The 72,089-nt window shown below is 42.3% G+C and overlaps 1 non-coding gene across 1 annotated transcript; it reads left to right on the top strand.

Moving 5' to 3' along the window:
- The first annotated feature begins 49,544 nt into the window (after nucleotides 1-49,544).
- LOC113613251 (U6 spliceosomal RNA) lies at nucleotides 49,545-49,651 on the top strand. Its single transcript, XR_003430137.1, has one exon. It is a non-coding gene; the product is annotated as a U6 spliceosomal RNA (small nuclear RNA).
- Nucleotides 49,652-72,089: the final 22,438 nt, after the last annotated feature.

Below are 72,089 nucleotides of genomic sequence, written 5' to 3'. Positions count from 1 at the left end.
TGAGAAATGGCATGAACATTATTTGACCTAAATTGGAGGATGCTGTAATTCTTCTCCTATAGTGATTAATTCAGTCCATCCAGAGAGAAAATGGGGAGGTGATGTTTCCCAAGCATGCATTACTTAAGTATTCACAGTAAAAATAATTGTATAAAAATGACATTTAAATGCTACCTGATAGTTAAGAAAGTACATCTGAAGTTGAAATTACCAAAACTTGTACTCTGCTCCAATTTTTGTAGCGGGTAAGATTACTGAGACTCATAAATGAACTGATAGCAATAAGTTCACAGGTGTTATATGAAAATGGATGTATTATGCATTTTCCACTGTTTTATTGCTGACTGAGCAGGGCTGTGAGAGGCAGCCTGGTTATACTAAGACCTCCCCCCCCTCACAAATGTCACACATTCTTACATGTGACTATCATCTCTGCCAGGAAACTTTTCTTCACCAGCTTAAAATCCTCTTGAAATAACATCAGTTCACTTGGTTCTATTTCCAACTTCTATGGCAATGGAGAACAGCTAGTCATGAAGGAAAGCTTCTATATTCCTACATTCTAGACTAACCCAGAAGTCCTTTTACATTGTCACCCTGGAAGAGCTACAGTATGCTTATCGTTCTATGGTCTTTTTGTGTCTGCTGAGCTACTTTCCAAGCTCTCCTGAAGTAGTGATTTCAGACTTGTATACAGTTCCAGTTTTTTCTCTGTAAAGCCTCCTTGAGGACAGGGACTATTCTGGCATCCTTATGGTGCACAAAGAAGTGGTTTAAACCTTGGAGAAACAAATATATGTGGAGTGTATGTATTTAATTGAACACTGGTTGTATAGCGCTCACTGGGTGCTTTACAAATATTAACTCCATTAAACCTTATAACAACTCAATGACATAAATATTGTTTTCATCTCCATTCCACAAATGAGGAAATCAAGGTGCAGAGAGGTTAAGAAATCAGCCAAAGGTCACACAAGTTATAAATACCTGAGCCAGGATTCAAACTTTAAAATAAGGAAGTTGCAGACAACAGAGCAGCGTATAAGTTCTTTAAGTATATTATGTTTCCTTGCATGCGTTGTGCAGCAAGTGTATAATTTAGATATTACTTAATTTTTTAAATTACTGATTTTGACATATGCAATCATCTGTAAGCACTTAGCTTTGTTGTTTCAAACCCTGATATAGATGAGGCCAGAGTCAACTTTACTATGACCAACATCAGACACAGAAAAACAGACAAAGCAGCTACCTGCTGTACCAATTAAATAATAGGTACGACTTGTTTATCATTACATTTTGTAATTATAGCATTTTTGGTATCAAAATGAGTTTATAAGATGGAATATTAAAAAAGTATACCTGCAAAAAAACAGAGAGAGAGAGAGAGAGAGAGAGCTGTCTGTGTGCAGGACCACCCTCTATGTAATCCCTCTCTGAGTGAATAAATACACGAAGGCATGGATAGGCCATCCTTTGATAAATTGTTCATAATATTGTACCTGCTTTGATCACAGTAGTTACTCATTGTGAATTTGTCGTGACAAATTGTTTTCTGCCCTAACTATACGGAAGCAAGTGTTGCCCATTTTCTGCTTACAATGTGTACTCTTAACAATTCTTGCTTTCAATCTCTCACTCCCTTTTCCTTCTGCACTGATTCTCTCTCACATCCAGTTAGTTTCAGGGCCTTGGCACTCCTTTTCCAGTTTCTCACAGCTGTGATATATTCTGGTGTTATATTTTTTACATCATCTGCCACTTTACCAGTGCACACACAATTTCACCATCCAAGCGAATGACAAAAATTCTTCTCCAGGGAATATCGATCGGGCTAATTCCTGGCTATGGCACGCAATTTTCTACTTGGAGAGGAGATTAGGAAATTAGTGTTGTGCCCTTTAAAAATAAACACCTTCCCAATGCGTGTATTCCACTGGTAATGTTTCTAGGATTCAAAGCCCACCTTCTAGAAATTTATCTAACTACAAAAATTCCTATATAGCAGGGAGAATATTATTATAGCAACACAAGTGTGACTGAGAAATGTTGTATTTCTCTATTTTTTAAAAAATTAACTAATATGAGGTCCCCATCTGGCCCATTTTTTATTTATAATCTGTATAGCACAGGGAGCTCAGCTCGGTGCTCTGTGACCACCTAGATGGGTGGGACGGGGGTGGGTGGGAGGGAGGCTCAAGAGGGAGGGGATATATGTATACATAGAGCTGATTCACTTCATTGTACAGCAGCAACTAACAAAACATTGTAAAGCAATTATACTCCAATTAAAAAATCCTCTATTTCTAAAAAATAAAAATAAAATCTGTACTCTTAAAGATTCTTGCTTTCAATCTCTCACTCCCTTTTTCTTCTACACTGATTCTCTTTCACATCCAGTTAATTTCAGGGACTTGGCACTCCTTTTCCAGTTTATCACCATTGTAATGTATTTTGATGTTATATTTGGGAATATAAGCTAGTGGGAAGTTAAGTCTTGGTCACTGTTGGGCTCCTTCCTTTTCCTTGATAGCCTCATGAGAATCTGGAGGCTTAAGTGGTACCCAGCAGATAGGGGAGGTTGCCTAGTCTTTACGCTATTGTCATCATGGATATCCTCAGCCGTCCATGCCTGCACGCTCCCCCGCCGTCCAGGGAAAATTTGCTGATGGGCTACGTGTAGAGCACAGGAATGTCTGCCAGGCTGTTCCTTGGTCCACGCAGGGGATCCAGCCTCCCCAGGTGTGCCTGGCCTTTCCCTCTGAGCTTCTGCCACTTCCCCAGAGACTGATCAGGGTCAAATACGCCCACTAGTTGAAGTATCTGCACACCTTTCTACCTTTCCCAAGCTGGGGAATGATATCTTCCTCTTTCCTGTCTTCCTATCCTTAGGCACTTCCCTCCCTTGCCTTCTAGAAACATTCTGTTTCTTCTATGAGTTCAGGTGTTTACAAAAGACAGGAAGAGCCCAAGACTGTAGGCATAGTTTCTCTTAGCAACCAAACTTTCTTTGGACAAAGGGCTGGGGGAGGGAGAATATATGTAGGAAAAGAACTAAATTACCATCTGAATCGATTACTCTGACATACTTGGTGATAGAGTTCTTGCTGTTAGTTTGCTTCCATCTTTAAGCCGAGGAGAAGAGACATGTTTGCCATGCAGAGATATCAACATGTGATCTTGCTAGGTGACCAAAAAAACCTAAGAAATTCAGGTGCACAGAACTCCTCTCTAGGACTAGCCAGAAAGAGATCTGGCTTATGGGAAAACTTGTTCAGGGAAAAAAATGAGACAGGTTTGAACCAGGAAAGTAAAAGTGTTCAGCCATTTCATTAACGACTCATGGCAGGAAAAAGCAGTAGGAAGGCAGCGGGTGAAAAATCAGACATCATCTCAAAATTGGTGCTTTTGTCCACGCTTAGGGGTAGAAAAGGAAGTAACACTAAAGTGTAATGAAAGTACGTAGGTGTAGTCTCTGTATGGTAAGTGTTGGTGTGTTGGCTGTGCTGCTTTACAGTATAAGCTCCAGGTGGGAGACATCTAGCAGATGCTAATCCATGAAGCTGTTCAGCCTTGGCCTTGAACCATGAAAAGAAGCGGTAACATTTTAATTCCTCAAACTAACTGCTACCCAGCTTTTTATCACACCACTAATCACCCCACTAAATCGGATGTTCTTACTTATTATCCTCACCCACTTAAAAATGGAACAATCTTAATCCAGGAGGAAAGGAGTGGTGGTCTGGAGGTGGGTATGTTGTATGACACACCACGATGGGGGTAGGAAGGGGAGACCTAGAGCTACCTGGTGAGAGAGGGTATTTTTATGGGCTATACAAAATCCAGTACTGTGATCTGAAAGAAACAGTAATGGGATGTTGAGGTTACTTTTTCCATCAAAGTTTTCAAGGACTTCAAGCCAATTTCTGTGATAAATAAGGTATAGATTTTTGTTGTCTACTTCCTTCACCTAAAAGGTTAGTGGAAAGGCACATGTAGCATTACTGCTATATTCCATTAAATTTAAGTTAAATCATTATTCTATGTTCCACTAAAGAGAAAAAATACCATCAATTAAACTGACACACTATTTTCTAATCATTTAACATTTGTATATTATTGAAAACTATTTTGAGACTCATCTGAGGTATAGATTTCATTATATATCATATTTTTCTGTTCCTGTGTCTTTCTATGTGCATACTAAAACTTCAGTGCCGATTCATGGTGTAATTTTTTTGAGGACATTTTAAAAAACTAAACTCAACCTTTTTTAGCATCACCCATACACATAACTCCAGGAAATGATAGCAACATGAACAGCTATGACCAAGTATGAACACGCACAGGCTGAGCAATTATGTCAAAACCACGGCCTGATTAACAGCAATTGTAAGGTGCATCCCACTTAAAAAGGTGAAAAGTTTGCATCTCAGAATCAGTGAAATACAGCATTTGGGGATGAATAAAGCTTCCCTTTGCAGACAGTTTGGGTGTGTTTGCATAACTCTCCATTTTTCCCCTAAGGATATGCTGCCCTTTGAATAAGATCTTGTGCCAGACCTTCAGTTTAAGATGATGCTATCATCCATCATGAACTTGGAGTTGCTTTTCTAGTTGGGGGAGTGCAATAGTGATTCATGGTCATCTATACTCAGCCTCCTTGCCTAGAAATGACCTTGGCTCAGTAAGTGTATTTTATTCCACACAATTCCAAATGCAGAATTTGGATGTGTCCTTGAAACCTGAGAAACCTTTACCCAGCTCCACGCCTAAGTTACAATCTGAAGATGAAGTTGGCTCCTTGACTTAAGATTTCTGATCCGATCTTTCAAGCAGTTCTTAAAAGCTTCCACAGTTTGGATATCTCAAAGGAGCCAAGTTTGGAGGTGGGGTTTAAATGCTAAGGACAGCCTAATTGGTATCAATCAAAAACACAGAAATTTGGTTATTTCCAAGAGGAATCAGAGAGAAGGTAGAGAGGAGACAGAGGTATTCTGTGAGGTGGCACAGTCAGTGGGAAAGTCCTAGTGATGCGACAGCTAAGAGGATTTGGGGAACGAGAATACCAGCTCCATTTGTCCACACTCTCTGTACCACCTGCTACGCACACAATGATCTCATAAAGGGGATGTGTGTGATACGGAAAAGAAAACAAAACATTGTCTGGTTTCCATAGTTAAGAAAACCTAGTACCTAATAGTATGAAGGAAAACCCCTAACCTGAATTGATTCTGTGGAACCAAGAGCTCAGAGTCAAGAGTGAGCATGAAAACAAAAGTCTCTTACATAGTCTCAACAATCCTGGGGAAGGCCTTGCGGATTCCCTCTAAGTCATAGAATGAAGGTGTAGAAAGAAAACTACATTCTTTTCCTTAGTTTACATGCCAGCTTGTGCCCAGGTGGCATCTAGGTCCCACACAGTACAACTCTGATGCCTGGCCAGGCAGGTGGAAAGGTGAGGAAAGCAAAGGAAGGCAAAGGGTCTGAGTCCAACCAAGAAGTCGGTTACCAAAGGACTTACATGGGTCTGAGGGTCTGGTTGCTCCTCGGGAACCAACTATGAACAAGGAAGAGTGAAAAACAGAGGACTCAGATGGTAAAAATAAAAAGAATGTGTGTTGTCAGGAAAAATAATCAGATCCTGGATAGCTACCCTCTTAGTATTCTCTTTGTAGGCTCCAGCCTCTTGGCCCCTGGCCTCTGGGTTACCCTACCTTCACTTCTTTCTTCCAGTTTCACTCGGTCGACCATAGATACTCTGCGGGCACCAGATCCTGCGGTGACCTGGCCAACGTTTGATACGACACTTGGGCTTCCTTCCAAGGTACCTCACTCTGTGTTTTAATCAAGGATCCACTCTTATTTTCACTAGAGCAAGACCTTTCACTAGATCTTGGCCATTGTCTTTCTTCCTGAAGTATCTGGCTGTAATCCTCCATTTTCATGATCAACAAAGCTAACTTGTGACCAGAGTTATGAGTCCCCTCACTGCCAGGTCTCGATAGCCTCCAGCAAAGAACGCAAAAGCAGCCTGCCACCAGCTACCTGGCCAGGGAATGCTGGAGCTGAGCCATTCAGGCTCCAGAGGATACTACTCTTGGCTAGAGAACAAAGTAAGCACCGAGGAAAACAAACAGACAGAAACAAGTGTAAGTCCTACACCTGCTCTAGTCAGGAGCGCTCGGGAGCACGTCCTAGAGGAGGCTTGAAGGGCTCCCCGGGTTAAGACTAGCTCTTCGACAATAGACGGGAGTCATGAAGACAAAAATGCTCAGGGGGAAAGTGAACCTGGTGTAGGGAGAAGCATAACCAAGCCTCATTCCCATTCACACCATCCTCCAGCCACTTCTTCACCTTTTTTTTTTTTGCGGTACGCGGGGCTCTCACTGTTGTGGCCTCTCGCATTGCGGAGCACAGGCTCCGGACGCGCAGGCTCAGCGGCCATGGCTCACGGGCCCAGCCGCTCCGCGGCATGTGGGATCTTCCCGGACCGGGGCACGAACCCGTGTCCCCTGCATCGGCAGGCGGACTCCCAACCACTGCGCCACCAGAGAAGCCCTTCTTCACCTTTTTGAGCAGGCATCCTAAGGCAATTTCTGAGCACAGGCTTCATATATAAATATTTACTTGTTTATCATATATGTGTGTGAGTGTGCATGACACAGAGAGAGAGATGAAAGACATAGGGGTTAATATAGCATGAAGAAAATAATAAACAATTAAAACATTAAAATATCTTGATAATCATGATGGCTTCATACTTTAAGCTAATATCTCAAGACACAATATACGCTCGTGGCAGGGATCATCATTAATGTGAACGCCTATAAATCCATGTTTCAGATGGTCTTCTTGGTAATTTTACATTTCTTCACCTTCCTGTCAGATCTGATTAGCTAATTCGTTCTTTGCTTTCCTTCCTGAAAGGACTGATGCAGAACTGGAGCAGGGTGCTAAGCATGGGGTAAGGGACAGCTCTGCTGTCTTCTTGTGGTCTGCTTGCATATTGCATTATGATTGCATTCATCTTACCGTTTCTTCCCAAGAATCTTTTTCAGCCTCTTGACCATTTTGTGAGAATTGGTTGGGTTCAAACTTTATAATAAAAGTGCACACCTGCCTTTGCTAGGAATCCCTGCTCACAGCAGCATGGCAGACTGAGCATGGAAGCAATGCCAATACATGCACTAAACACTAACAGTACTTAATTACTTTCCTCATTTTTAGATTAAAACAACAGATGAGTAGCGGTCCTAACCCTTTCTTCCTGCGCCCTCTGGATTGTTTATTTAACCCACTGGCATGTTACATCCGAATTTGGAGACTACCATCTAAACGACTGAATTAATCTAATATGTAAACATTTGAGGAGTTGAAAAAAACTCAAGAGTTGGACCCATTTTTTTTACTTTCGATTTAATGTAAATGTGAGGCGGGGGGGGTGGATTTTGGGGGGGGGAACCTAAAATTATGCCCTTATATATTTTTAAATCTTTAAGAATGTACTATTAAATCATGCCAGTAATTCTGTGATGCCAGCTTTAGACTGAAGACAATGAAAACTCTTCCAAAAGGAACAAAACAATAATTGCTAGCTGCACACAACGAGGCAGTCAGTGGCTATGTGATCCATCATGAATCCCGAAGCCAAAAAATGTGCCTGATGTTGGATAATGATGATGAAGTGTATCCAAGAACATAAAGAAAATGGACTGTGTTATTTTAAGGGAAAGACTGTCATTCCCTCCTCTCAAAAGTAGGAAAAATTATATTTCTTAATATAGTGAAACATTCAGACACCTTCCAGTTTACATAACCACTCAGATAATAGGCTGGACGACTTCTCACCTGTGACCACACACCTCCTTACTCCTAGTATCTTGATTCATATTAGAATAAAGATACTGTCTCTCTAAAGAGTACACTGCTAAGATAGAGCATTATAAATATAATGTTTTTATTAAAGTTCAAGTCAGATTCCTTCTACTTGTTGGCTTCTATGGAAGGCTGAAAACCACTACTCTGAGGACCCAGAGTGACAACTTCAGATAGTTACAGTACAGCGCTTTCCTGAAAGCAGAAATTCACTACTTCTGTTTAGCTCTGAATCTTTGTACAATTCCATGAAGACTTCCTTAGCTGGATGAAACCTTCAGAAATAAGACATTTTCCCATATACTTCATGTGTCAAGTTTTGGCTGGGACTTCATAAGGCAAGGGCTCCATGGTGTTACTTTATCAGGTCCCTCAACCTCTGAGTTGCAATGATTGTGATGTTTGCTAATAGCACATTCCTTAAGTCAAGAATGAGAATGGATTTCCACTGCCCCCAAACATACCCCTCCTGGTTGTGTAAGGAGGAAAGAGAAAAGGGCAGAGTGAGAATAACAAGTTTGAGACTCCCTCAGAAAATAATACATGTTAATAGTAATCACACTGCCACCCACATTCAGTTGGCCAGGACTCATTCGTGGGAATACAACCTAACTGCAATGGAAGCTGTTAACTGCAACCTTCCCCTATGTCTAGAAAAGGAACTGTGTAGCGGACACAGCATGGTCTCGGTCAAGTATGAAATAGCTCCTCGACCTCAAGAGTAATCAGAGGATGCACATCCAGACAACAGCAAGAAACCATTTCCTCTCATCAGATTGTCAAGAATTAGAGAGTCAAATAATACAAAGGTGAATGAAAATAGGAACCATCACAAACCACGGGTGGACGTCTGCACTCATTCCGGCAGAGACTCTCAGAGCAATAAGTGCATGTGAATACGCACGTATCCTAGGACCCAGCGATTCTATTCTTGAGCACATGCCCTGTGATAACTTTCACGCAGATGCCCATGGAGACTTGTATAAAGATGTTCTCTGCAGAGTTACGGATGAAAATCATGGCAATCAAAAACTCCATCAATAAGGAAATGAATAAAGTGGAGCATGTTTTCAATCAATAGAATACTATGCAGTGATCAGAAGCACTGATAAATATAAATTTTCCTTTTACTCTTTTTATTTTGCACTATAGAAAACAACAACAGCCAGTCACATATTGCTTTTCTTCACATTCATATGGAGAAATAACCTACAGACAAAAAGAAGTAGTACCACATTGTGAAACCTGCAAATTCCAGAAGTGGACAGCTTGAAGACCACACCCTGGGGGTGGGGAAGAAAATAAATGTCACAAGAGAGAAGACGTGCATATTAAAGATGGCAAGCTGGGGAGATGACCACTGTCAGTGCAACTGACCCAGATTGTAGGTGCCCTTTTTCTCCTGGCATCCACGGCCACCACCTCAAAGGGATGGTTTTTCATCTGAAGAACTCTTTTCAAATGCCACAAGAGTTGCTCTGAGGAGCAATGCAAAGATGTAGATATCTTTGAGATATTGAAGATACATAGATCTCAAAAACATAAGTGAAAGAAGTAAAACTGAATGAGATTTGTAGCAAATATTCTTTATGTAAATTTTTAAAAACATAATCACACTGTGTTGTTCAAGGATACACATTTTACAGAAATAAATGGAATTTGCAAGGACATACACAAGAATGGGTACTTATGAGGTTGGAGGGGAATAGGATGAGGACAGAAAATAATATAATCCAAAAAAAGAGAAGGGCACACACGATTCGGTACTTATTAGTGTGGCACCAGCTGAAGAATCTGATCAGCCAAATTCTGGTCCTCTGGGGCGTAGCTCCACCGCCTCTGTGTAAGCGTCCTGGGAACCACGGGAGAAATTTGGATTAGAGGTGATATTTTATGATCATTTCTTCTACTTCTGAATCACGTTTAAATCACATGTGTTTGGCCTTAGCTTCCTCACATTCTTTGAATACGATTCTGATAATAGTTCAGGAAGCAGGAGAGCTGAGGGGACCACCGGGTCATCTGGTCCAATCTTCATTTCACAGATAAGGAAACTGAGACTACAAGCAGTCAGGGAATCTTCAAGACCTCCTTTCAGTTTCTTGGTTTCTCTTTATATGTGAATTTTGCTTAAATTCATTTGAGGAATTTGTTTCCTTTTCTAAATACTATCTTTCCTCGCTGCAGGGTTGCTCCAAATTCAGAAAAGCAAACAAACAAACAAAACCAGGGGGCTGAAGAGGATTCAAACCAAAACTATTTTAAGTGTAAGAATCTGGGCAGATAATAAAAACATGTTTTTTAACTCATTTAAATTGTGCGCATCTGCATTTATTTGTTCTCAGATTTTGTACATTCCGTGGGTGGTAGCCCAGGAAAAAACACATGGAGACATTTGCTTGGGGACTGTACCACATAAAGAGCATTACCACGGTGGACAGGAATGTGCAAGCCAAAACCCAGCACAGGTCAGAATCCAGATCCACAGTCAGTTGATGCCCTGGAAGGGTCCACGGCTTGCCTATATCCTTTCCCTGTTGAACGTCACGTGCTTCTTCACAGATGCAAAGATCTTTAGTAATACTTTCAGTTAACTACTGCTCTGTGTCCTGGTTACAATCATGTACTGCCAAGTTACTGTTTGGGCAACAGTTAATTATCAGCTGTCTCTACTAGCTCACGGTAAACATATTACAGTGTTTCATCACTCATGTTTTATTTAATTTCACTTGTCATCAAGGTCCTTGATTGGAGCTCGGTGATTTGGTCTGAGAGAGGTGATTTCTATTCCTGTTGAAAACTGCTTGTCATTCATTTCGTGCCCTGCTCCCAAGGCAAGGATGCTCCTCTCGCCCCCATGAGGCCAGGTCTGGCGCTCCCTCTGGCAACTCCCAGAAGGAGCTGGGGCCATGGATTGTAATTGCGATGGGATGGCAAGAAGCTAAATGAGAGACGCATGGCGTTGCGGGTGGTATCATCTATCTTCAGTTTATAATGACATTTCCAGTGTGGATTACTAACAAGAAGACCCCAGGACCACTGCCCAAACTTCATATGTGAAGAATTAGTGAGCTCCCACATAGGTCTTGTGAACAATGAAGAAAACTTTAATGATGAGATGCAGTTTTTCATGGAGATGTTTGTGTTGTGCCGGATGCTCTGGCGATGATACAGAGCCCCCATCTTCAACACACAGAAACACATGCGAGCACATACACACGCTGAGACGTGCCGGCTGCTTTTCTCAGCACACTGATCGCAAGGCTCCAGGTCAGCCCCGTAGCGAAGCCAGTGGAAAACCTGGAATCAGCCCCAGCTCTGACACTCAGGTGAGTGGAGAGCTGTAAGAACCATCCTCCGCTGTGAAATGTGTCAGGCAGACGAACACACCCCTGCATGCCCCGTTCCTCTCTAACATGGACAAGGCACAGGCAAAATACGCTTCCTCCAAAGGAAAACCACCCCTCCAATGCCCACCAGGTTGTAGCCTGTGGGCTGGGTTCCCAGCCAGAAAGGGCAGAGTTTACCCCTGACTGTAGAAGGAGCTCAGAAAGGAACTTCCCATCCAAAGAACCTGCCTGACCCATGAGGTTCTTCAGTGCAATTTGAGGGCTTCCATTTTTGGTGGGAGCAAGTAAATAAATAAATAAAAATAAACAACGGGACAAGAATGTCATAAAGTCAGTAAGTACAGCATGTCCTTAAAACATTGATTTGCCCCAAATCTCTACGTCTATTATTTTCTCCCCTCTCAAATATTACACATCAGTAGCCAGCGTTATTTGGAGCTGATTCTAATTTTCTAAGAAACAAACCTTAGCTACTTAGCCCAGGATTATCTGCTTTGGCACATAACAGAGAAAGAAAGAACTCCAGTTGCAAAACAGTTAATAAGGGGACTTCTTGTTATTAAAGAAACAGCACACTAATAATAACCATGTCTTTCATTTGTAAATGTATAATTTTGTAATGAATAATCTATAAAATAAATGATCATATTGATCAGCAAGGGGAACCAGTCATTCTAGGTGCCCTGAGCAACTCTCAGTACCAGGCGAAGCTGGGAAAGGAAAAGGAGGTGCGCTACACATGGCTCTTGCCCTTGAGATGCTCACAGCCTGCTTTAGGAACAGATGCACACAGAAATATTGGCATAGTAACAAAAGCACCATAAATGGCAAAATGATCAGAGGACTACAGAAGCCCAGACAAGGGAATATATAGTCTCATGTAAGTATATACCTGTCCCACATATGTGTGTTAGAATAACTGCAAAAACTTAGTGGAAGAAGCATAGTTTTTATAATCAAATTCTTTTTTATCTCTTATTAAATGGCTTTGAGCAAATTGTTTGGGTGAGTAGTCAACGTGAATGTGGACACTGACATTGACCATAAACTTCATGAGGGCACAAATGAGGCAGTCCTACCACTGCAAGCACTCTGAGCATCTGCTGAAGCTCTGCTACCGGAGTTGTGCCGTTTACTAGCAGTGTGCCACTGGGCAAGCCACGTGGGAGGGAAGGGTCTGAGACTTCTCTTCAGGTGCTCTCCCAGGACCCTCGCAGCTCTAAGAATGCTATGACACGCATAGAGGCATTTCCTCCCTCACAAGGAAAGGCTGAACGGACTCCAAGCACCCAAAGGCCCCTCCCTTACGTTTGTCCTTTCACTTCTCACTCTCTCCCTTTGGTCTAGAGGTCGGTTCTTACCACAACTGGCATTCCATAAGTGAATGTCCAAGACTGGAAACACATCCTGAAGCATGATTTTCCACAAACTGTTCCTTGAAACACAGGTGATCCCTTGAAAAAAGATCAAATAAGACTAGGAGATGCCACAGCCACTCACAGGCATGCTAACGTATCAAAGGATTGGAGAAATTCTGCAACACCCGCCCCCCTTCTCTTACCATAGTTTTTCCTAAGCCATAATGTCGCTGAGAGATGACGATCCGTACATATTAAGGTAGATCCAGGTGATTCTCAGAGAAATCCTGATTCTCTGGCAAGGTTCATAAAATTCAATGAGGTATAAGGATGTGACAGGTTACTCTCGGGACCATTTCTAAAGAATAAGAAGGATGTGTTTGCAAAAATAGCCCCAATTCTTCACTCTGCCCTGAATCCAAACTCTTTACAGTGTGACTTTCCAGCTCCTCCTATTTAAAGGGTAGAGTCTACTTCCCCACCTTTGGAGACTGGAATGGCTTTATGACTTGCTCTGGCCAATTAAACAGAGGAGAAGGGACCTTGTACCATTTACAAGCCTAGGCTTTAAAAAAAACCTTGCATGCCATCGCTGGCTTCCTTGGAAACCTGTCATCACTCTTCAAATGACCCTGGGCTAGCCTTCTGGGTGATGAAAGATAAGGCAGCCCGGTCACCCCCATCACTCCAACCAAGAGCCAGCCAATCACTGGACATATAAATGAGACCATCCTAGACTGAGCCAATCCCCACTGAGGTACCAGCTGACCACAGATGACTGAGTAAGCCCTGCTTCCTGGGTCACTTGAACTGGCCCAGTTTAGCAGAACGACCCAACTTGTGAGCTGGGTGAGCATTAAAAAATGGTAGCGGTTTTAAGCCATTATTTTGAGGTGCTCCACTACATAGCAATTCAATAATTGATACACAAGGTGAAACCCCTGTTTACTCCCATGGACAAAAATGGAACGCTGATGGAGGGGTGGGATAGGGAGGGTGGGAGGGAGGGAGACGCAAGAGGGAAGAGATATGGGAACATATGTATATGTATAACTGATTCACTTTGTTATAAAGCAGAAACTAACACACCATTGTAAAGCAATTATACTCTAATAAAGAAGTAAAAAAAAAAAATGGAACACTGAAAAACATAGGATGATGATACATTATAAAATACCAGCAGAGAAGGAAAACTGGTTCTAACAGAAATCATAAGCATTTCCAAGGCAGGGGTTAGGTCTTATTCACATTTGTATCCCTTATACCAAACACAATGCTGTGCACATAGAGTGATCAATCAATGATTTTGAGGAATAAGGGCTTGGTAAGTTGTCCGTGTACCTGACAGCCAACTCTATACCAGGACCAGTGAATTATGTATCACAGTCTGAGAAATAATATAAGACAGAAGCATACCTAAAAACAAGGAGGAATGATACTGATGGCAGACAGTTGGAAATTAATAGTTTTCCTGATCTGAACTCCTGTTTCTCATGCTCCTGGGATTATACGCAGGCAGCCCTTCCAGCGTTTGCACCCCGGGATTAACATCTGTGCAAATGTGGCAAAAGAAAAAGGCAGAGTGGATGAATTCCTTAATTGTTCTCCCTGACATTCACGACATTCACAGATATGTTTTCTTGGATGATCCCAGTTCACAGGTGCACTGGCCACACACTAATTGAAAGAATTATTTTCTTAACATTCAGTGTCAACTGCAAAGGCTTTTGTGAAGAGCAGAATTGTTTCAACCAGCTGCTAGGAGCTGTTTTTATTAATTTTTTAAAAAATCAAACAATGCCAAAGCAGGGGATGTTTGTAATATTCCCACCCCGTCACATTCCTTCGGGGGAAATCAGTGAAAGACAACAACCTACAGCTCCATGAGGCTAAGACCTTTGAAGACCAAAGAGTTGGGTTCTGTAAACAGCAACAACAAAAATGTGTCCGTTTTCTCTCTATTTTTATCCTCACCCCATGATAGACTGTCTGCATACGGCGTGTCTGGGGGACGCCTGCTGGCATTTGTGGAGCCCAGAGCAGGTCCATCAAGGGCCGGTGCACTCGTTCTGCCTGATAGACTTAATCCCATATTTCCACCGTGTTTGCGCCCTTAAACTAGAGAAGATGCCTCAAGTTCAATGACTTCTGCTCTCTGGGTGGCTGCCAGACCCATCTCCAAGAGACTGGTCCTAATAGCTGAAAAAAATCTCCTTATGGAGTCAAATCTCCAATGTATAATAATTCCCAAATTCTCCCAAAGGCAGACAAACTGTAAATGTTTCTAAGTCTAAATGTCACTGCAGCATTAGACTACTTTCTTCAAATTATTTGCTTTCCCTCCCTTTTTGATTTTAAGTTCCTGAAAGTGGCAAGTTAAAAAAAAAAAAAAAAAAGGAAAACATCCAGGAAAGAGATGAGTGAGAAACTAAAGGAAAAAGCATGCATGCTGTCACTCGCATCACACGGGGAACCAGCAGTGACCTAGAACAGGATTGTGACAATCAGGGTTGAAAGTGATAGTCCTTTTAAGTAATGAAATAAGACACAAATCAAGGTAAACTATTATTTTATAAGGCAGAATTCGGCTCTTTGACTACTTGGAATCTTTGGAAATACTTCTTTTAGGTCAAAATAGATGCTCTGTTGTAATAACCTATAATGGAAAAGAATCTGAAAAGGAACATATATATATATGTAAAACTGAATCACTTTGCTGTACATCTGAAAATAACACAACATTGTAAATCAACTATGCTTCGATAAAAAGTTGTTCGTTTTGAAAAAAAAAAAAAATAGGTGCTCTGAGAGGAGTTTTGCACACACTTCCATCAGATTACGGTATCATTACAACATGCAACAGAAAACGTTAGTGTCATCCTCAAAGCGTAATGCATTCATTCTGGAGCATGATTTCCTTACCTTTAAATTTTTTTTTTTCACATAACAATCAGCAGCAAATTAAATGCAAATATCTAGAGAAATGAACCACTTGCGCTACAAATTTACACACACCAAATCAGAAAAAGAGAAAGTTACAGTGCTCTGGCCGACTGTAAATCCCCAGACTTCTAAATACGTACACTCAATGCATTATAGAGCAACTTAACCTTGCTTGGAGGACTTTGACTTTTGCAATTCCCAACATATGTTTATTCTTCAAACTAAAAATTGCATTTCCATTGGGTTTAATATTAATATGCCAGTTTCTGCTAGCGCTTAAGCTACTTGTTAGAAACAAGTCTGGCAGTTTTAAAAAATTACCTAGAGCTTTTTAGATAGCTGGAATCCCACATAGAAGAAATGTCATCAAAGGGGAATGCCAAATTGTAGTTAAGTACCAGACTGTTTTAAAAGACAAAACATAAGAAGCAATCACATATTCAAAGTCACATGGGGACAAACTCCACCATCAAATGCCAACGGGTTTTGCCATCACTTATAGACACATCTCCTGGCAGGCAATGTTTGCAGTGAGGTTATTGCAGCATTAGTGTGACATTTTCTCAAATTTAATGCATCACCCAAAGTCACCACCCCCACTGTACCACATCCACCGAGCTTCACGTCATCCTTTCCCAGATGTTGGATGTATTAGATAAAATGTTGCAAATGGTATTAGATGTTGGATGTATTAGACAAAATGGGGAAATGGTACACTTCCACTTTTTAACATTTCTCTGTAATTGCTTCACCTAACGTAGCTCTCAATCACCCTCGTCCTTACTGATCTTCTCAGACCAGAAACAGATGTGCAGTGTCATTGTATACTCACCACTTAATGATTAAAAACAAGGGAACTGCATAGGGCAGGACAGGGTTGAAAGTCACCATGTAGATATTGGGTTTCCCTCTGAATTCAGAGGAACTGTGCTGAAAACCCACAGAGGGAAGGTAGAATTAGAGTGAGAGTCAAAGCCGCCTTTTGCCGAAGTTACTCGTATAACGAGAGAACCCAAAAGATGTCTTTAGTTCTCCCAACACCCCCTGCTATGTACTCTTCATTTAAAAATACTTTATAAGGACTACAATCCAAGAGCCACTTATTCACATACAAGGAAATGAGGACGATTCCATCGACCAAAGAGGAGTATGTGTAGTTTACGGGTCAACCTGAACAGTACAGAATATTTTACTCAATAGTTAAAACTCTCATGCTGAAAGATTCAGTTACTGTGGAGAGGAAGCCACCCTCTTGTCCTGTCATGTGGACACTAAAGCCACAGGAGACCTGGGAGCCGATGGGCTGGCCGCAGGTGATCCAGATGTGCACATCTGCTGCAGCTGCCCCCTCCCCCGGGCCATGGCTGGGCTGCAGTCCCTCACTGGGGACAGCCAGCTCAATGGGGAGGCAGAAGAAAAAGGTAAAATGACACTTGGAGGGTTTTCTGAGTTATGATGATAGTCTTTGAAATTCCCAAGCGTTGTGAAGGGTCTTCAAAGGGATTCTCAGCTCCAGGATTTAGTGCTCTGGGCAGCCACCCAGGTACCACAAAATCCCCATGTGTGCACGTCTCCTTTGTTACCCGTGTACAGGCTCCCTCCCTGACGTCAAAGCCATGTTTGCTCAGCTTGTAGAAAATGTGTTCTTCGCTGGCCACATTTTTCCCTTTTCTGAGTCAGTGAGGCTTCCACAGAGCTATGGCACTGAAGCTGCTCCCGCCATAGATGGGTCGGGGAGGGAGGACAGTTGTTTCTGTGTCGAGCCATATGCTAACCAGACAGGGCTTGTTTGCCTAAGAACCCTTGTGTTTATTCTTGTTTCTGTTTGTTTTTGGCATCTCACCAGCATTGTAGTAAAACGTCTGTCTCTTAGCTTTGTGAATGGAAGACTTGTGTAAGAGGGGCCTCCTCTCTATTCCTCGGTCCCTCGGTGGAGAACTGTTCTAAGAATGGTACTGGCCCTGGCTTAGCCCAGCATGTGGCCAACTTCTCTCTCTATCTTGAAGAAGAATAAATGTAGCATTGGTGGAAGATGGTCGCTTACTGCTAGTGTGCAAGAGATGGTGATTGTCATTGGCTCTTCTGAGGTATAAAACATCTGAACACTTGCCAAAGTTTTGATTGAACTGTAGTCCGAGGAGTTTAAAAAAAAAAAAAAGCAAAAATCAGCTTGATTATTCAATGAACTTATTTTAACTATTTTGGAGACTTAGTCATTTACAGCTACTCCAAGTGGGATGGCAAAACCTTCATCATCTCCTTTGAAGGTATTGGTCTTAGCTTAGAGCCTAGAAAGAAGGATCTGTGACCAATCGCCTGGTCTGTTCCATGTAATTTATTGCTAAGAATGGGGAAAGGGCCCAATATTTGTTACGTGTCTCTGATGTGACAGACGTTCAGCATGTATTATCTGACTTTAAATCTACCAGATAGTTAGTCCCATTTTACAGCTGGGAGACTGAGGTAGAGAGAGCTTATAGAACTCATTCACATTCACATAACTGGTAACTGATGAGATCAGAACTTAATCCCGTGCCAGAATGATATCAGAATGCTGAAAAAAAGGTTCTGACACTATATTCTTGACAGAAAGACCTGATAACTTCATGGCTGGCCCCAGGGTGCTGCTGTCATGACAACAGATGTCAATGGAAAGCAGAGAGCACTGAGGCTTCTGACGATCCCCTGACTATTCCACCCAGTGTCCTGCCCACCTTGTCACCGCATCCCACCCCTCTTACTCCTCAACATTTATTTCTCATATTGCAAAAGGGTCTACTCCACACCAGCTACTCTTCAGGGCCCTTGGTTTCCATGGTAAATGGTCTCCCCCAGAGAGGAACTTACATCCGAGTAACATTTTCTCCTCACCTCTAGGATAGAGGTAACTCAAAATGCACTTATTTTCGGAACTGAGACTTTAAAGAAACTCTGCACTCATTGACATAGGCTCACACTTTTCTACCTAGCTCAGCCATTCTCAATTTGGAGCCTCTGAAAATAGGGGCATCTATAAGCTGTTTAGTTATCTGAATGTTATTCTTTGAGAGTTATTAAAATATTTAATCAGGGGAATTCCCTGGTGGTCCAGTGGTTAGAACTCTGCACTTTCACTGCTGAGGACACGGGCTCGATCCCTGGTTGGGGAACTAAGATACCGAAAGCCCTGCGGTGTGGCCAAAAATAAAAATAAATAAAATAAAATAAAGTATTGAATCAGATTAAATGGAAATCATACCTTTACTTGAGAAATATGGCACAGGCTAATTCAAGCAACAAAGTCCTTTGTGTTTTTACTGAAATTACAGTGAAATAGGCTTTCGACTCATTAAAATGGGAAAACTATTAGTTTATAAAATAGTGTATAGGGTAGGGGCGATAGCACTGGTGATATCAAGGGAGGAGCTAATAAAATAACTTTACGGTGGCAAAAAATTGAATACTATTGACCCACTGCTTCAACTCAACACTGACAGGAAGGCATTTTAGAAATTATACATCATACTTTGAAAACAGGAGATGAAAGTGATTAACTCAAGATTACCTCAAATAGTTGCCAGCCTAAGGAATAGACCCCAGATCTTCTGATTCCAAGCCCATGATAACTTCTAGGACACACTAATTCAATCAACGTGTGCGTGGAACGCCTGCTTTCTGGAAAATTATTTGAAGTTCTGAGAATGTGGTTAAATTTCTAACACTTCTGCAATTAGATGAGCATGTATTATACTCTAGGTTTTTAAAGATAAATAGTAAAGTGCCAAGAGAGACAAAACTCATCAAATGAATTGTATATTGCAGGAAAATGTGTATATCTAGACCACTATGCACTTGGTTAGCCACAGAACTTAGACCAGTAGATAGGTAGAAACACAGCCCCAAAGAGATTTGTCAATGAGTAGTTATGAAATAGCAACAACATCTCACTTTCAACTAAAATTACCACCCACAAATAATTTATAACTTCAAACACAGTTTATTTGGTGTCCCATTTTCCCCGTCCATAACTCCCATATTGAAGGGTAGGATCTCACGTAGGGTCTGCTACATGGAATTTTCACCACATTTTTGATGAAGGAAGAGTGCCAAAACACCATAAAGAAAATGGGGTCCATGGGCCAAAACAGCAATTATAGCTAAATGAAACACAAAAATTGAAGGGTGAATACTTTATTCAGTTCAGCTGTTAAGTCTTAATGCAAAGAAATAGCTTTCCACAAATCTGTAATGGACACCAATTTAATCTCCTCCGTTATTAGCTTTTGAAACTCTTATCATGATGTATTTTGGCAGCCAACCAAACCCAGGATGTTCAGCTTAATAGATTTAACCTGAATTTTTAGGGTTTCCCCTCTTCTGCCATTCAAAGCATACAATTAAACCTCTTGGTGAACTGCCGATAACATTTCTCTAAGCTAAATTTGCTTTTGGATACAAAAGACACATTCCTGAAGACTGACATAACATTGCCACTGGGCCAAAAGGCAAACGTGCTGTGGAACTTTTTTTCAAATGACAAAGTATATTGTTTCAGGATTATATGCAGAAACGGCACTATATCACTAACCAGATATCAGGCTGCTGGGACTGAAATAACATCCTTCGTGGCCAGAGGGGGGTGTGTAGTTAACAGGGATGTCTCTATGAGATCAGTTGTCTGGACATCAGCATACATAAACTCTATCGTTGTAGAGGGTACAGTGAGAAACAGAACTCGAATGAAAAGGGTACAAGCTAACACGTGCTATTAAAGCTACCTTCTGACAGTTACAGAGAAATAGTAACACTGCCTGGACCAATACCAGCCTGAAATATTGGATCAAACAAAGCAATGCATTCATTCAACAAGTGCTTACTGATTATCTAAACTGCATCTGGCTCTGTATCAGGAGTACAGATATAGTGATCTTACTGAGTTTACAATCTGCTGGATTACAGGCACATTAATCAACAACTCATGCAAATGAACATCGAACTGCACCTGGGATAAGAAAATAAGAAGTCTGAAGAGGATGCATGGTTGATAACTTAGTGTACTTCAGCTGTGTTAGCTTGGATACACTGCCTAATTTCCCTGAGCTTCTTTTTCTTATTTTTTTTCATGTTTTAATTGAAGTATAGTTGATTTACAATGTTTCAGGTATACAGCAAAGTGATTCAGTTATATATATATATTTTTCAGAGTCTTTTCCATTATAGGCTCTTACAAGATGCTGAATATAGGTCCCTGTACTATACAGTAAGTCCTTGTTGTTTATATATTTTATATACAGTCCTGTGTATCTATTAATCCTAAACTCCTAATTTATCCCTCCCTGCCCTTCCCCCTTTGGTAATTATAAATTTATTTTCTATGTCTGTGAGTCTATTTCTGTTTTGTAAATAAGTTCATTTGTACCATTTTTTTAGGTTCCACATATAAGTGATATCAAATGATATTTGTCTTTGTCTGACTTACTTAGTATGATAATCTCTAGGTCCATCCATATTGCTGCAAATGGCATTATTTCATTCTTTTTTATGGCTGAGTAATATTCTATTGTGTGTGTGTGTGTGTGTGTGTATATATATATATGTGTGTATATATATATATATATATATATATATATATACACACTGTGTACATATATATACATACCACATCTTCTTTATCCATTCATCTGTTGATGGACATTTAGGAGAACAGTATGGAGGTTCCTTTAAAACCTAAAAATAGAGTTACCATATGATCCAGCAATCCCACTCCTGGGCATATATCTGGAGAACTCTAATTTGAAGATACATGCACCCCAATGTTCACAGCAGCACTAACTGCAATAGCGAAGACATGGAAGCAACATTAAGTGTCCACTGACAGATGAATCTTTTACTTATTTTTTTTAATTGAAGTATAGTTGATTTACAATGTTGTGTTACTTTTTCTTATTTTTAAACGAGGTTAATGATGGTCCCTGTCTCAGAGGGTTGTTATGGGGGATTATATGAGATGATCAATGTAAGTATTCATAACAGTGCCTGTCCTATAGGATGCTCTCAGTAAATGCTAGCTATTATGATTGCCACTCACTGTTATTTTCATTACTATTAGTAAAGGGGGTCAGAAAAGGCTTCCCTGGGGAAATGAGTACTGGCTGGGGGTTCTTAGGATTAGTGGGAGTTAAAATAGTAAGGAAGAAAGGGATGAGACTTCTAGATGGGGGACCAGCAGGTTCACATGCTCGGTGGAAGCATGGCATGGAGGAAGAACCAGAGCAAGCTGGCACGGAAATACTGAGAAGATGGAAAATGAGGCTGGAGAGGTGGACAGTACTGAATATCTCTGTGGATGTATTTAGCTTACCTCAAATATTTATTGTGGATTTTTAAAAACACAAAAAATGGTTTTTCCATTAAAGTAGAAATCCTAATTTTATAATACTTTGCAGAGCAAACATAGCATAATTCTGTTCCTGTAACATTATAGTGGACCATGTATTTATTTAATCTTTTTTATCCATCTTCCAACCATTCAACATTTATTGAATATCTACAGTGGGTGGAGCACGGAGTCCATGCTGAAATTACAAAGGTGAATCAAGCACCTTCACTTTCATGGTGAGGAAACTAGAAATATGAACAAATAAAATAACTCCCCAAATTACTAAGAGAGAAGAACCAGTGTCTACAAGGACAGAGGAAGTATCCACTGATTGTGTGGAGAACAGGGGGAAACATTAAGGAAGAGATTTGGAAACCTGAAGAATAAATAGAAGGGAAAAAAAGAGGAAGGAGGGGAGCAGGTCATGAAGAGGACACAGCGCAGGAGTGAGGCCAGGGAGGGCAGGCAAAGCGATGCAGGGAGAAGCCGCAGGGAGATGCGCGGGGACAGCTGGGGAAGTCTCGGGATGTGGGCTTTGTACGATTTTATTCGTTGGGAGCCTGGAACCAAAAGATTGAAGCAGAAGCCTCATCACTGGGACAAACCAGGATCCTTCCATGTTCGGACTGCAAGGTCCTTGGGGTAAAGCAGTGTGAAGCACCAACACATACCACGCTTTGGAACTGCTTTTTACTCTGTTTGACCATCCAAGCGGCTTCTTTCCAAGCTAAGGCAGAAGGTCAGAGAAGGACAGAATTTCATCCCAGAGTTGTCACCTAGAGTGAGACTCGGAATCACTGCGGGTTGATAGTGCAAACCTGAAGGCAGGACATGTGTAGCCTTAAAAATCGTGTCTTTGACGAGTATTTTATATCACCAAATTCTCACCGTATAATGCTAACTGAACAAAAACAGGAGACAGAGCCATACGTAAGTGAGAGACTCCAATTTGGTTGCGAGCGTGGGGTGTATGAAAGAAACGTTCAAAGGAAAAACACCAAAATGTTCAAGGGTATTATCTATGAGATTATGAGTGATATTATTTACTTCTCTTTACTTTGGGTGACTTTCCAAATTTTCTTCAAAAAAATATATTGATTCTATAGTCAGAATAGTAATGTGTTAATTGAAAGTCATATTAAATGAACATCGTCAATAGTCAAGCTAACATGGAGAGAATGTAATAAGGAAACCCTGGACCCACCAGCATACGACCCTTTGACACCAATTATTTAATAGCTTGTAAGAAACTCTAACTCATGCCACCACTTCACCCCTCAACGTTATGTCAAATATAAGGTAGATGATTAAGGGAGATAGAAACAATAAAGCTGAATTCGAAGATAATTTATATAAATCACCTACTAGAGGGTCAACACACCATAAATGACAGATTTAGCCCTTTTCCCTGAAACTTACAGACTTTATCTCTCACAGAGGAGCAGACACTAGTGGCAAAAGAGTGAAACAACTTAGCCATGAGAGGCCTAAAGGAATATGGAGCTTTCCTACTGAGTACAGAGCAAGAAAAGGTATCTTACAAATAAGCCCTGAGGCAAAATACAAGCATGTCAATTATGGCCAGTTGCAGATTATACAGCACTGAAGCAAAAGGGATTTATGTGGCCAAGAATGGGAATGTGGGTATGTCTAAATCCCCAACCTATGGCCTGATTGTTAATCCTTGAATATAACATGTAGCATCATGCTCCCCTGAATACCTTGTAAACCCAACTGTGCATAAATTATCATTATTATTTTGAAGAGGTAAGTCATTTGGGATAAAATAAGAAGGAAGGCCAAACCAAAAAAAAAAAAAGAAAGGAAGAAAGGAAGGAAGGAGAAAGGGAAGGAGGGAGGGAGGGAAGGAAGGAAGAACGAAAGAAAGGAAAAACTTGAGCACATATAATTGCAACCATTTATTCAAGACTGGGAACATGAATTGGAAAAAATTGGGTACCCCATCTTCTTTATCCACTCATCTACTGATGGGCACTTAGGTTGCTTACATATCTTGGCTATTGTAAATAATGCTGCAATGAACATAAGGGTGCATATATCTTTCCTACTTAGTGTTTTTGTTTTCTTCTGATAAATATCCAGGAGTGGTATTTCTAGATCATATGCCAGTGCTATTTTTAATTTTTTGAGGAACCTCTATACTGTCTTCCATAGCGGCTTCACCAATTTACATTCTGACCAATAGTGCACGAGGGTTCTCTTTGCTCCACACCCTTGCCAACACTTGTTACGTGTTGTCTTTTTGATAACGGCCACTCTGACAGGCGTGAGGTGATATCTCATTGTGGTTTTGATTTGCATTTCTTTGATGATTAGTGATGTTGAGCATCTCTTCATGTGCCTGTTGGCCATCTGTATGTCTTCCTTGGAAAAATGTCTATTCAGATCCTCTGCCCATTTTTTAATTGGGTTGTTTGTTTTTTTGATGTTGAGCTGTATGTGGTCTTTGTATATTTTGGATATTAACTCCTTATCAGATATATCATTTGCAGATATCGTCTCCCATTCAGTAGGTGGCCTTTTTGTTTTGCTGATAGTTTCCTTTGCTGTGCAAAAGGGTTTTAGTTTGATGTAGTCCCATTTGTTTATTTTTGCTTTTGTTTCTCTTGCCTGAGGAGACACATCCAAAAAAATATTATGAAGACCAATGTCAAAGAGCATACTGTCTGTGTTTTCTTCAAGAAGTTTTACGGTTTCAGTTCTTACATTTAAGTCTTTAATAAATTTTGAATTTTGATGTGATAGAAAGAGAAGGTAGGGAGACAGCAAGGATGTGGAAAGCCATACAGAGATAGAGTAGGGAAGCAGCTCGAGGTCCACGCCAAGCTTCCAACACTGAAGGAAGTCTCCTCTCTAGGAAACGAGGCAGGATTGATGGCCACAGAAATCGCTGCCCAGTTTTGGCATCCAGATGTTACATGTTTGTGAAAGTACATCTACTTTCAAGAGAGAAGGTTAGGGCTTCCCTGGTGGCGCAGTGGTTGAGAATCTGCCTGCCAATGCAGGGGACACGGGTTCAAGCCCTGGTCTGGGAAGATCCCACATGCCGCAGAGCAACTAGGCCCGTGAGCCACAATTACTGAGCCTGCGCATCTGGAGCCTGAGCTCCGCAACAAGAGAGGCCGCGACAGTGAGAGGCCTGCACACCGCGATGAAGAGTGGCCCCTGCTTGCCACAACTAGAGAAAGCCCTTGCACAGAAACGAACACCCAACACAGCCAAAAATAAAAATTAATTAATTAATTAATTAAAAAAATAAAAGAGAGAAGGTTACTTTACCGGTATTTTTTCCCTCTGCCCTTCTCCAGGCGGAATTTAGACCATATTGCTTGTACCTTTCCTCCTCACAGACCCAAGCTGACTCAGAAGAAGGCAGCACCCAGAGCAGCACTATCAATGAGAGCTGTGATTCAGGTGAATCAAATGCATTCTGGGGTAGCAGCAGGCAGGTGGCTGTTATTGCTTCCCAGGGGATTTTTTCCTTTGATTCTGTTTTATGTAGCAGAGTTCTATTTCCGCTTCATCTCTCTGCTTTTTTCTGACTATCTTCTTCCCACGCATCACATTCTATCTGGTATCTAAAGAGTCTACACGTTGTAGTGCACACACTGAAAATAAGAAATAAACTAAGAATACATGAGGAATCAACACAGAGCCTGCAAACGCAACCAGACTGTCCAGTAAACTCCATATTAAAAACCAGAGCATAAAGATTGGATTCTTCATCCGATTTTCCCCTTCTGAAAGCTTACCTGATACACTGGCACATTCATTCTGAGAAATAAGAATCAGAGCATGTGGAATACAATTTTTTCTTTCCTTGTTCCAGTGCTCATCTTCATTTGATCTTTCATGAATGAATACTTGTAGCATTCTTGTACTTTCTTTGATGAATTATTGAGAATTATCTGAAGAATTACTGCTTCCTTTTTCTAGTCTTATAGCCAATCAAGCGTTCTGGGCAAAAGCGAATCATTGCAGATTCGTGTTTGAGATCAATCTCTTCAGCTCTGAAGAACAGATTCAAGGTGGGTAAGGTTGGGAACAGGAAGGCCAGTTAACAGGCTGTGGTGGCCCAGGTAGAAGGTGTTGAGTCACTGAGCCAGGACAGTAGAGTAGGGATGGGGAAGCCAGGAAAGATTTTAAAAATTAGATTGAGTGGTTGAATATGTGCTTAAAAGAGACAGGGAATTTGGAGGAAGAGCCGGTTTGGGAGCAGAAATAAACATTTCATTCTCAAACAAGTTGAGTTTGCAGTCCTTGTGTATGAATCAGATGAAAAGGTCCAGTAGAGAGCTGTACAAACATGAAATTCATGGAGAAATCCCTGGAGTTATAGACGAAGGCATCAGCAGCCTGCAGGTGACTGGAATGATGAGAGTAGTTGTGATAACTCAAGGGGAGTTTGCAGTGTAAGCAAGTATTAGCGCAAGGACAGAACTCTTAGCAAAAAGACTTAACGGGGAGAGAACAAAGTGCCTATGCCTGATAATGTGCTGAAGACCGTGTATTCACATTCAAGACTAGTCTCACCCTTCTGAGCTCTTCCTTGTACGGCAGGGGCTGAAAGCCTAGAAAATATATCTCTCCAACTCCCTTGACAGGAATGTTTCCATTCAACTCTGTAAACAGAAGGTGCTTACATGAGAATTCGAAGGCAGGAGAGAAGAAGATGTGACTCTCTGAAGGCTTGTGCTTGAGCTTGGTGGCCTTGAATGTTTAACAGAAGCTTCTGGGCATCTTCCTGAAATCATCCACTTCAGTGCCGCAAGCAGCAGAGTTTTGGGCTGTATTTTACTATGATTTTGTGGAGCTAACAGCAGCTTCCTTAAACTTTGCTCCCTGAAGCAAAAGCTTCTAATTTCCCATTTTCAATCTCTTCTTAGCCAAAGTTATATGGGTGATTAATCTACAATAAAGGGGCCAAGAATATAAATGGGGAAAAGAAAGTCTCTTCAAACAAATAGTGTTGGGAAAACTGGACAGCTACATGCAAAAGAATCAAACTTGACTACTCTCTCATACCATGCATAAAAATAAATTCAAAATTTATTAAAGACTTAAATGTAAGAACTGAAACCGTAAAACTTCTTGAAGAAAACACAGACAGTATGCTCTTTGACATTGGTCTTCATAATATTTTTTTGGATGTGTCTCCTCAGGCAAGAGAAACAAAAGCAAAAATAAACAAATGGGACTACATCAAACTAAAACCCTTTTGCACAGCAAAGGAAACTATCAGCAAAACAAAAAGGCCACCTACTGAATGGGAGACGATATCTGCAAATGATATATCTGATAAGGAGTTAATATCCAAAATATACAAAGACCACATACAGCTCAACATCAAAAAAACAAACAACCCAATTAAAAAATGGGCAGAGGATCTGAATAGACATTTTTCCAAGGAAGACATACAGATGGCCAACAGGCACATGAAGAGATGCTCAACATCACTAATCATCAAAGAAATGCAATATCAAAACCACAATGAGATATCACCTCACGCCTGTCAGAGTGGCCGTTATCAAAAAGACAACACATAACAAGTGTTGGCAAGAGTGTGGAGCAAAGAGAACCCTCGTGCACTATTGGTCAGAATGTAAATTGGTGAAGCCGCTATGGAAGACAGTATAGAGGTTCCTCAAAAAATTAAAAATAGCACTGGCATATGATCTAGAAATACCACTCCTGGATATTTATCAGAAGAAAAAAAAACACTAATTAGGAAAGATATATGCACCCTTATGTTCATTGCAGCATTATTTACAATAGCCAAGATATGTAAGCAACCTAAGTGCCCATCAGTAGATGAATCGATAAAGAAAATGGGGTGTGTGTGTGTGTGTGTATATATATATATATATACACACACACACACACACACACACACACACACACCACACTGGGATATATATACTATACACACACACACACACACACACACACACACACACAATGGAATGCTACTCAGCCATAAAAAATATGAAATGTTGCCATTTGTGACAACATGGATAGACCTAGAGGGTATTCTGCTAAACGAAACAAGTCACACAGAGAAAGATAAACACCATAAGAGCTCCCTTATATGTGGAACCTATAAAACAAAACAAGGCAGCTGCTCACCTGCACCAACCCACTGTTGCCCGAGAGCGAACTCCCACTCAATAAATCCTCACTGTGTTTTCTCTGAAACAACAGCAAACAAACAAAACCCAAAACAACAAGTGAACAAACATAGCAAAACAGAAAGAGTCATAGATACAGAAAACAAACTGGTGACTGCCAGAGGGGAGGGTGTGGGAGAGGAGAGAAATAGGTGAAGGAGATTAAGAGGTACACATTTCCAGTTGCAAAATAAATGAGTCACGGGTATGAAATGTACAGTGTGGGGAATATAGTCCATGACTACGTAGTATCTTTGTATGGTGACATATCATAAGTAGACATACCATGGTGATCATTTTAATGCATAGAAACATGCAATTGCTATGTTGTGTAACAGGAACTAACTATGTTGTAGGTCAATTATATTTCAAACAAACTCATGGAAAAAAGAGATCAGATCTGTGTTTATCAGAGGCTGGGGGTGGGGGAGGAAGGGAAGGGAATTGGATGACAGCAGTCAAAAGGTACAAACTTCCAGTTATAAGTACTAAGGATGTAATGTACACGATAAGGATAACACTGCCATAGGTTATATATGAAAGTTAATGTTAAGAGAGTAAACCCTAAGAGTTCTCATCATAGGAAAAAATTTTTTCTATTTCTTTAATTTTGTTCCTATATGAGAGGATGGATGTTCACTGAAATTACTGTGATAATCACTTCATGGTGAATGTAAATCAAATCATTATGCTGGACACCTTAAATTTACACAGTGCTGTGGCATGGACATATATACACTACCAAACATAAAATAGATAGCTAGTGGGAAGCAGCCGCATAGCACAGGGAGACCAGCTCGGTGCTTTGTGACCACCTAGAGGGGTGGGATAGGGAGGGTGGGTGGGAGGGAGATGCAAGAGGGAGGAGATATGGGAACATATGTATACGAATAGCTGATTCACTTTGTTATAAAGCAGAAACTCACACACCATTGTAAAGCAATTATACTCCAATAAAGATGTTAAAAAAAAAACCATAAGAAAAAAAATCTCTTCCTTAAAATACAATAGGGTCTGTCTTCACGAACAAACCTTTATTAATATAGAAAGTATGGTGTCATAGAGGTGTAATGACAGCAGGTTGAGAGTGAGTGATACATGAAAAAAGTAGAGACAGGGAGCATAGACAACCTTTTAGGGGGAAAACCCTTATGAGAAGGAGAGGCAACATATTAGACAGCAGCTGAAAGGGGAGATGGGGCAAAATATTGGAGAGTGTGTGTGTGTGTGTGTGTGTGTTATGAGATAGACCTGAGCAGGTTTATACACTAAGGCAGGAGTGAGTAGAAAGGAAGAAGGTGAAGACACATGAAATAGTAACCATGACTGATAAAGTCAGATCCTGGACCAGATGGAAGGAGTCAGGGCTACTGGTGGATAGGTTGGCCATGAACAGGAGGAGGGGGAATCTATTCTTCTAAGACCATGGCAAGAAAGAGGATGTGAACTGGGAAGTTGAAAAGCGTCCACTTGTCTTGATGAAGTAGGTTCCCAGTGCGGAGGACACGTCGGTTTGGCTGCCCAGCCTCCACGCCCCCTTCTTTTGGTAACCAAAGCCTGACTTCTCTTGGAGAACCACCCCTTTCCATTCTCCACCCTGTGACTCTGGAGTGGGACACATGATCGCATCCTCAGCCAATCAGGGCACCACATTTTCTGTCTATAGTGACTGGTCTAGGCGTGGGTTACAGTTGGAGCTAACAGGATGTGATGGGACATTGGCTGAGGCTTCTGGTTAAGAGGCAGGTAAACTTTCCCACAGGGCTTCAAGCAGAGATGGTCTGAGTTATCTTGTTTCTGTGGTGGGAAAAGACGCTCTGAGAATAGAGTTAAGCCAGAAGGAATGGAGCTGAGAGAGAGTGAGAAAAATCAGGTCTTGGTGATAGAGCTCAAGGCTCTGCTCTGAGCTTCATTTGAAGCTACATCTTTTCCTGGACTTTTCAATTAGTTTAACCAGTCAATTCCACTTTTGCTTAAGCCAGCTTGAGCTGGGTTTTCTCTCATTTGCTGAAAAGAGTCCTAAACCATAGAATGAAGCTGTCTGCTGAAAGTGAAGGGGGTGGGGCATTATTTTTAAAAAATAAAAAGCAGACTGATAGCATAAACAGCAAAGGGAAGGATCTTAACCAATAACCACCCAGTTAGTTCAGTTTGGCTGAACTCAACCATGCTAAAGTCAAGCCCAAGTCAATAATTTGGCTTTTTAATGTTCTCTGTGGCAACTAAAAGAACTAATTTTTTTCATCACTTGCAATTGCCTTTGTGAAGTATGGACCGCCTTTGACTGGGCTCATGTGATGCCTAACATCTGGATAAAAATTGAAAAATGTGATGTCAACCATGTGGTCTGTCAAACACAATTACAAACCCCTGGGTAGTTAGAAAATATCTAATAATTGTTTCAGATTTCGTCTGAATCATGTGCACACAGAATTTGTGACTCCAAACTTTCACAGTTAAGGAACATAATCTCTGCACCCACCATTCCTCTGTTTTACAAGTCAGCCCCCAGCCCAAATGTGATATCAGCTTTTCCAATATTTCCCATGTAGTGTTTCCTCAATACAAATACATGAAATTTTCAGCTCCATGAGCACTGGAGTCTTACGTCTTATAGTTTAATTGTGTGGCGCATACACTGCAGTAGAATGTAGACTATTCCAGTTGAAAGGTGAATGTCGATTTGGAAAGGCAAAACTAAACCTTTAATTTTACCAAGAATGAAACTGACGTGCAGTTCAAGACAGTTGAGAGACTTGTGCAGAGTCCCATTCCTAGCTAGTGGCTAAGCTGAGGCTTGAACCCATGACTTACGGCTACTGCCACCACTCCATGCTGCCTCTTCCTCCATAACCTGGAAATTTAGGTTACATTATGATGTTGCAGTCAAGGGCACTTTGTGACTATGAACATCTTTAGAGCTGCCCAAAATAGTGTCAGCCCAAGTCAATAATTTGGCTTTTTAATGCTTAAATGCTTAAATGCTTCCTTCTAAACATCTAAAAAAGTGCAGGCTTCAGAAATCTAAAATGTTTCTCTACATTATTAAATACCTTAGCACCATAGCTATCATCCCTGCCTATACACAGTTCCTGAGATTTGTTGTTCAAATACTTAATGATAACTCGTGTGGCTACTACATTTAAAGGGACTTTCACATGAATTAGCTCATCTATGTGATTCTCTTTTTATGTTTCTGGAACAATTTTATATTTGCTATTACCTTGTGGAATGGAATGTAATATAACAAACAAATTCATGCAATATGATCTCATTTGCAATAGGCAGGGCAGGGTTATCTTTACTTTATATAAATATATAAAGAGGAGAGCTTAAACCCCTGTCTTTTGAAGTAAGTCTCTTACTTCAGAGAGCGATCTGAGATTCAGCATCATTTGTTCAAGCCGTAGGGAGATTATGACCCTATGAATTCTTGCTTATTAATTCATTCCATTAGAGTTGTAATACCACCAAATATTCCATAACAAAATTTCCATTACTTCATTATGTTTTATCATTATCATCAAATGGATTCACATAAACATGGTTCTGAGCTAAAAATTATACAAACAAGCTACATAATTTATTCTGAATCAATTTCAGAAAAATATGTTTTATCATTTTCCTCATGTTTTAGAGGCAGAATCAAGATTAAGAGTTAAAAAAGAGGGGAGTTTGGCTCAAAAAAACCTAAAGAAATGAACAAAAAATTTGGTAATTTAAGCAATCAGTATCTATTTAGCTTTTTTTAAATCAGGAAAGATAAAAGTGAGGTCAAGAATTTAGAAGAACATCATCTTTTAAAAATGGTAGCATTCATAGATTCTCACAGTTGTTTTTAGCTGCAAGGAATAATATTCACAGTAACTATCAAGCACCCAACCAATTCACCACACACAGTAAATATAGGACACTCAGAAATGTGAGACATGGCTCTGGATTCTAAGAAGTTTATGATGCCATAGGGATGGTAAGTCAGGGAAACAATTAGTAGAAAATATCATATATCATCTACTGAAGTGATAAATTCTTCTTCTCCCTCATGCTCTGGTCTACGCTTAATAATCTGGTTAGGACTTTGCCTGAAGCTTCTTGGGGTCAGTCTCAGCTTGTATGAAGGAGTATAAGCTTTTTGTTCCTATTGTTCAAACCTGAAGTCAGTAAATTGATGATGATAAAATGACTCTTCATTCTGAGGACTTGGTTTTTACAAAGTAGATAGATACATAGTCATTATTATCTCATCAAAATAATTCAGAAACCCTATAATCTTGGTAACAAAAATGTTTCTCTCCATTTTATAAAGAAGCTCAGGCTGAGAGAGAAGACCTCTCTTGATGTGTTCAGCAATGCCTAGATAACGGTAGCACAGTGAAATTTAATTTAGTTACAGTTCAAATTTAATTCCAAGGGCATTCAACCTAAAAGTCAGGAGAACTGGGTAAAGTCCAACTTCACCACTTATTAGCTATGTCATAAGAAGCATGTTACTTTCAGTCTCTCTGGACCCAATTTCAGAAAGAGCTGCCTATATTAGTAAAATTAGGTTTAGTTCTGAGTGCTAGGAAACCAAAAATAAGAGTGACTTTAAAAAAACAGAAGTCTATTTCCTTTACTCATAAAAGACATCTGGAGGTGGGCAATCCAGGGTAACCCCATGAATCAGGGCTCCAAGCTCCTTCTACATTGTTGCTCTGTCATTTTTCAGCATGAGATTTCTACCTCAGGGCTCAATATAGTTGCTCAAACTCCAACCATCACATCTGTATTCCAGCCAACAAGAAGAAGGGTGTACCACTTCCCATTCATACACTTCCTGTTAGTTGCACACAACACTTCTATTTTTGTCGGTCGCACACAACACTTCTATTTTTGTCGGTCAGAAGCTTGTCACATTCACATCTACTAAAAGGCAGATTGGGAAATCGATATTTATTCTGGAATGTCATTGTCTTAGCTGCAAGTCAGGAGTCATATTAAAAGGGAAAAGGAGGGGATAGGATTTGGAAATCAGTGCCAGGCTGCTATACTGTCCTGTCAACATCATTGCTAAAATGTTCACTTGAGACATTATATGTAGAAGTGTATACCTTATTCTATAACATAAGGCAGTTTCCTGATATTTCCAATGAATCTGACTTCAAGTGTAAAGTGAAGGATGTTTCCTCACATAGCACTATTCTTGGGTGTTTCAGATGAATCCAATATAGATGTGACCACCATGAGAATGTCCTTGCAGCCCTCCCATCACGGGGAGCCTCTGTAAATTGACCACATGCCACACCTTCCGCAGCTGCTCCCAGCCAACGAGGGCTGGGGCAGAATTGCAAAGACAGTTTCATTCCTGAGAGACCCAGGACACCTCTGACAGCTGATTTTGGCTCAAAGACTCTGGACAGTTTTGCTGAAACCTCTTAGACGGCAGAGCAGTCCAAGATGCTTTGCCCAACCTTCCTCCTGTCTTCACTCGGGATCAGGGATCAGCCTTGACCACGGTCTCCCAGCCCTCTCCCTATTTTCTCTATTTTCTCTCACACAGACCACTTCCCTTAATAAAATCCTTGCATGTTTAATTCTATTTTTATGTCTTCCTTTTAGAGGACCTGGATGAACAAAACATAATATTTTGTAAAAAACAATTGAACTCATGGAATTTCTTGATTTAAAAGTCTTTTTGGCAACACTAAGCTTGTGCTAAATAAGCACAGCTTCAAGATCATGTTTTAGGTCCACATTAATCTCCAAAAAGTTCAAGTTCTCCTCTTAGATTACTTTTAATTATAACAGGTACTAAATACTTTGTATCATTATTTCTTTTTAGATACAATGGTAACATTTTACTGGGCTTATAACTATAGAATTGGCTTAAGTACCTCATAGCAATATTTTAAAAATCCAAGATAACATACATATACATTTAAGGACTCTATTACTAAAGGCACTTTAGATTTAAACTCTTTGTTCATTCATTTAAGCAACATTAAATATTGTGCACCAACTACGGTCCTGGGTACACAGTTAAAACACTGAGAGACAGAGGTGAGTAAAACAGATCTGCCCTCTGAGCTTGATGCTTTGTGACCACCTAGGGGGTGGGATAGGGAGGGTGGGAGGGAGGCTCAAGAGGGAGGGGATATGGGGATATATGTATACATATGGCTGATTCACTTTGGTGTACAGCAGAAACTAACACAACATTGTGAAGAAATTATACTCCAATAAAGATATTTTTTTAAAAAAACAGATCTGTGCTCAGGGGCTCCGTCATCTAGTCATGGAGGACCAATCCTAACAACCAACCATCAAGACCCCTTAACCACACCCTTCCTTAGTCAGTGGGAATCACGACAGAGGAAGGACCACAGGCTGACCCCAGAGAGGCCTCCTTGCCAACAGATCGCAGCTGTACTTCCCAAGTTACTCATATGGATGTCCATCTACACACAGAGTAAGACAACCATGGAGTAACTCAAAAAACCACGGAGAACAGCTGCAAACTGGAAACAATGCACGCCTACACTTCTTTCTTCAAATGCTTCAAATCAGCCATGTGGAAAGAGAACTAGAGAGAGCAAAGGGTCGGGGAAGAACTACGAAGCCAGCAGTCAGATCCAGGATGACAGAGAACTACCTGCCCATCAGGGGCCGACACAACACGAAGTTCAGAGAGACTCATTAGACATCCCCCAACGCCCGAGGAAAGCACCGGAGAAAAGAAGGTCCCAGGAGAAAACGTGGAGGAAAAAGCAGGCTTGCTTTTGTTGTTGTTATTTTTACAATTCCCCAGAATAAGTTTAGCCTGTCTGGGGTGTCATCCTCCACTTTTTTTGCCAGCTCATACACTGGCAAAAAGTAGAGCTGTTAGAGTCCACAGAGCTCGTGGACTCAAAATTTATTTTGTAAAAAAATGTAAAACATTTAGAAGTAAGTTCAAACTAGCTAGTTTCAATTACTCCTGAATAAATTATATTTTATACTGAATATCAAATAGAATCATTCTATGAGCAAAACAAGTTGTTGACTGCATCACATATTTTAATGTTCTCCAAGTACTAAAGTGACTTTAGCTCTGGAAAACATTCCTAAAATATAAATATTGCCTATGTTTCAGATTTTGCCAAAATGTCTTTTCTTTCCCAGCTTAATTCTTTTTACAGAAATTCTATTCTTTCCTACAGGATCACATATGGAAAAAGCAAGCAGTCGTGAATGGCAGGGGTCCAAGGGGTCAGTAAAAGTCAAGGAGACTAAGCAGAATCCTGAGAAGCCCTGATGTTTCTTGAGAGGAGTTTGTCATATACCTGTTCTGTGGCTTCCCTCAACTCCTAGGATGGGTCTTGATGCCCCAATCCTTTAGAATTGGATGGAGGATGGACAGTTGAGTGGAAAAGAACTAGGAAAGGAACAGAGAGAGGTCAGAGAGAGATGAGGCCATCTCAGAGCACTTAGTACTGGACAGAAACAAAAGAAAAAAAAAGAGCCCTGGACCCCTGGAAACCAATGACCTCAAAGCAGTCAAGAAAATATACAGCAGATTGTCTTCAAAAATAAGCAGTTGGAGGAGGTAAACACCTGAACTAATGAAAACTGGTATCTTATGGCCTTCCCTAAGGAAATGCAAACAGCTTGCGTACGTTCATGTTAGACACAGATGTCCAGAAACCCCTGAGGGCTGCTATGGCATCAGGGAAGGTGGGGCGAGAGGCAGGTGGGCACGCACAGCCTGGGACCCTCCACCTCACAAGTCCTTTTTCTTCTCTGAGAAGCAGTGCTCCCTTAGACGAGGGCTCGTGTGGTCCTGGCCCCAGGTTTCAGTTTGGCTTTACTTAGTTAGCATCTGCCTTGGGATTGGAAGGGAAACTCTGTGAATTCTGAGGCAGGCTGAATTCTGGCAGGTGCTGCACAGCCGGGCTGGGAAGCTGAGGCATGTAAAGGCTGGGAGGCTGAGAGCTCTCTCCAGAGTGTAACGAGGCAGGACACGGAGTGTACCTTGGACATCACCTTCTCCCGCGGGCTGGCCAGAGGAAACTGCTTTTTTCTCAAACTTGAGCAATTTGTGCTTTCCTTCCAGAGTTTCTCTTAATCAGCTTGTGTTCATTGTTTGCTTGTGGTCCTTTTTCTCTTAAAAGACCACGTACCTCCTGGAGGTGGCAGCATTCATGTGTGTGCTTCCCCCCGGGCCTGGCTCCCAGGGGGTGCTCATGACATGGCTGCCGGATGAGTCAATGGATGACAGACAAGTGGAAAGCTCACGGCAACATCTACATCCACTGCCTCTACTTCCCCCCCATAAACTCTCACCTCCTGGGTTTTTTATTTCTCTCTCTCTCTCTTCTGAAATCTCCCTTGGAAAAGTTAGAAGACAGTCCCAGACAGCTAAACCGAACAGCTTCTCATCCTCTGTCCTCCTCTTGCGTCTCTTGGATCTACACGATGGCCTTCCTACATTGTTTTAGGGGTCTCTAACTCTTTGGGGTTCTGTTGCCTCCCTCTGAGATCATTCATGCTCAGTCTTCTTTGCCTTTTCCTACTTTAGCATTAGCTAACAGCCATCCACAAAACACAGCCTTCATTCATTTGATAACATTTTATTGAGTGTCCAGGATGGGCCAGGTACCGCATTCATGGCTTTGAGGAGGGAATCGGCTCATCTGAATTCAGGTACCACCTCTGGGAGAATGTGCTGGGCCTGGGACACCAAGAGGGCATCAGCTCTCCTTGCATAGAGAGTGATACTGGCAAGCAGACGGGACCCTCACTGTGGTTCAAGGAACAGGACAGCTTGGTCCTCTAACCTTTCTGAATCATGGACTTCCAGCTTCTCTCTTCGTTGTTCCCCCCTTAACTGCCCCTCCCCTGCTGGATATTGTACATCATCACACACCTACACGCCGTTCCTCTTACAAAAAAGCACCACTCTCCAGTCCCTTTCCCCACTTTCTAAGTTAAATTCCATTTGAACACATTCCACTGCAGTGAAAACCTCTTCACAACAAGTAAGTGATGTCCAAATCCCCAATTATTGCTAAAATAACCCTTTCCTCTGATGATATTTTCTGATTCTCACTGAAAATTTGCTTTGCAGTTTTGCAAACCACTTTCTCTGTAATTCATTCTCAATTCGGTACAACAAGCATTGCAGACATCTCCCGTAGGAAAGTCTGTGTGCAAAAAACAAATAACACCACCCCTGGGTCTCTGCCCTAGAGATGCTCCTTCTTTAGCACAAGCAACAAGACCAAGTCTAGAGAAAGAAGTCAGTTCTTCTGCCCAACATTTCTACCTGCCTCCAGAGTAGATACTCCCCACTGAGTAGCCAAATCCTTCCTAAGAGTTGAAAAATCTCTCGCCAACTATGCAATTTTCGGATGCAGCCCTGATGCGAAGCAGCACCCATGTGGACAGGATCCAAACTGCTGGACCCTTTGACTGCAGAGTCAAGCACTGCTCTCCACTGCTGGCTCTAAAGCATGGTGCTGACACTCCCTAGCAGACCACGAAAGCACCGGAGGACTTCCTGTATGCCCGACTTCCAGCCAACCTGAAGCTTTCCAGGCTGCGGGACACCTCGACGGATGGGTGGTGAAGAGGAACGAACAGAGATGGAGCCCAGGGCTTCCCTGGTGGCGCAGTGGTTGGGAGTCCGCCTGCCGATGCAGGGGACACGGGTTTGTGCCCCGGTCCGGGAGGATCCCACATGCCGCGGAGCGGCTGGGCCCGTGAGCCATGTCCACTGAGCCTGCGCGTCCGGAGCCTGTGTTCCGCAACGGGAAAGGCCACAGCTGTGAGAGGCCCGCGTACCGCAAAAAAAAAAACCAAAAACAAACAAACAAACAGAGATGGAGCCCGGCAGCATTCTGGGGTCCGCGAAGAGCATCTTCGACTCTTTCTCAAATGGCTTGAATTTGGCAAATCCCAAAATACTCTTTGCCAAGAACTTTTTTGCCTTAATCTTACACCCATGTGAATTTCAAAGGAAATTTCGTCCGTATGTTTCTGATTCATTTACACTTAACTCATCACAAAGTTGTTGTGAAATAGCCATTTGATGTCCAAGAAGGCTTTAGAAGTCCTTTCCTTCGCCTTTTCTCCCTTGCCAATGCTAAAACAATTCCACTCCAGAATCTCTGTAAGTTGGATCGACACTCAGAACTGAAAGAGAACTCTTGTCTTGATAAAACATTCTTGTCAGCACGTAGACGATTTAAACCCATGGGAAACAGAATTCCCTGAAGCTTCTGAAACTTCCTCCAATTCAGGGCTTGTTTTCCCTTTTCTGAACTCATGTTAGATGAAAAGCAGGAATGCTGGGGTGTCAACAGACATGGCACCAGGTCTCACCTCAACCGCAGCAGAACAGTTGACCCAACCTACGCTAACAGTTGTTCCGGCTCCCACTCTTTGGGAGAGTTCCCATCATGCTCCCGCGGTATGACCTTTTTAAGACACAAGAGCCTTTGATGTTTCCAAACTCACCCACCAGGATCCAACATGCAGTGTAGCCCAGCCATCAGCTATAGAAGGCCCAGACTAAAATAAGTCTCCGCTTACCTCATACATAATATAATCCTAACGTAAGCCAAATGCAAACTGATAGAATTTAGGAGGAAAGGCTGTATCAGAACTGTGGTTTCCAGCTGGTCCTTTGGTGTGGACACTGTGGTGTGGGTTTTAGTATCGAATACTGGAAAGGAGATGCGTGGGGTTAGGATGGGTCTTTTGTGCTTTGCTCAAGGGTCTGTACACACGAGTGACCTCGGAAACCTCACGTGTCCTGGGGAAAGTAGGCACTGCCCGCCCGTCTGGAGAGGAAAGTGATGAGGGTTCATCCTGGGTACCTCTTGGCAAGCATGCATGCAGGCCCGAGTGCTGCCTCAGCATCTTCATCATCTTCCTTCCTGCCAGCCCTCTCCCGCAGAACAAAGACTCTTCAGATCCCAGGACGTCAAGATTGGGTCACGGCAGGAGGAGAAATCCCTCCCAAACAATCCCCTCCTTCACCTCTGTGCTCCCCACCTCCATCGTTTTTTATTTCCTGCTTATTCTGAAATCATTTTCTTAAGCATTTTTCAACAATATTTGCATTTAATCATCTGGAAAAATATCCTTTCTTGCAGCCTCCGAGCTCTTTCAAATACCCGTTCATGAATCTAAACAGAACTTGAACCATTTCACCTAACTCCCTCTTGGGCTCAGTAAAGTTGCCATGTTTTTTCCCCCTTATTTTAAATTGTGCAAACAATCAGACACTTTGAAAAAGGCATACATCAAGTCGGACAAGTCAGGTTTTAATTACTTTAAGACATTTATAATCCCTGCTGTCAGAATCAGCCTTCTCCCTTTGGGCATGTCAAATTCTAGCACTCTTGTGATATCTTTCGCGTTTGACCTAAATATCTATTTACTTTATTGAGTCAGTATAAGGCCTGATAGGTCAAAAATTAGGCATGGGTGGTTAATAAGTGAATACCTGCTGCAAGATGCCGGAGTTAAGAGGAATTATAAAATTAAATGCATCTTTAGAGGTCTGTAACGAAGTTCACATTTGTATTTAAATACCAAGTAATCTTCCAATTTTTATGCATAGTTTTCAGTCACTGTAACGAAAACATGATGTCGCCCTCATGCTGTGAGCCCGGTGCTTTGCTTCCTTGTTTACATTCACAGCTATAAACACAGTCTTATCCAGGCTAGCTTGGAAGCACATTTCCCATTGTTTTCTGCATTCGCCATGTAGAGAGATTTCTAGCATTTTTCTTCGTATTCTCATTCTTTATGCACTGGCCCTTAGTGCCTCAACTTTGCAGGGTCTGACCACACCTCCGCCTACCAGCATCCCATTGCAGATTTATGGTCTCTTCATTTTTAACCCCTCTCAGATTTCAAAAGTTGTAAATAGAAAATTGTGCCAAGGGTATTTATTAAAAGTCATTTCTATGCAGATGCCTTTGCTTTAGCGCTAGTCCATACTCTAGGCATCTTTCCCACTGCTTAAAACCCATCTATCTTTCCAGAAAGAGCTCAGCTAGCCCCAACTTCACCAGAGCCACCCTTGGCAACTAACTCCAGGGAGAGGGATTTTTAGATAGAATTTTCAACTCTCTTCATGGGCCAAAAAGAAAAGGACCCTATGTCAACGCGATGGCTGGAAAGAGTGGTAAACTGGGCTTCATTAACTTGATCAACAGAAAGTTGAAAAGGGGTGTAGAAGAACAGAGATAAAGGAAAGAAGAGAGAAACAGATGATGATCAGAAAGAATTCAAAGAAAAGGAGAGAAAAAAATATTGAAAAGCAAATACCAGTGAAAGACCATTAAATGTATTAAATTGAAACAGGGCAAACAAACGTGAATGTGGAGAGAAAATAATTAAATTCAGAGTGACTTTGCCTGTGTAGAAACATGGACTGCAGAAATAAAATTCTCCAAATGCACATTTTTATTACCAACAAATACCTACCTTGTACTATGGAATTAAATTCAGTGCGTGTGCGTACACACACACACACACACACACACACACACACACTCTTGATCTGCTGCTCTTCTAAACCAGATGCAGTCAACAAGTGTGCCTTAACGGTGAAGAGACTAGCCCCACGTATCCCCTTCCCACACCCGCAAATTCCAGGTCAGGGGTGGTCTCCCACCTCCTTGGTACCAGCTGGGATCAGAGCACACGGCATTAAGTCACCAATCACCACCACCACGAAAACCTCAACCATCACTTTGCAAACATCACTAAGACAGTGGGCCTCGCTCTGGTCTCTCAGCAGCATCCCGCAGTCAAGAAGGCACCGTGTTCCAGGATCCACAGCCTATCTCTGCACATGGCTCTTCCTCGGAAGCTCTCAAGCACTCAGTCTGGATTTACATAAAATGTAGAAGCCCCTGCCCCTTTGCTGCATGGCCATATTTCACCCAGATGGGGTCCCCTGTTAGGGATCATATGTTGCCTATCTGGCAACTACACTGAGCCTTTCTCTCTGTCTCATGAATGATGTTTAAAAATAAATTGTATAAAGATAAAAAGATTTCTATCTTTAAAAATAAAGGAGGTAGTTGTCCCTGCCACGCTGTACTTTGCTGATGCTCTGAAATCCAGCCCACCTTTCAGATTCTATTACAGCCCTTGTGTTTCTGACTCTTCTTTTGACAGAGAAGTGTTTTTCTTAGATTACTTTTTTCGTTGATATCTACTGGTTTCTAAAACACAAGATCTAATTTTAAACTTGATTTTATTCTTTGTCATTTTCTATCAGAGGAGAGAAAAATATGCTCCTGAGGTTCCGGTATTGGAACAAATATCTAAAATCCTATAGTCTCTGAACTCAATACGAACTTCTTTACGTACATGGAATACTTTTAGGGCTAAGCAAAAAACATGCATGCAATTATCTAATTTTTAAGCCAGAAGGATACAGCTGAGCTCACCAGGGACAGACAAGATAGGTCTACCTCCTTTAAGGGTTTGGAGGCCTTCCATAATTTTGCTGCACTTTTCCAATGTAACAAGCTCAAAGGAGGCTCCAGAAAGCAGAAATGACCCTTTGTTTACTGTTAGAGTGAAAATTAATGTTGATATGAGACAACAAAACATCCTGAAGTAACTTCTAAACCAACGAATCCATAAATAATGTCCAATATCCTTGAATATGTTTTAACACATTTTTAAAAAAACTTAGACATTCAGTGTAACATCTTAACCCCAAAATCCTGTTCCCTGACCATCCCGTATGAAGGAAAAGGAGCCACATAAAGTGTTCAAATCAGCAGAGAGAGGAAACCCTACGGAGAGCAGCCCAAGCCAAAACACCGGGTTTTCAGGGAAACTGAGTGGAAAATAATAGAAAGGAAGCAAACTAGAGGGTAGGAGAAGGTGAAGGGGAGCTGTAGGAAAAATGAAAATGAATGAAAACTACAGGTGGAATGACTGTGGGCCCTTTGATTGGTTTCCTGAAAGTCTGCTGGCGACGCAGCCCGGGCGCCAGGGTGGAATGCGCACGCCCACAACATTCTACCGCCGTTGTCAAGTCCATAGACCCCCTCAGAGCCACCTGTAGCACTCTAGAGAAGCAATAACGCGAACATCTTTGAACCCTACAGTAGTGTTTAATCAAGATACTGAAACAGGAAACTGGTGAAAAAGACAGCTGTGTCATTCAACACAAAATTACCACCCCAAACTATTTTGCTTCAGTGAAGGCAGCGGAGTCTATTAAATCAAAACTTGTGCGAAACCCAGGTCAAGACATGGTTCTATATCCCGTTTTGTTTCCTTCAGAGATATTCTATTAAGAATAAGGTCATTCTTCGAAGTGTTTAAATGTGGGTATCATTTTAAAATTTTTGATGCTTATAACTCAATAATTTCACGTGGTCATAAAAATAATCTGTGTTTAAGAGCTCTCCAAGGATTCTGTTCCAAGAGCTGCAATTCCTTTTATTTGGCCTAAAGCCTGGGTGACGTTTCCCTGCTAAGGGTCCCCCATGGGTTCCATCTGGATCGTGTGAGTCTCTGGGCAATCTGCGTTTACTTTATGTTGAGTCAGTCCCTAGTTCCAGTGTTGCTGGGTCAGAGATAGAGCCAGATGCCGTTTACTTGGGGGATTGAGACTTCAATATTTTTGACCCTTGTGCCAGAGAGGCTACCTTCTGAGGGAACTCATTCCAAAAAGAGTAAACAAACTCTGGAAAAATGTTCAGCCTCACTGGTAATTAAGGAATTGTAACTCAAGCCAATAAGTTACTACTCTATAGCATGTGTTAGAAATAAAACAGAATATTATTCCCAAGGCTGATGGCACTGTACTTTGGTACAATCTTTATAAAATTGAAGAATATTTTAGTAATACATAGGAAGAACAGTAAAAATATTTATTCCCTTTGACTCAATCATTCAATCTTTAGGAAAACTTGAAAAGAGTGAGAGAGTAGAAAAGACATATACCCAATTGTTTCCAGCAACTGAAAACAAGAAATAGCCTAAACAGCCAACAATAAAAGATTGGGGGGCTTCCCTGGTGGCGCAGTGGTTGGGAGTCCGCCTGTCAATGCAGGGGACGCGGGTTCGTGCCCTGGTCCGGGAGGATCCCACATGCCGCGGAGCGGTGGGCCCGTGAGCCATGGCCGCTGAGCCTGCGCGTCCGGAGCCTGTGTTCCGCAATGGGAGAGGCCACAACAGAGAGAGGCCCACGTACCGCAAAAAAAAAAAGATTGGTTATCTAATTATGGTTAGTCCATGGGGACACTGTGATCCCCATTGACCATAATAATTCTACCTCCAGGCCAGTGTGGGCTTGTGAATGGCCACAGGACTTGATTCTGCCTACTAAGATGAGAGGAAAAGTTTCCTTAGGAGTGTTGGGGGAAATGTATCTCCCACCTAAGAAAAAGGCACGGGAAGAAACAGCTCATCTTCTGGGTGCTGTGCTGCATGCGGACCCTGGCACGGGTGCCGCCATCTCAGATACACCAGAGGGGAATTCAACACCGAGGTGTGAGCTCCCCAGAGAAATGGAAAAAACGTGGGTCCTTGACAGGATGACAGCACTGAGCTACTGAGTCAATCATCCCAAAGCCTCAGCTTCCATTATATGTGAAAAATCCCATATCTGTGAAATGTTAAACTTTCTTGTAACTTAAGCTAGTTTGAGTTCAGGTTTTCTGATTCCTCTGCCAAAGGAATCTAACAGAATCAAAATGAGTTTAATCTTGCATATCCCTCATAACAGTGAAGACTAACGTAAACTTATTTTGTCAATAACCTTAATAAGACAGTTTAATACACCAAAGTATATCCAATATAACTGCATAAAAACCATGAATATATCTATATATGTACATTATGAATAGAACTAACAAGAAATAGTTATATCACAGTTAAAGAAATTAAAAGTAAATTATAAAGTACTTTAAAGTTTTTGTAAGTTTTTTTTTTTTGCGGTACGCGGGCCTCTCTCTCACTGCTGTGGCCTCTCCTGTTGCGGAGCACAGGCTCCGGACGCACAGGCTCATCGGCCATGGCTCACGGGCCCAGCCGCTCCGCAGCATGTGGGATCCTCCTGGACCGGGGCATGAACCCACGTCCCCTGAATCGGCAGGCAGACTCTCAACCACTGCGCCACCAGGGAAGCCCTAAAGTTTTTAATTAATATTTTAAGCACTGCCTTCTATAATTTTTCTTCACATCGTTTCTCAAGATGGTGAGCTACCAAAGGTTAAGTGGCAAATCTGATTCATCCCAATTTCAAGTACAATTGCTAGAATATTTTTAGTTTTATATACATCAGGATGAATTCGGTTCTGCTGCAGTAACAGACAAGCCAGCAATCTCAATGCCTTAAAACAACAAAGGGTTGTTTCTTGCTTAGGCTACAAGTCGCCTGGGGTTAGATGGAGTGGTGGCATCTCTGGGCTGATCAGAGTCACTCAGGTGGATGGGGCGGCCACCATTCCAACCGTTGATTGTCACCATGCCAGAGGCTAAAAAAAAAAAACCATACAAATTGTGTTCTGGATTTTAATGCTTCCGCCACATAACTTCCACTCATGTTTCATTAGCCAAAATAGGTCACGTGGCTTTGCCTAAGTTCAAAGGAAGAGGGAAAGTTTAATTCTCCCATGTGCCCGGAAGCCCCAAATATTGGCAAACAGCCCTAATGACTAACCACAGGGTTACAGCAAACGCATAGTTTCATCAGACGTACAGAAGGTAGACTTTTTTCTAAAACCCCAGAGGTAAGAGAGAGATGAAGCCTCTATGTAGTAAAATTAGTCTAGTGAGACACAAAACATCCCCTCACATGTTTTAAATACATGCTCAACTTCACCCAGCAATTGATTCCGCAGGGTTCATATGGTTGCTAAAACATGTGGTTCAAGTCTCAGCCTATTATAAATGTAGTGGAGACTTTTATATCATTCCTCAAGTGCTACCACGAAAGACCACCAGACAGCAAAGAGATTCATCATCACAGAAGATCTCCCTTGCAAAGTCTGCACGCATCAGCAAAAGCAACCAGAATCTGCCTGATAGGACATACCTAGCACTTCTCTCTACTCCCTGCTATCTTTCTGCATGTGTTTTGGACGTTTTTAACATTTTAGGCTCAGTTCAAACATAAATTCTGAACTGTGAGACCCAGAGTGTACTTATCCTACTTCATTCCTCACCTCGTTTTTCTCTTCTTCCCTTACACTTCATTCTCCTAACCTATACCCGTGACTCCCCAGTAGCACAACTTTTCCCATTGCCGAGTTGTGAACCTTCCACCGCTGAACTGCCATTCTTCCTTGGCTACTTTCTCCAACAGCCCATGAAGATCTTTGGGCATCACCAGCTGCTAGAAGTCTAAACTCTCCACCTGAACCGTAGGTTGGTTCCTCCCAGCCACCGGAGGACTATGTCTCTGAGAGCAGTGGGCTAAGAAGGTGGCCAGGACCTGGGCTATGGAGATGGAATAGCAGCTGACTCTGGCGGGACAAGATTGGCTTGACTGCCCCTCACTGGTCCATTTCTCATCATGTTCTACAGAGATAATCTTACCCTTCCCAGAGCACATCAACCAGAAATGTTTAGATGATAGGTATCAGAAACCTTCACTCACCCTGGATTTTTTTTGAAAAAAAGTATTTATTTATTGGCTCATAAAATTTTCAAGGGTAGGGCTTGTTGGTGGCAAAGCTTAATCCAGGGGCTCAAGTGACGTCCTCAGGATGTGGTTTCTTCTGTTTCTCTGCCCTCCTTTCTCCATCCTGGCTTGCTCTGTGATAGCTTTTCTCTCATGAGTGCAGGACGGATGCCAAGAGCTCTTCGGTTCACATCTAGTTCTCAGCAGACCCAGTGAATGCCTTGAGCTCCACATACTGAGAGGTCAACACACTGACAGGTCACGTGGGCCCCCCAATCAAGGCGTCCATAACTGGCATGGAGGATTAAATATGCAGATTGAATGAGGCCAATCAGGCTTGCCCCTGGCGGTGAGGGCAGGGTCATGTCTCCCCAACCCGCGGCAGTGGGGAGGGGACATATAATGTCCCCCCGTAAGAAATCCAAGGTACTCTTATAGGAAGAAGATTGAAAGGATGCTAACAGCCCAGACATGGGCTCCCAGGCAGCCTTTCTTGGACTCGGCTCCTTGCCTTTGCCCCCTTCAGAACTGGCCTTTCTTTTGTTTCACTCTGGACGGTTAGGGGGAGATGGCCTTAGTGTTCAGTAACAGTGAAGGCGTGTTGAAATGGGGGCATGTCCATCAACAGAGGAATGGCTAAAGAAGATGCGGTACATATGTACAATGGAATTTACTCAGCCATAAAAAAGAATGAAATAATGCCATTTGCAGCAACATGGATGCAACTAGAGATTGTCATACTGAGTGAAGTAAGTCAGACAGAGAAAGACAAATACCACACGGTATCACTTATATGTGGAATTTAAAAAAAGGGTACAAATGAACTTATCCACAGAACAGAAATAGAGGTACAGATGCAGAAAACAAATTTATGGTTACCAGCGGGTAAGGGGGAAAGGGAGGGATAAATGGGGAGACTGGGATTGACATATACACACTACTATATATAGAATAGATAACTAATAAGGACCTACTGTGTAGCACAGGGAACTCTACTCAGTACTCTGTAATGGCCTATATGGGAAAAGAATCTAAAAAAGAGTGGATATGTGTATATGTATAACTAAGTCACTCTGCTGTACAGCAGAAACTAACACAACATTGTAAATCAACTATACTCCAATAAAAATTTAAAAAAAAAGAAATGGGGGCAGTGAACACAGATGAGACAGGAAGTGCTGTCTGCTCTGCAGCCAGGGGAGGGGTGGGGTATGGGGCTTGGGAATGGGGGAGACTTGGAGAAATGAGACAGGAGCTCTGAATCACAGCGGTGAGGAATAAATTAGTGACTCAACAACATTTGGGTTTTTTAATTTGCCCAGAAGAGCTGACTAACTGACGTTAAATTGTACAGACTGCCCCTCCAGAAGCGCGCTGGAACTCAGTGTCAAGGCAATGCGACAGAAAACTAGAGCAAAGCTCACAGAATACAAACGAAGTGGACTTGTATTTATTTGGGTTCCTCAGGGCTCTCAGGAACCATTCAATCCCTCGAGGGCCAGGACCTTGTCTTCCACTCCCCTTTCACTCCCCTCATGTTTGGCAAAATGTCCTGGAGCCCAGGGGACCCAGACTCAACCAAGGGCGGGGGACAAACCCTCCAAAAGAAAGAAATGATCAACGGATGAACAGAATCCCTTCCTCCAGAGAGAATCATTCATTTCCACACACTTTCAGATCGTATAAAAGGTAATGTGGCATGATTATAAATGGAATTATAAATGCCTGCCTTATCCCAAAATAAAGCTGGGGCAGAAAATACTCTCACTTCTTACGCAAAGAAGTAGGCCATTTGGGAGGAAGTTGGACCCACTGCTGAAACAGTCTTCAAAGGCACAAGCCTCTGAATGGTCGTTTCTCAAAGGAAAGGCAGAGACAGAATGAACCCTTGCTAAACGGGTGGGAGGCCATCCTGGACTTCTCCGTCCTGCTAAGACGCAGACCCCGGCTGGAGAGTAGAGCGAGCTGTGGCCGTGCGCTCTGTGCTGCCACCTAGTGGATATAATTGGTAACTACAAAGGCTTGGGAAGGGCCAGGAAAGGAAAACTTCCTGCTTCCCGATTTAAAAAAAGAAAAAGAAAACATGTCCTGTCCAGAGTATCTGTAGAGCAGCAGCAACCAGCCTCCTGACAGCTGCAAACACATCCCTTATTAGTCCACCCTGTAGGCCTGAGAGGCCCAGCGACGCTTCTCATGCTGAGCGCTGGAGAAACACAGCCGGCGCTGCAGGCAGCAGAAGGCAGGTGAATCCTGGGCCATTCTGGGACATATCCTTTGCTGTGGTTCCAGTCCTGGCAGCGGACTCTTTCTCTTCCTGGTCTGGGCTTTGCTATGCGGCAGCCCTTTTCAGTCTAGGACTGAAACCATTGGTGATGAAACCATCAGTGACCAGTCAGTAGGCAAAACACATGCTCGTCCACTTTGGGGGAAGAGATGTGACAAGTTAATGAGATGCAGCCGCAGCCTCTTCCCGGTCGCACCTCACGCGTGCACACAGGCAGGCCGGCGCTCACAGGAGGTCCGCGCAGCCGCAGTGTGCCCGGTGCCGGCTGACTCTAATCAAGGCAGGCATCGGCTCGCGTGGGAGACCCGCTTCTGGTTCCTCTGGTTCCACGTCCAGGTGGGATCTCTCTCCTGTGCTTCGCTTCTCTGGTGAAGAACCGCCAAGGCAAAGTGGCTCACAGACTCCGTTCTTAGTTAGTCACCAGCCAAATATCAGCTTAGAGATGGCCCGTTCTTGATGCCAGGGCCACCTTACCGCTGCAGCCCTGTTCCCTCTCTAGGTGTATATAGTAGAGGAAGAGCAGAACAGACCTCTGCAACCCGTCATTTGGCATCTCACGAAGAAGGAGTAACAGATGGTTAGAAGCCTGGAACCATGGTTACTCGAATTTCGGACAGGATCTTTAGACATGTTTTCCCTGCTGAACAGAAATGTTCTATCACTTAATTAAATAATTTCATGAAGACAGCTTTGAGACGGACAAGGAAGAAGAAGGCCCTGTGAATTCCACAGAATGTTGCCAAAGGCAGTGCAACTATCTATTGTTTTAAGAAATAACTGACTTTTAAAAACCTCCATATGATTTATAAATCAAAATCATTTCTCCCTCGAGAACAATCCAGAAAGAGTAAAACATTCAAAGCACCAAACTTTCAAAAGACCTGTTGGATTTCAGGGTTCTATCCAAGAAAATAACTCCCTGGATTACTTAAATGGCCGTGCAGCTCTTGGAAACTCAGATGAAAGACACCATCAAAGTACAGAGTGCTATTAATAACCCTTGGTGTCCAGCCATCTCCTTCCCCTTCTCTTTGGGCAAGCATCTGCCTGGTTCTATTTTGCTATTTGATTTCATTAAGTAGTTTTCCGACATCTGCTCCCAGGCTCTCTGAGACAAGAGTGAATTCCGCTCAGAGACGAAATCGCACAAGAAAGGGAAGGAAGACCTTGTCAGCGTGCCGCATCTCATCCCTCAGGTCCCTCTGCCCTGCTTGCCATGGGGGCGGGGCAAGGGGCTGGTTCACCCTCCACAGCCAGCACCTGCCTCGCTCCTCCAAGGGCTGTTCTCAGACTCCGCCCTTGGGAGCCTGGCAACTGAAGCCCTTCCCACTTCAGGCAGCCCGGATCCAAAGATGGGCAGGTAGGAGAGAACAAGTATTCCAGCTCCCCGGGGCCCCTGATGGAGACCAGTCTGGGGGCGGGGTGTGTGTGTGTGTGTGTGTGTGTGTGTGTGTGTGGTAAACTATGTTATCTCCAGAGCTTCCCTGCAGGACACAGCCAAAGTTTTAAAATGTCCACAAATTCTTTGACCCTCCTCCCTTCAAGCGAGCCCAGTGCTCGCTTCGGCAGCACATATACTAAAATTGGAACGATACAGAGAAGATTAGCATGGCCCCTGCGCAAGGATGACACGCAAAATCGTGAGGCATTCCATATTTTTGAGAGACTCGCGTACCGCAAAAAAAAAAAAGGTGGAGCCTAATTCCCTTCCCCTTAAATAAAGGCCAGCCCAGGGCTTCCCTGGTGGCGCAGTGGTTGAGAGTCCGCCTGCCGATGCAGGGGACACGGGTTCGTGCCCCGGTCCGGGAGGATCCCATGTGCCGCGGAGCGGCTGGGCCTGTGAGCCATGGCCGCTGAGCCTGCGCGTCCGGAGCCTGTGCTCCGCAGCGGGAGAGGCCACAACAGTGAGAGGCCCGCGTACCACAAAAAAAATAAAAATAAAAAATAAAATAAAGGCCAGCCTGAGTGCTTCTGCAGAACAGAAGATGGGGGAAACGATGCTCGTCGTGGTCCCAGGCTAGGTCATGAAATGGATAGCTTCTGCCTGGCTTTCTCTCTTGGGCTACACACCTGGGGACTCACACAGCAGGAGGACACTCAAGCAGTCCTGGGAGAGGCCCATGTGGAGAGGAACTGAGGCCTCCCACCAACAGCCAGCACCAGCTCTCCAGCCTGGTGAGTGAGCTGCTTTGCAAATGATCCTCCCGCCCCAGGTAAACCTGCCGAGATCTTGACTGATACTGTGGCTACAACCACAGGGACACACCAGCCGGCACTGCCCAGCCAAGCCACTCCTGAAATCCTGACCCACTTAAACTCTGAGAGGTGATAAAAGTTTATTGTTGTTTGGGGCAATTTGTTACACAGAAATATAGGAGGAATAGGGTTTCCCTCCTTGGGACTTGGCCCAATACTACACCATTGCCTGCCCTCTCTCCCTAATCATGAATTCATGCTTTCCCATCCCCCTACAGGCTTTCCCTGGGAATGCTTCCTAATACAGTTGAGCCTGCACAGTGCGGGGTTGGGGTGCGGGCCCTCTGCACAGTTGAAAATCAGAGTATCAGAAAATCATAGTCAGCCCTCCATATATGCGATTCCTCCATATCTGGGAATCCTCCATTTCCATGGTTCCTCCGTATCTGTGGTTTCCACATCCAGGGAATCAAGCAACTGGGGATCGTGTAGGGCTGTGGTATTTACTATTGAAAAAAATCCACGTGTAAGTGGACCCTACAGTTCAAACCCATGTGTTTCGAGGGTCAAGGAAAATCCCTTTCATAAGAACTTGTCTCAGAATTGAATTCCCCTCTGGGAACTGGTTAAAACTTCTCATAAAATAATTCTAATTCAGGGTCCTTTTTCCCAGCCCATTTTCTCTTCCACCCCAAGAGTCCCCTTTTCTTATCTGGTTTTGCCTCTTTCCATAGTAACTATCCTCACTCCCTTCCTTCACCCCCTGCATTATTGCAACGCCCCTTCCTCAGCTAATGGACCACAGGAGGGCAGGAGGCTGATGTGATAAAACCAAACCGAAAGGGAGAAGGCCCTTCCTGCCCGTCAGCCAGCTACGCGAGCCTTTAGCCGCCTTGGCAATGCGTCCCTACTCTGCTCTTGCATCCTCTGGGTGACCATGGGAACCACAGGTCTGCCAGTGGGATGGAGGGTCTCCCTGCTGCCCAGCTGAGACTCAGGGGGTGGGAGAAGCCTCCTGAGCTCTGGCCGTGTGTGAGGCAAGCAGAAGTGTGTGTTCCCTGGGCATTTTGCAAGGCACACTTTGGAACCAATGTCAATTCCTTTTTCTAAGTAAACTTAAAGGGAGGGGGGGCATAGGTTCTACAAACTCCTAGCTCTGTCAGTCTCTCCCAGAGAAGGAAAAAATGAAAACAAGTAGTCTTGGGATGTTTCCCACATGGAAACTCACAGACTAGGGAAGCAATCCCACTATGACATAGACTGTGCTGAATGGTCGGACACGGCAGGGGACAAACAAGAATAAAACTCCCACTGACGATCCACACAAAGGCTGTCTGAGTGGGAACATGATTCCTCTAGATATGTTTCATGGGGCAGATTTTATTTCAAGCTAAGCCAGTTTTTAAACCCCTGAAATATCTGAAAAATGAACTGATTTGAATTCATTCCTTTGTAGCATATGATCATTTGCCTGCACTCTGTCTAGGCTTATTTTTCCGCTATCAGTGAAGAAATAAATAATCTGCTAAGTGCATTCATAGGCTAGAAAGTTGGTGGGGAACGTAGCTGATCCTCTTATAAGAAAAATCTTTCAAGAAATTTTAGCACGTTTATACGTTACCTGTAAAATGCAGCTTCAGGAGGAAACAAACTTCAAGAAAAACACTCAAGAGTTTTCAAGGCCAATATACTTGTTTTCAGTAAATTTGCACCCTTTGAACAAAATTTTTTTTTCTCAAGGCGAGTGTATTAGTTTGCTAGAGCTGTTATAACAAAGTACCCGAGACTGGGTGGCTTAGACAACAGGAATTTACTTCTCACCGTCTGGAGGCTGGAAGTCCCAAGCTGTCAGCAGATATAGTTTCTTCCCAGGCCTCTCACCCTGGCTGGTAGATGGCCTTTCCCTGTGTCTTCACAAGGTCTTCCCTCTGTGCATGTCTGTATCTGAACCTCGTCTTCCTGTAAAGACACCAGTCATATTGGATTAGAGCCCATCCCACCAACCTCATTTAACCTTAATTACTCCTTTAAAGACCTATGTCCAAATACAGTCATATTATGAGGTACTAGGCGTATTTCAACATATGATTTTGAACAGACACAAGTCAGCCAATACCAGAGAGTTTATTAATTCCGTCTAGATTTTGCTCTATAATAGTTCCCTGAAAATAACATTTTGCTAGGTATTAACATTTTTTTTTAACATTTTTTAAGAACAGGGTAAAACAAGCCCAGTGGGAGTCATACTTGTAATAGAGACAAGAGAAGAAACATGGTGTGTAGAAAATCATATGTCTTTATAATCTCTTGGGGGGAAGGGTGGCAGAGAAGCAAAATCCTGGTCTGAAAAGACCTCTGGAAATAATGCGTCCAGTTATATCCTCGGGGTTTGTTCTGACTTCCAACTTGCACCAAGCCCTAGGGGGTGGTGTTGAGCCTTCTCCGTCACTCTTCTTCCTCACAATGTGTTTGTAGATCCACTAAACACTAAACAGTAAACGTGGACCCGCCAGACTGACCCTGGCCACTGCTGGCTGGATGGCTGTCTGGCTGCATCACAGCCCACCTTCACGACAGAGAGGATACGCCAACTGTTCCCAGGGTACCGTTGGCACTGACAACCATGGCCATTTACCATGACAGGCAGGGCAGACCTTGAGAAAAGCTGGCCCGAGGCGAAGTTTAGAAGTCGGCTGAACTTTCCTCAACAGTTTACCAACTCCAAGGACTGAGCTGAATATGTAGTCCCTCAATGAAGAGAAAATATTTCCAACCCTACTGAGAGATTCTACGTGCATCGCCTCACCACATCCCATCCTTCAACCCCTCAGAACCAAGGAGGGAAAGCTGCAGACACCTAGGACAGCAGCAGTTTCCTTTGGTGAAGACATGATGGAAACGCTGGGAGTTTCACCAGTTTTATTCATCTGAGAAATGTACTCAGATGCGTCATTATGTTCCCAGATCCACAGCTGATATCCAGACGAAGGAATGTGTAAAGTTGTATAGTGGGAGCTGAAAATATCCAGACTTGTGAAAAACACAGAACAGGAAGCCTGAACTCCCCCTGGAGACGATGAGAGAGATAGTAAAAACTTGGATTTTCACACACGCACGCGCACACAGAGAAAATCCTGCCCAGAGAGGGAATGTCACCGATGGGATGAGAACTATGGGGTTTGAAGAGTCCCTGGTGATAGGAGGGGGCCAGATACCAGCTGATGCACACTGCCAAACAAGCAGGCTGTGTAGGAGGCTTTGACCCAATGAATCAAGAAGAGGCCTGGCTGGAGAAAGTCCTTTAGGAGATGGGGGACATATGAGTGCTTTGAACTCAAGGGATCAGGAATTTTTTTTCACAAGCTTTAAAAAATAAACAAGATGAAAGAAATCATACAGGAAGGTGCTAGGCTCTTATTGTTTCTGGGCTTGAGTCCTAAAAATCAGGGCCAAAGGGAAGAATTAAGTGTGGTTTAACACACACACACACACACACGCACGGATTTTGTTAATGTATATAATTATGTCTGCAGAGAATTTTTCCAGTGCAGGTTGCCTTCAGTGAGAAAGCAGAGACTCTTTAAGTTATCCTCCAGGGAAGGGACTGAAGGAGGCAGAAGTTTAGTTGGAAGCATCACAGGTGACACCAATCCACCCGTTTGCTCAGAAGAAAAGGTAATTGAAGTGGTCCTCCTTCATTGGATTTAAACCTCTGATCAAAAGGCTTCTCACTACTTCGATTCTTTCTTTGCTTGACCTTTATCATCTGTAATGTTGTTCTGTCTTTAAAGGGGATGTAAGGTTTTAACAGTCATCTCTGTGCGTGCAATATATATTTTACTGCTCAATTTTTTCATGTGAATTGTGATTTTAAAAAAGCCTGGGGCTTCCTTGCTGGCACAGTGGTTGAGAGTCCGCCTGCCGATGCAGGGGACACGGGTTCGTGCCCCGGTCCGGGAGGATCCCACATGCCGCGGAGCGGCTGGGTCCGTGAGCCATGGCCGCTGAGCCTGCGCGTCCGGAGCCTGTGCTCCGCAGCGGGAGAGGCCACAACAGTGAGAGGCCGAGCACCGCAAAAAAAAAGGCTGGATTCATTTAACCTCATTATCAGGACATGCTGACTTCAGAGTACATGGATCCCTGTTCCAACAGGCTTCATCATGCTTTGGTGGCTGAGGAAAACCTCCTTCCTTGACCAGTTGTGACTAAATCTGGCTCAAAGAGTCATGAAGACTCCACATGTGGCTACACGTTAGCAGAATAAAATATGATCTAATCTTAAATCCTTAACAAGTGTTTTCCACAGAAGAACAAGGGAGGGAAGAAACTGATTATTTTGCCTGTTTGCTTAAGTTCTTATTATCTTTATGTGTTTTCCATTCATTATCTTGTTTAATCCTCACAAGAACTGGGGCAGGAGTATTTTTAGATGAGTTTCTCTAGATGCTCAGAGAGGTTAATTCATCTATTCATCATCACACAGCCAGTCAGTTGGACCCCAAAGCCTAAACTCTTTCCTTTTCAGTGTTTGGAGATGCGGGAGATTTGTCAGCCCACCAGCCATCGAGTATGATTCCTGCAATGAATATGACATTCTGGTCATAACCAGTCATGATACAGTCCTTGTTTATTCAGAACTCTAATGTCTAGAGAAAAAGAAAGTGCGTCTATGGTGGGTCTGATTAAACAGATGCTGACTCAGTGAAAATGGATGGAATTTTTGTAGATGTCTACTGTCCTGGATGTAAAACATTCTATGACACTTTGACATCAATGTCCTGGGTTGAAAGTTCCCAGCTCCTTTGTCTCTCGTCTCTGTTCTCTCATTCCACATCTACAGCTGAACAAGTAGCCAACTGGCACTCATCTGTGATACTGCCTTGGGGCAGGACCTGCTTAGTGATGACAGCACCGTCTTCTGGGCACCAGCAGAGGCAAACAGACTCCCAGGGGAGTGACATGCCTGCATGTCATCCTTACTACTCCCCGGCAGCATCCAGCTTTGCAATGGCAGCCCGCGCCCCTTAAGTTCAGACCAAAGCAGTGCCTGCTCTCATTCATAAAAGGGCCGTGTCCTTATTGGCTGAGAGACAGAGGGTGTTTATCCTTTTCACATCATCATAACATACCTAAAGAGTCTAGTTCACACACACACACACACACACTCTTCTTACTAGGACACACTTCGATAATCTTACTTCAGTGACATTTTCATTACTGACAAGTTCTGGAGCTCTTAGGTGAGCAGCGACTATATAACTGGCAGCCTTGCTCACGTATGCAATGTCCTCTGTACCAAGTTCCTTGTGGATTTAATTCAAGGGTCAGGATGACCAGTACATTTAGAGCAGATAGAGCTCTGCACACATCGGGAATGAGCCCCCAGCGGTTGGAAAAACTGAATCTGCTGGGTAATGATAAGACTCGTCAGATTTCCAGGTGACAACTCAAAGTAGCTAAGCTTCCCAATTCCGCAAAATTAGCTATAAATCAGGCAAGAACCCACCTGTCCCAAAGACCGAGCCCTGGCAACTCAATGGAAACCACCACAGTGATTGCAGTTTTTTAGAAATTTAAGACCCAGATCAAATTCAGAAGGGTGAGAATTACACCCAATAGGAACTAAAAGAAAAAAACAGTCTGAGTTTTTTATTCTGTTCTTGCCAAAGAAAGTTTCCATCTCGCGTTCTCTCCCATCACAAAATGATTTTTCTAATTTTAAGTGTTGATGGAGCTATTGATGGAGAAAGGACACATGGGCCAATGAATTAAGCATCCCAAACCCATCCCTAGACCTGTACTCACGCCACCAATGAAAACAGCGACGGACTCGCCGTCCACCTGTCCACAAAGGAGCAACCCCAAATATTTCTAAAATCAAGAATGCATCCACAGCAATGCAGTAGCATCCTGCTGGCCATTTATGGACAACTTGGCGTGTTCTCCGGTGGCGGGGCCACTTTCAGATCCTTAATTTGTAGATACGCATTTTCCACACCACTAGAGCTTCAAACGGGCAGCTCCTACACCCTTTCCACATAAAACCCTAACCACTAACATGCCTCACAAAGGCCCCCTAAAATAAGAATCGACTTGAATACATAGTGAACTTAATTGCTCATATTCCCTGGCAAATCAGATCCACTATTAACAGTCTAATAACGAGTATGCATACAGGCGCCCCAGCGCGACCAGATGCGCGTGTAAAATAAATAAATAAAGTCGAACTGCCACGCTAAATAAAGTTGTCCTGCCACCTCAGGTTACCATCTGTTTCGAGTTTGCCTCAACAGTTTTCCCTCAGCTTGTTTTCTCAGCTCCGAACAGCTCCAGCTGGTGGGCCTTACAATGCAACGTGGACAGACCCACGAGCGCTTGGGTTACCTCTAGCTTTCCGTGAGCCCAGATTTGGATGTGACCTCCACGCACAAGATCCCTGCCATCCTGCAACTTTCTGGTCCCACATTCCCTCAGTTTAAAAAGGGCGGTGGGTTGCGGGCAGGGAGGGGGGCAAGAAAGGATGGGGGATAAGAAAAATTCAAGCGTGCTCCTGTGGGGAGGGCTGCTAATAATGGACAAGTGTGAGATTTGGCAATAAATTATTGTCCAGATGAAGGGCAAACAATTAAAAATTAGAAACATTTATTCACACTCAGTACATTAATGAAAACTTTAAAAAAAAAAAAGAGAGAGAGAAAGAAAGAAAACTAAACTGTGTGTACTGTGTGGAAAAAAATAATGGCCCGGCAGGCCCACTTTTTATTAACAACTCATCAGTAAGCAGGTTGTAATTCATAACAAAGAATTCACCCCGAGGAACACCACATGACTGTGAGTTTCCTAAGAAAATACATATGTTGTTCCACTTGGTTTCCTTTCAATAAAATCCACCAGTTAGCACTTCATTTTCAAGCTGTTCTGACAAATCAGGTGAGTTAGCTCTGTAGAAAAAACAGAAGCCAATTTTTCAGCTGAGAATTGTAGGGAATTTTTTTTTTAATAACTTAGATAAATTTCCCCAATGGCAAGGAAGCCACGATAAAGGCTATGAAATGAGTTCGTTGGGAACAGCTTGAAAGAAGGTCCGTTTTAATGCACTTCATTAATTTTTCCTGAGGAAATATTTAAGGATATATCTCTTGCTGCTAAGGTATGTGTCTGAAGGGAGGAGGGAAAAAATTGTGTGATTTCTGTGTTTTTTAATCCCTTAAAACGTGATTAAAGATTTTTGAAGAGCACTCAGCAGCTCCACAGAATACAAGACGTTAAAAGAGTAGCGGCAAGGGCTTCCTGCCACCAAACTGTTACTGAAATAAACACAAATGCCTCCGCTCTCTGCACTGCGGCCACCACCCATGCCATGTGATCCCCCCACGCCTCCTCAAACACCAGGTAAACTAGACCGTTGGATGTTCCCAGCAGAGAATGAGGAATTTCCAGCGTTTCTCTCTGGGCAATGACCTCCTTCCTACCTTATCTCCTTCCCATCTTCCAAAGTTGCCTTCAACCTTTGAAACCTACTTTATTTCCAGCCTCCTCCAATGCAGTCTCCACTGATCACCCTGAGTAAATGAACAGAGCCTCATCTCTCTCTCCGAATTCCCACAACACAATGTTTATTCCTCTGAGGTTCTGCCTTGAAGAAAGTCCCATGTGAAAGAGCTCTCGGAGAATTCCACTTTATGAGAAGGTTGCACGGCCCGTGTGTGTGGCAGAGGTGCTAACCTGACCAAGTATTGCATTTCTTGGCCCCTTATAGTCTGACACGGTCATATGACTCATCCTGGCCAATGAGCTGTGAGCAGAAGTGACATGTTCTCTACTCACTCTCGTCCTCCCTCCTACAGCCAACACAGAGGCCTTGGGTTGAAGTGGAAATCAACGAGATGAAGGTGGCCTGGACCCTGCAGTCACAATGGTGCCTTGTCCTGGAGAGCTTCTTTACCTGCAGTCTAGTCATGGGATGAGAAATAAGTATCTGTTGTGATGGATGCCTCTGAGATTTGGAGCCAGCATGACCTGGCCTATCCTGATCAATTCAGGGTGGACTTAATCTTTGATATTGAGAATTATGTACTTGGACAGGTTTCACTCTTCACTTTGGATGCCAGGAAACTCAGAACTCGAAGCTCTAGGTTGACCTCCAGGGTCGCCATTCATGTTATTCCCCCTTCTTATATGTGATCAGGATTTTTAAAATTTAATAATGTCCTAATTTAAATGTAACATCATCTTATTGTGGAGGCACTTGTGAGCAGCTTCACATACATTCTGTAGGATGAAGCATTGCATATAAATATATATATATAAATATATACATACATAAAGAAAGAGAATTAATATGGTTGTTAGTGTCTGTGCTTGTCTTACTTTCAGTACTAGACTGTAAACTGCTCCAGGGAAGCACCTGAAAGCCCCCCCATCTTCCCATCCCTCAGAGTTGCTAACATAGTGCCTTGTCTAATAAATATTTTTGAGTGAAATAAACTCTGAGGAGCCTGAAGATGAAGACAATAAAAACACCACAGGTCACTTTGTCTGGTTGCACAGTTGGTGCACTGCACAAAGGTACCTGCTGAGGGGACAAGCAGCTCAAGTAGGGGCTGAAATCCAGCCTATATGCTGCCAAGCCTTACACCTTGGCCTGGAGGAGAGAGTCCTTTATGTAACTTTATCACCGGAAAGGACATCATTTTGTACTTTATTCACCTAGAGGGAGCATCCTTTTATAATTTGTAGAGCTAGCACCGCTAGCTTGTACCCACTGAGAACACAAAGACGCCTAATTATGGAATTTAAAAATATAGCAAGAAGGGCTTCCCTGGTGGCGCAGTGGTTGAGAGTCCGCCTGCCGATGCAGGGGACACGGGTTCATTACCCGGTCTGGGAAGATCCCACGTGCCGCGGAGCGGCTAGGCCCGTGAGCCAGGGCCGCTGGGCCTGCGCGTCCGGAGCCTGTGCTCCGCAACGGAAGAGGCCACAACAGTGAGAGGCCCGCGTACCGCAAAAAAAAAAAAAAAAAAAAAAAGAAAAAATATATAGCAAGAAGCATTGATCATAGAAGTAAAATAAAAAGTGGGAAAACACACCAAAATGCAGACAGAGCTACCCAAAAGAAGTATGTATCACTGAACAAAAGAATATATAGAATATATAATATTTTTAGTTAAACTCAGTGTCAAAGGTCTGTAAAAACAAAGTGTATTGTTCTGGGAAATGATAATACCAGAAAACCTGTATTTGTCCCCATGTGTTTAATGCATCAAAATTTCTATTATTTGGCTTCATTAAATATTAGCACCTTTGAAACTCATCCTCCCCACATCCTACCTTCCCCTTCGATGTATGAGTAACACGCTGTGTGCTGCTGAACTACAAGTGCATGGCTGCAGAGGATGGCCACGGAAGGGAAGACTCCGGAGGGTGGAATTTTCGGTCCAGAAACTTCCCATACAACACAGGTGACATACTGCACCTGGACACCCTAGCACTGCTGTCTGCAGACCTTAATGCACATTAATGAAACTGGTCCAATGCAGTTCTTTTTCCTACAATTTGGGAGGGATGCTTCCAATTCTATTGAAGTGATTGTTGACAATAAACTTTGAGCTGTAGTTTTTGATGAGACTGACACTAAAATGTAGAGGAACTACTAAAACGACTCTGTACTTAACCAAAAAGATTAGAGAAAAGCCTCCAAACCTTTCCAGCTGACATTTCCCCCCTCACGTTTACGATGACCCTGTCTCTAAGAAAGAAACTATTGCCCCCGGGACCTGCCATGAGACATCACACACCTGGGAGAATACAATCCACAATCCCAGCCCACATGGAAAACGACCCCAGTTCTTATTACTTCCTTTTGGACCACCAGCCACTATGAATGGGCCCCTAGTTGTTCTTTATCTAAAAATAAACTTTTGGTACAATTTACAAGACCCACATGGTCCATGCCCACCTCTGCAGCTTTACCTATCTCCCCGTTTCTAGCTCTTCTATTGTCCCTGCTCTTTGCCTCCTTCAGGTCTTCCTACACTGAAGCCACCCCCCTCCACAGTCTCTCCCCACCCCACCTCCCCTTGCCTGGCTAGCATCTCCTTCTCCTTATCCTGCAGCCCTTGGCTTTTAAACGCTGCTTTTTTGTTCAGGAAGACATCCCTGACCTGTCAAACTCCTGCATCCTCTACACTTTTCCTTTTCGGCACTCAGCCATCGCCCATTTTTTTCTCCAGGCTCCTTGAGGGAAGGATTACTTATGTCTTCCTCATTGCTGCATCCCTAGTGCTAAGCTCATGCCTGGCCCTCAAATACTTTTTGAACAAGTGAACAAATGGGCGGGTAAGTGAGAGTTCGTGGTGTAGAATGGAAATTCAACGGCTCTCCCATTCCTACACCCAGATCATGAAGTGTAAAAGACATTTGCCAAGTGAAGAAAGTCATTCTCTGCATTTGACGGGAACCTCATCTCCTGACAGTTTCCTTTCCTACACCTCTCTGTTCAGAAAGAAGATACAAGTTTATCTTTGGCAGGAAATTGTCCAGGCTATGATGTGAGTTACAAAAGGGCATGTTGGTAAGCAAACCTGGCAAAATAAACAAGCGCAGATTTGATCTTTCAGTGAAAGACGTGGTTCTGCTGAAAGAAGCTGCTCAAACTTTCCACTCTAGTCGGGACCCCTTAGGCCCAGTCTTCCCACCTTGAGGAGCATTGAGCTCAGCACTGGATAGTGTCTGTCCTGCTCGGCCCCATCCACACTTCCTCACTCAGCCTTACTTCCTCCTGCCATCCTGGCTTTGATTTCTGCTTCCTGCTACCAGCCCAGAGCCACCACTGCTTGGATGACCCACTTGGGACCACTGTTCTCACAATGACCTAACCCTGATCCATGATTCTTAATTAATAACATCTCTCACCACTGGTCTAACACCTATTTCTATGGATTAGAAATAGAGATTAGATTAGATTTAGATTAGATTTCTAGACTCTAAGGATTCTCTTGCTACCATCCCTAGCCCTGCTAAAGCCACAAATGCCAGCCTAACCCCCTGGATGAATGCTAGGGAAGGGGACTCAGACTCAAAACACTCACCAGTTCACTCTGGTCCCAAGCACAGGCCTCTGAAACACAGCTTGTCCTACTCATTGACTTCCCTCCTCCTTCAAATCTGCTCATCCGCCTGGTTAAAGAAATCACCATCCACTCACTCTCTTAAACAAGAAGTTGGTTCATCCAGTCTTCTCTTTGTCTCTGATAAGCCTAAATTAGCCTGTAAGTCTGATCAGTTCCATCAATGAACTATTTCCCGTTTCCATGTCCTCCTCTACATCATAATGCTTGTTCAAGCATCTGTTGTCTCCATCCCGGACCACTGTCGTCACCCACCCACCCCCAACCTGCACCCTGCTCCCTCAGTCCCCTCCCTCTGCAACCATCCTCTGAAATATTATCCAAACCAACTTCAAAACACTAGTAGTCTCATATCACTCCCCTTCTCCAAAACAGTCCATTACACTCGGCCACAGGATGAAGTTGAAATCCATTGGCATTCAAGTAATTTGCTCATAAAATTTAATTAAACAAATATTAGCACTGTACCAGAGACACGTTCAGGAGATTACCCGATGATACCGGTCCTTGATACCTAAGAATCTGTGACGGAAGGACGAATAGGATAGAAAGAGCTGTGAAGTAGACCATCTGTGCCATGGGAAAGGCACAGATGCCCACTGAAACTCTGAGGGGAGGTCTCTGCTGCTTAGGAGGAAGAGAGAATGCTTCATGGAGCAGTAATCATTTGGAAGGTGGTAGATTTCATATGTAAACACAGAAGAAAGTCAACATATTGTGAAGATAAATTATATATAGAATTTTTGACTCATTACACATCTTTAAAAATTTTTAAATCCAAAATGATTTATTTTAGTTTTACTACAATGAAAGGAAGTGGACCAAACAGAATATTTATTATCAGAGGGAAACTGGCATCTGAATTCCAGTGAGGCCCATTTCCTCCACAAAGAACAGGGAAGAAATAGAGAATCCAAGGATTCCACAAACTATTAATTGGTACTGTTCTTTAATGTTTCCTTGGAGGAAACCAAGGTTTCTAGATGCTATGTTCCTCATCTAATCTCTGAGTCACACATCCTGGGATGGCTGAGCCAACACTAGGATCCAGGGATGTGGACTCCCAGCTCCATGCTCCTTCCATCACTCAATGTTACTTTCCCAAGGGCTGCTAAGCAAATTTATTAAGGGCAAGGATTCCTAGCCCAACAGGTGCAGAAAAGTGAGAGGATCCTTCACCTGTCATATTGAGTTGATAAACTTTTTCCTGCACGTCTGTGAGACTAAGGAACTCATTCAACATTCATTCATTCAACAAGTGTGTACACAGTGGCCCTGATGTACCTGGCATTACACTAAACACCGGGGACCCAGCAGGGAATGAGCCATATCCTTGGAAACATGCCTGTCCAGACATCAATGTCTCCTGCTTGACATGGAGAGGTGTGGGTGGGAGCAACCTGGTGTTGATCTGGCTCCAGGGAAAATAAAGGGAGTTCAGATGTTCCATTGCAACCCTCCCTACTCTGTGCAGATCTCCATTTTCTCATCAATGATCTGGAAACCCCATTAAAACATGCAAATGATATTCCCATACAAAGACAGAAAACCATGCCCTCTGCTACCCGCCTCTCTGCAGCCAACTAGCTCATCTCCCTCACAGTTCACACTCACTCTGACTTTTGTCCAAGAGCAACAGATCTTCCAATGACAAATTGTTTGCTTGTTTCCAAACTTTAGGCTGTCAGTTTGTGGTCAGTAACTTTATCACATTTTCTCAGCTCTTCAGTGCACCTCCAATGAGGTGAAAACACATAAAACTACGGGAACTTCAAAGAATACAAGAGAAAGAGACCTTCAAGATGGTGGAAGAGTAGGACGTGGAGATCACCTTCCTCCCCACAAATACATCAGAAATACATCTACACGTGGAACAACTCCTCCAGAACACCTACTGAACGCTGGCAGAAGACCTCAGACCTCCCAAAAGGCAAGAAACTCCCCACATACCTGGGTAGGGCAAAAGAAAAAAGAAAAACAAAGACAAAAGAATAGGGATAGAACCTGCACCAGTGGGAAGGAGCTGTGAAGGAGGAAAGGTTTCCACACCCTAGGAAGCCCCTTCGTGGGCAGAGACTGCAGGTGGCGGAGGGAGGGAAGCTTCGGAGCTGCGGAGGAGAGCACAGCAACGGGGTGTGGAGGACAAAGCAGAGAGATTCCCGCACAGAGGATCGGTGCCGACCAGCACTCACCAGCCCGAGAGGCTTGTCTGCTCACCCGCCGGGGCGGGCGGGGCTGCGAGCTGAGGCTCGGGCTTCGGAGGTCAGATCCCAGGGAGAGGACTGGGGTTGGCAGCATGAACACAGCCTGAAGGGGTTAGTGCGCCACAGCTAGCCGGTAGGGAGTCCGGGAAGAAGTCTGGACCTGCCTAAGAGGCAAGAGACCATTGTTTCCAGGTGCGGGAGGAGAGGGGATTCAGAGAACCGCCTAAACGAGCTCCAGAGACTGGCGCGAGCTGCGGCTATCAGCACGGACCCCAGAGACGGGCATGAGATGTTAAGGCTGCTGCAGCCGCCACCAAGAAGCCTGTGTGCGAGCACAGGTCACTATCCACACCTCCCTTCTGGGGGCCTGTGATGCCCACCACTGTCAGGGTCCCATGATCCAGGGACAACTTCCCCAGGAGAACACATAGCGTGCATCAGGCTACTGCAACCTCATGCTGGCTTCTGCGGCTGCAGATGCACCCTGCATCCGTACCCCTCCCTCCCCCCAGCCTGGGTGAGCCACAGCCCCCTAATCAGCCGCTCCTTTAGCCCCGTCCTGTCTGGGCGGGAAGAGACACCCTCAGGCGACCTACATGCAGAGGCGGGGCCAAATCCAAAACTGAACCCCAAGAGCTGTGCAAACAAAGAAGAGAAAGGAAATCTCTCCCAGCAGCCTCAGGAGCAGCGGATTAAATCGCCACAATCAACTTGTACCCTGCATCTGTGGAATACCTGAATAGACAACAAATCATCCCAAAATTGAGGCAGTAGACATCAGGAGCAATGATATATATATATTTTTTTCCTTTTTCTCTTTTTGTGAGTGTGTATGTGTATGCTTCCGTGTGTGATTTTGTCTGTACAGTTTTGCTTTTACCATTTGTGCTGGGTTCTGCCTGTTTGCTTTTTTGTTTTTCTTAGTATAGTTTCTAGCACTGGTTATCATTGGTGGATTTGTTTTTTGGTTTTGTTGCTCTCTTCTTTCTTTTCTTCTTTTTTATTACTTTTTAATTTTTTTATTTTTAATAACTTTATTCTATTTTATTTTTTTCAATCTTTCTTTTTTTCTCCCTTTACTTCTCAGACATGTAGCTAACAGGGTCTTGGTGGTCCGGCCTGGTGTCAGGCCTGTGCCTCTGAGGTGGCAGAGCTGAGTTCAGGACACTGGTCCACCAGAGACATCCTGGATCCATGAAATATCAAATCACAAAAGATCTCCCACAGATCTCCATCTCAACACTAAGACCCAGCTCCACTCAACGACCAGCAAGCTACAGTGGTGGACACCCTATGCAAAAAACTAGCAAGACAGGAACACAACCCCACCCATTAGCAGAAAGCCTGCCTAAATTCCTAATAAGGTCACAGACACCCCAGAACACACCACCGGACACAGTCCTGCCCAACAGAAAGACAAGGTCCAGCCTCATCCACCAGAACACAGGCACTAGTCCCCTCCACCAGGAAGCCTACACAGTCCACTGAACCAACCTTAGCCACTGAGGACAGACATCAAAAATAATGTGAACTACAAACCTGCAGCCTAAAGAAAGGAGACCCCAAACACAGTAAGTTAAGCAAAATGAGAGGCAGAGAAACACACAGCTGATGAAGGAGCAAGGTGAAAACCCTCCAGACCAAACAAATGAAGAGGAAATAGGCAGTCTACCTGAAAAAGAATTCAGAATAATGATAGTAAAGATGATCCAAAATCTTGGAAATAGAATGGAGAAAGTAAAGAGACATTTAACAAGGACCCAGAAGAACTAAAGAGCAAACAAACAATGATGAACAACACAAAAAGAAATTTAAAATTCTCTAGAAGAAATCAGTAGCAGAATAACTGAGGCAGAAGAACGGATAAGTGACCTGGAAGATAAAATAGTGGAAATAACTACTGCAGAGCAGAATAAAGAAAAAAGAATGAAAAGAATTGAGGACAGTCTCAGAGACCTCTGGGACAACATTAAATGCATGAACATTCGAATTGTAGGGCTCCCAGAAGAAGAAAAGAAAAAGAAAGGGACTGAGAAAATATTTGAAGAAATTATAACTGAAGACTTCCCTAATATGGGTAAGGAAATAGTTAATCAAGTCCAGGAAGCACAGAGAGTCCCATACAGGATAAATCCAAGGAGAAACAGGCCAAGACACATATTAATCAAACTATGAAAAATTAAATACAAAGAAAAAATATTAAAAACAGCAAGGGAAAAACAACAAATAACATACAAGGGAATCCTCACGAGGTTAACAGCTGATCTTTCAGCAGAAACTCTGCAAGTCAGAAGGGAGTGTCAGAAGAAAGTGATGAAAGGAAAAAAACTACAACTGAGATTACTCTACCCAGCAAGGATCTCATTCAGATTTGATGGAGAAATTAAAACCTTTACAGACAAGCAAAAGCTAAGAGAATTCAGCACCACCAAACCAGCTTTACAACAAATGCTAAAGGAACTTCTCTAGGCAGGAAACACAAGAGAAGGAAAAGACCTACAAAAACAAACCCAAAACAATTAACAAAATGGTAATAGGAACATACATGTCGGTAATTACCTTAAATGTAAAAGAGTTAAATGCTCCAACCAAAAGACATAGACTGGCTGAATGGATACAAAAACAAGACCCATATATATGCTGTCTACAAGGGAACCACTTCAGATCTAGGGACACATACAGACTGAAAGTGAGGGGATGGAAAAAGATATTCCATGCAAATGGAAATCAACAGAAAGCTGGAGTAGCAATTCTCATATCAGACAAAATAGACTTTAAAACAAAGACTATTACAAGATACAAAGAAGGACACTACATAATGATCAAGGGATCAACCCAAGAAGAAGATATAACAATTGTAAATATCTATACATCCAACATAGGAGCACCACAATACATAAGGCTAATACTATCAGCAAAAAAGGGGAAATCAACAGTAACACAATCATAGTAGGGGACTTTAACACCCCACTTTCACCAATGGACAGATCATCCAAAATGAAAATAAATAAGGAAACACAAGCTTTAAATGATATATTAAACAAGACGGACTTAATTGATAATTATAGGTCATTCCATTCAAAAACAACAGAATACACATTCTTTTCAAGTGCTCTTGGAACATTCTCAAAGATGGATCGTAACTTGGGACACAAATCAAACTTTAGTCAATTTAAGAAAATTGAGATACTATCAAGTATCTTTTCTGACCACAAAGCTATGAGACTAGATATCAATTACAGGAAAAAATCTGTAAAAAATACAAACACAAGGAAGCTAAACAATACACTACTTAATAACCAAGAGATCACTGAAGAAATCAAAGAGGATATCAAAAAATACCTGGAAACAAATGACAATGAAAACACAATGACCCAAAACCTATGGGATGCAGCAAAAGCAGTTCTAAGAGGGAAGTTTATAGCAATACAATCCTACCTCAAGAAACATCTCAAATAAACAACCTAACCTTACACCTAAAGCAATTAGAGAGAGAAGAGCAAAAAAACCCCAAAGTTAACACAAGGAAAGAAATCATAAAGATCAGATCGGAAATAAATGAAAAAGAAATGAAGGAAACAATAGCAATAAAACTAAAAGCTGGTTCTTTGAGAAGATAAACAAATTTGATAAACCATTAGCCAGACTCACCAAGGAAAAAAGGGAGAAGACTCAAATCAATAGAATTAGAAATGAAAAAGGAGAAGTAACAACTGACACTGCAGAAATACAAAGGATCATGAGAGATTACTACAAGCCACTATATGCCAATAAAATGGACAACCTGGAAGAAATGGACAAATTCTTTGAAAAGCACAACCTTACAAGACCGAACCAAGAAGAAATAGAAAATATAAACTGACCAATCACAAGCACTGAAATTGAGACTGTGATTAAAAATCTTCCAACAAACAAAAGCCAAGGACCAGATAGCTCCACAGGCGAATTCTATAAACATTTAGTGGAGAGTTAACACCTATCCTTCTCAAACTATTCCAAAAAATAGAGTGAGGAACACTCCCAAACTCATTCTACGAGACCACCATCACCCTGACACCAAAACCAGACAAAGATGTCACAAAGAAAGAAAACTACGGGCCAATATCACTGATGAACATAGATGCAAAAATCCTCAACAAAATACTAGCAAACAGAATCCAACAGCACATTAAAATGATCATACATCATGATCAATTGTGCTTTATCCCAGGAATGCAAGGATTCTTCAATATACACAAATCAATCAATGTGTTACAACATATTAACAAATTGAAGGATAAAAACCATATGATCATCTCAATAGATGCAGAAAAAGCTTTTTACAAAATTCAATACCCATTTATGATGAAAACCCTCCAGAAAGTAGGCATAGAGGGAACTTACCTCAACATAATAAAGGCCATATATGACAAACCCACAGCCAACATCATGATCAATGGTGAAAAACTGAAGCCATTTCCTCTAGGATCAGGAACAAAACAAGGTTGCCCACTCTCACCACTATTATTTAACGTAGTTTTGGAAGTTTTAGCCACAGCAATCACAGAAGAAAGAAATAAAATGAATCCAAATCGGAAAAGAAGAAATAAAGCTGTCACTGTTTGCAGATGACATGATACTATACATAGATAATCCTAAAGATGCTACCAGAAGACTACTAGAGCTAATCAATGAATTTGGTGAAGTAGCAGGATACAAAATTAATGCACAGAAATCTCTAGCATTGCTATACACTGATGAAAAGTCTGAAAGAGAAATTAAGGAAACCCTCCTATTTACCATTGCAACAAAAAGAATAAAATACCTAAGAATAAGCCTACCTAAGGAGACAAAAGACCTGTATGCAGTAAACTATAAGACACTGATGAAGTAATTAAAGATGATACAAATAGATAGAGAGATATACCATGTTCTTGAATTGGATGAATCAACATTGTGAAAATGACTATACTACCCAAAGCAATCTACAGATTCAATGCAGTCCCTATCAATCCAGCAATGGCATTTTTCACAGAACTAGAACAAAAAATTTCACAATTTATATGGAAACACAGAAGACCCAGAGTAGCCAAAGCAATCTTTTTTTTTCTAGCCAATTGATATTTTTATTTGCATTAAAATCATATTACTCTATTTTCTCATTCAGCAAACAGTTTTTGAGGTCTATAGATAAAGTTAACTTTTTTAATTTTTAAAAATAACATTAACTTTGGATTTTACTTTTTTTTTAAACATCTTTATTAGAGTACAATTGCATTACAATGGTGTGTTCGTTTCTGCTTTATAACAAAGTGAATCAGTTATACACATAAATATGTCCCCTTATCTCTTCCCTCTTGCATCTCCCTCCTTCCCACCCTCCCTATCCCACACTTCTAGGTGGTCACAGAGCACCGAGCTGATCTCCCTGTGCTATGTGGCTGCTTCTCACTAGCTACCTATTTTAAGTTTGGTAGTGTATATATGTCCAGGCCACTCTCTCACTTTGTCCCAGCTTACCCTTCCCCCCGCTCCATTTATCCTCAAGTCCATTCTCTAGTAGCTCTGTGTCTTTATTCCCATCTTGCCCCTAGGTTCTTCAACGACCATTTTGTTTTCTTGTTTTGTTTTAGATTCCATATATATGTGTTAGCATACGGTATTTGTTTCTCTCTTTCTGACTTACTTCACTCTGTATGACAGACTTTAGGTCCATCCACCTCACTACAAATAACACAATTTCATTTCTTTTTATGGCTGAGTAATATCCCATTGTTTATATGTGCCACATCTTCTTTATCCATTCATCTGTCGATGGACACTTAGGTTGCTTCCATGTCCTGGCTATAGTAAATAGAGCTACAGTGAACATTTTGGTACATGACACTTTTTGAATTATGGTTTTCTCAGGGTATATGCCCAGTAGTGGGATTGCTGGGTCACATGGTAGTTCTATTTTTAGTTTTCTAAGGAACCTCCATACAGTTCTCCATAGTGGCTGTATCAATTTACATTCCCACCAACAGTGCAAGAGGGTTCCCTTTTCTCCACACCCTCTCCAGCATTTATTGTTTTTAGATTTTTTGATGATGGCCATTCTGACTGGTGTGAGGTGATACCTCGTTGTAGTTCTGATTTCCATTTCTCTAATGATTAATGATGTTGAGCATTCTTTCATGTGTTTGTTGGCTGTCTGTATATCTTCTTTGGAGAAATGTCTTTTTAGGTCTTCTGCCCATTGTTGGATCGGGTTGTTTGCTTTTTGATATTGAGCTGCATGAGTTGCTTGTAAATTTTGGAGATTAATCCTTGGTCAGTTGCTTCATTTGCAAATATTTTCTCCCATTCTGAGGGTTGTCTTTTCCTCTTCTTTATGGTTTCCTTTCTGTGTAAAAGCTTTGAAGTTTCATTAGGTCCCATTTGTTTATTTTTGGTTTTATTTCCATTTCTCTAGGAGGTGGGTCAAAAAGGATCTTGCTGTGATTTATGTCATACAGTGTTCTGCCTATGTTTTCCTCTAAGAGTTTGATAAGGTCTGGTCTCACATATAGGTCTTTAATCCATTTTAAGTTTATTTTTGTGTATGGTGTTAGGGAGTGTTCTAATTTCATTCTTTTACATGTAGCTGTCTAGTTTTCCCAGCACCACTTATTGAAGAGGCTGTCTTTTCTCCACTGTATATTCTAGCCTCCTTTATCAAAGATACGGTGACCATATGTGCCTGGGTTTATCTCTGGGCTTTCTATCCTGTTCCATTGATCTATATTTCTGTTTTTGTGCCAGTACCATACTATCTTCATTACTGTAGCTTTGTAGTATAGTCTCAAGTCAGGGCCCCTGATTCCTCCAGCTCCTTTTTTCTTTCTCAAGATTGCTTTGGCTATTCAGGGTCTTTTGTGTTTCCATACAAATGTGAACTTTTTTGTTCTAGTTCTGTGAAAAATGCCATTGGTTGTTTGATAGGGATTGCACTGAATCTGTAGATTGCTTTGGGTAGTATAGTCATTTTCACAATGTTGATTCTTCCAGTCCAAGAACATGGTATATCTCTCCATCTATCTGTATCATCTTTAATTTCTTTCATCAATGTCTTATAATTCTCTGCATACAGGTATTTTGTCTCCTTAGGTAGGTTTATTCCTAGATATTTTATTCTTTTTGTTGCAGTGGTAAATGGGAGTGTTTTATTAATTTCACTTTCAGATTTTTCATCATTAGTGTATAGGAATGCTAGAGATTTCTGTGCATTAATTTTGTACCTTGCTACTTTACCAAATTCGTTGATTAGCTCTAGTAGTTTTCTGGTAGCATCTTTAGGATTCTCTATGTATAGTATCATGTCATCTGCAAACAGTGACATCTTTACTTCTTTTCTGATTTGGATTCATTTTATTTCTTTTTCTTCTATGATTGCTGTGGCTAAAACTTCCAAAACTATGTTGAATTATAGTGGTGAGAGTGGGCAACCTTGTCTTGTTCCTCATCTTAGTGGAAATGGTTTCAGTTTTCACCATTGAGCGCGATGTTAGCTGTGGGTTTGTCATATATGGCCTTTATTATGTTGAGTAAAGTTCCCTCTATGCCTACTCTGGAGGGTTTTATCATAAATGGGTGCTGAATTTTGTCGAAAGCTTTCTCTGCATCTGTTGAGATGATCATATGGTTTTTATCCTTCAATTTGTTAATATGGTGTATCACATTGATTGATTTGTGTATACTGAAGAATGCTTGCATTCCTGGGATAAACGCTGCTTGATCATGGTGTATGATCATTTTAATGTGCTGTTGGATTCTGTTTGCTAGTATTTTGTTGAGGATTTTTGCATCTATGTTCATCAGTGATACTGGCCTGTAGTTTTCTTTCTTTGTGACATCTTTGTCTGGTTTTGGTGTCAGGGTGATGGTGGTCTTGTAGAATGAGTTTGGGAGTGTTCTCCCCTCTGCTATATTTTGGAAGAGTTTGAGAAGCATAGGTGTTAGCTCTTCTCTAAACGTTTGATAGAATGCACCTGTGGAGCCATCTGGTCCTGTGCTTTGTTTGTTGGAAGATTTTTAATCACACTTTCAATTTCAATACTTGTGATTCATCTGTTCATATTTTCTATTTCTTCCTGGTTCAGTTTTGGAATGTTATGCATTTCTAAGAATTTCTCCGTTTCTTCCAGGTTGTCCATTTTATTGGCATATAGTTGCTTGTAGTAATCTCTCATGATCCTTTGTATTTCTGCAGTGTCCGTTGTTACTTCTTTTTCATTTCTAATTCTATTGATTTGAGTCTTCTCCCTTTTTTTCTTGATGAGTCTGGCTAATGGTTTATCAAATTTGTTTATCTTCTCAAAGAACCAGCTTTTAGTTTTGTTGATCTTTGCTATTCTTTCCTTCATTTCTTTTTCCTTTGTTTCTGATCTGATCTTTATGATTTCTTTCCTTCTGCTAACTTTGGGGGGTTTTTTTGTTGTTGTTCTTCTTCTTTCTCTAATTCCTTGAGGTGTAAAGTTAGGTTGTTTATTTGAGATGTTTCTTGTTTCTTAAGGTAGGATTGTATTGCTATAAACTTCCCTCTTAGAACTGCTTTTGCTGCATTCCATAG

The sequence above is a fragment of the Aethalodelphis obliquidens genome, unplaced genomic scaffold, assembly GCF_003676395.1.
Source record: "Aethalodelphis obliquidens isolate GAN/ISIS:26980383/991018 unplaced genomic scaffold, ASM367639v1 scaffold3, whole genome shotgun sequence".
NCBI lineage: Eukaryota > Metazoa > Chordata > Mammalia > Artiodactyla > Delphinidae > Aethalodelphis > Aethalodelphis obliquidens.
This window is presented reverse-complemented; position numbering and strand designations above follow the sequence as displayed.